Raw genomic sequence first — 71859 nt, forward strand, 5'->3', positions numbered from 1 at the left:
GCTGTGCTCCAGCACCAGAAGTTTTATGATTCAGGGGCATGGTACATATGGTTCAGCATACACACCCCGATTTTCCATGCAACCTCCCCTGCTAGGATTACTAATACTTGTGGCATGAGCAGTTTGTACAGCAGCTGTGTGCGGGTTATGCAAGCATTTATGTACACATTGGAATAAAAGCACAAAATAATGGTGCTTTTGAGGTATTACTCTGCACCTGCCTGAAGAGAGAAAGTAAAGCTATCCAAATTTGTGTCATTTAATTTTCCAGGTCAGCATTGGTTACTATTGTTCATTTTGAAAACAATGATAACTTTTATGTGCATTTCATACATAACTGTAAGAAAAAAAAATATCTTCGGTGAATATAAAAAGTGGAGGACTAAAAAATTATTCCAGAAGACATAAATATAAGTTAATAAAAAGAATCCTGATAATGGATTGGCGATGATAGTGTGTGAAAGACTGCTGTTTATTTTAAGAAAACATTATGGTTAAGCAGACTTTCAGGGCCACAGCATGCCTTAAGGCTTCTCCTAACAACACGACCTAGGGCTGCGTTCTTGGCATACTTTTTCACAAACATATGCCCAAAATTTCAGATGTTCAGATTACAACACTACCTGTGAAGACAAATGCTGGGTTTACGCCAGTGCCTTAAAAAATCAAATGTATACAGAAAAAAATAATTCTGCAAAATTAAAACTGAGTTTTGTTTGGGCTACTTTGGTCTAGAAGTCGTTTTGTGTTAAATAGTATCTGTATCTGTATTTCTGTGGTACAGAAACATATTACTTATATAAGATTAAAATATGCATGTATTACTGAAGTGTACTGCTATATGCATGCACACTCATACCACCATACAATTATGTAAAAGAGTACATAGATAAAATATGCATCTATTCATAATGCATGTAGGGTATGTATAATGCTGAATTTTGCCCGGTATAATACCATATATGTTTAAATGATAAGAATTTGGTTCTAATGTTGTCTGGAGTAAATAATAATAATTTAAAAAACCCCATGGAGATCTAGCTTCGTACGTTAGGGCCTCAGCTTGGCTCACCTTGGGTACTTCTTGCACATTAGATTCAGCACTACAGTCCCAATTCATAAAGCCAAGGATTATGTATTATTTTTAGTTATTACTACCATCTCTAGAAGTTCCTATATCATTTCATACCTGGAAGCCAACTTCCTATCTGTCTCTCCTCTGATCAGTACAATGAGAATCAATATTTCAGTTTTGTAACATAGTCAGCACAGTCCAGCCTAGATCTGTTCAAATTCTTGGATTAGAGTTAATGTAATAGCTTATCCATAATGCGATTACTTTCATGTAGCTGAGTCTGTTCTCAGTAATAATGCTGAAGAGATGAATAGGAACTTCAGATAAGGATAATCCAATATGAGGTAATAAAATATGCGAGCTAATTATGCATTCTTATACAAATAATGCTGCCATTATTTTGTTATATAAGTGTTTTCCATTTGCAGAGCCCAGAAGAACAGTGAAAATCCCCCAAACGTGCTCTTTTAGTAAGGGTATTTGGAAGAAGAAAGAAGTTGGCTATGAACTTTGAAGGGGAATTTGTTTAAGACAAATGAAAGAGAAAGCAAAGAAGAATGAAAAAAAAAGTTAAAAGTGACAAGGAGGACATCAAAGCAGAAAGGCAAATAGTTTGGAATTGATTCAACAAAAAGGAGGAAAAAATGTTTCATGTCTGATTTTTAAAAACAGTCATGAGATTAAGCAAAAGCTGAACTTTTTACTGCCCATGTGGTAAATCTGAATGCAAATGGCCAAACTCTGCCCCTTGTTTAATACAAGTAAACGATGATGGTAACAGCACATACAAGTTAAGCAAGTGCACATACCTGCACATTTTGTGCATTTCATGTTTAAAAATTACTCCTTTATTTCCAAAATGCCTGCTTTCAAGCATGCCGATTTCAACACAGACAAAAACAATGGTGGTAGTTGGTACAAAAATCAGATAAGTGCATACACGCAAAGCTCAAAGAGAATAAAAAATTGCTCAATGGGTAACGTGGCTCACACAGAACCTCAAGAAAAGCATTTCCACTGGGAGTTTGTTTTTATAGAAATTATCTGAAGCAGCAAGTGCCAACAAACGGATTACTTCATCACAAGCATTTGGTTTTCCTGCTCAAGAAGAGAAGGAGAGATCAGAGGAGTAGAGAGGAGTAGGAGGAAAAACTGGTTTCTTAACTGATCCGGGAAGGAGCAGGAAAAAGAGGATGATGACAAGTGGGTGTTGACACTTCAGCAACCTGTGTGGGGCTGACGACCTTCCGGGAAGCAGGACCCTCGCTAGGCACATGCAGGAAAGGAGCTGTCTATATATATTTATTAAACAACCAAAAACAACAACCCAGTTAGTTTGGAGGGTATTTGAAATTCAAGCTCAAATCTGAGGAGTACGAGCAGCAGCATCCCTTACTGAATGCAGCAGAGTAAACGCTGCTCTTTGCTCTTTGCTGTGTCCCAAAGCAGGCTGAAGTCCGTAGCCACAAACGTGCCACCCAAAAAGACTCCCCTTTCTCATCTCACACGCACAGACATGTTTTTGGAACAGCGTGTTTGAAGAATCCATGCAGCACCCCTGTTGCCAGCCATGATGCATCTATTTAACCCTGTACCTGTTACAACCACAAAAATGTTAAGGATGGAAAAACAGCACCACAGAAAATGCTGCTAAAACAGATTAAACTCCCTCAACTATTCCAGTGAAAGGACAGCATACAGTTTCAGCATTCCCCCGTCTTGAAAGAAATCCTCTATTAAATCAGTAAGTATCTTAATCTTGGCCAAAACCAGACCACTTAACCAAACAAAAATGAAATAGATTCAAACAAGAACCTTTTTGAAAAAAAAAAAGAGAGAAAAAAAGAAGTCAAATTGGAGTTTGCTTTTCTTCTGCTGTTTCTGCAATGACACCTACAGCTGCAACATGCAGGTACAAGTAATTCGGGCAGCTGGTCCCTCTGCTGCACCAGCTCGGGGCTCCCCAGGTCCAGGGGCTTTTGGACCTCTCTGTCCATGATGAAGCCAGTTCTCCTTCCCCTCCTGCTTGCTGAAACAGCAGCCTCCAAGCTCGAGGGAGGGAGGGAACGGAGGCTGCGGGCGAACGAAATGGAGCCCGTGCAGACGCTGCAGCCCCCGCTGCCTGTGCCCAGCCCGGGCACCCTCTCCGATGGAGCGGATCCAGCAGAAAGCTAACGCTGCACACACAAACACGGAAACACGTATATACACACATGTTTAAAAGCAAATTCACCTTGCTGACATGTGTGTGGATACAGGTGCTAGTATCAGTGTTGGAGAGCGGAGGCAGCACTGGGGCCAGAGGAGAAAAAACACCTTTTTCAGGAGCAGCCTGGATTTAGACCAGCTTAAATTGATCATGCAGCCACACCCAAGGCGAGAGAAATTTAGGCAAATGCCTCCCTACCTGGGAGCAGGTTGGAGCTGCTCCTCAGGAAGCACAAGGGACATCGGGCAGCTTGGGAGTTGGGCATCCAAAACACAACTGCTCAGGCACTGCCGTGGGGAGAAGCAGGAGGGCCTCCACGGGGGGATTTTAGCATCCCCCATTGAATGCCCAGGGATGTGGCAACTCCTGGTGCTCCCGAACATGGATGTGGCTGCACATCCTCCCCCCGCTCCATCCTCATGGAGCTTGATCCGTTCCCCGGCGAGCCTTAGGATCAGGCTTGGAGTTCAATGCTGGTTCCACCACTTTTTCAGTAGTTACGTGAGTCATTTCAATGCTCTGCCTCAGTTTCCCTGTTATTAGGAGGTGCACGCAAACACACAACTAACATCACTCAGCACAGCCCCTGTAACCCACTTGCTGTTTATACCAGGATTTTAAGCACAAGTGCTAAACATTACTTTCCAGAACACAAGGAGGATGAGGTGCTGGTGTGAAAACATCAGAGGAAAAATCTAAAGACACAGGATGGACTCCCCTTCTTCCCCCGCTTATTCCTGTGCCTGTGAAAGTCTTAATGTCAGTGAACACCTAAGCATGGACACAGGTGCCCCAGTTACACGGGGCTGCACTCAGCGCTTCGGATAAGCCCTCCTGCCCCACGTCCCCCTCTGTGGTCTGGGGTGGCTTTGGGTATTGACTGGGCATCCACCTGGAGGCACGGGGACGGCGGCTCCGCTGCTCGGGATACGGGTGATACAGGCACTGAGTTAAAAAATCAAAATTCACTGCTGTAAAACAGTTGTGAGTGCAAGAGAACGTGCCACGAAGTAGCAGAAAAAGTGGAGAAAAGGGCAAGAAAGCGGAAGAAAAGGGGACGGTGCGAGACAGCGATGCTGGCATGCGATGGGGCTGCCGTGTGCGCAGCTCCAGGGTCCCGAATCACCTACGCGGAACCCGAACCGCCCCTGCCCCGCTGTGCGCGCGGCCCCGGCGCCTCCCGCGCTTCCCCGCACACGCGGCTCTCCGCGGCCGCCGCCTCCCGGCCGTTCGCTGCCGCCGTCGAGGCCGCCCGGGCGCGGAGCGGAGCGGAACGGAGCGGGGCGGGCGGGATGCGCGGGGGCGGGGGGGATGCGCGGGGGCGGGGGGGGATGCGCGGGGGCGGGGGGGGATGCGCGGAGCGGGCGGGATGCGCGGGGCGGGCGGGATGCGCGGGGGCGGGGGGGATGCGCGGAGCGGGGCGGGCGGGACGCGCGGGGCGGGCGGGATGCGCGGAGCGGGGCGGGGGGGATGCGCGGGGCGGGGGGGATGCGCGGGGGCGGGGGGGATGCGCGGGGCGGGCGGGATGCGCGGGGCGGGGCGGGGGGGATGCGCGGAGCGGGGCGGGGGGGATGCGCGGGGGCGGGGGGGATGCGCGGGGCGGGCGGGATGCGCGGAGCGGGGCGGGCGGGATGCGCGGGGCGGCGCGGGGCGGGGGGGATGCGCGGGGGCGGGGGGGATGCGCGGGGCGGGCGGGATGCGCGGCGCGGGGCGGGGGGGATGCGCGGGGGCGGCCGCGCGCCCGCGGGCTCCTCCGCGCGCCGCCCTCCGCGCCGCCCGCCCCGCCGGGGTGTCGTCCCCGCCGTGACGTGCGCGGGGCCCGCGCGCCGGCCGCGCACACACGCGTCCTGCCGGCGACCTGAGCGGAGGCGGCGGCCGCTGCCTCCCGCCTCGCTCCGTCCCTCCGTCCGTCCCTGCGTCCCTCCGTCCGGGCGCTCGGCGGGGCCCGCAGCCCCCCGCGCCCGCCGGGCCATGAGCGCGCAGCGGCGCCGCCGCCGCGGGGGCTGCCGCCCGCCGCAGTGAGCGCGGCGCCGCCGTCGGGGCCGCCGCCGGTGCCGGTGCCGGTGCCGCCGCGCATGGTGGGGCGCTGCCCGCGGCGGGGCAGCCCCGCGCCGCCCCCGCGCTGCCGCCGCGGGCCGGGCGCGATGCGGCCGGCGGGGCGCGGGCCGCCCGCCTCCTCCTGGCTGCTCGTGCTGGGCGCCGCCGCGCCCGCCCTCTGGCTGCGCTGCGTCCTGGCCGACTTCACCGTGGACAACGAGGTGCACTCGAGCTTCATCCACCGGCGGCTGCGCGGCGCCGAGCGCCGCGAGATGCAGCGGGAGATCCTCTCCATCCTCGGCCTGCCGCACCGCCCGCGCCCGCACCTCCACGGCAAGCACAACTCGGCGCCCATGTTCATGCTGGACCTCTACAACGCCATGTCGGTGGAGGAGGGGGCGGCGGGGGCGGCCGCCGAGGACGGCGAGGGCTTCTCCTACCCCTACAAGCCGCTCTTCAGCACGCAGGGGCCGCCGCTCGCCAGCCTGCAGGACAGCAACTTCCTCACCGACGCGGACATGGTCATGAGCTTCGTCAACCTGGGTGAGCCGCGAGGCGCGGTGGGACGGGACGGCTGCAGCGGGACCCTGTCACCGCGACAGGGTGGGAGGTGGTGGCACGAGGGGCCCCGGGGAGCCACCTGCGAGGAGGACGAACTGCCCCCGGGGAGAGGAAGGGCCAGCGCTGGCCCTGGAAAAGGCGCCGTCTTTGCCAGGGGTAGCCAAGAGGCAGCAAGGTGCAGAGTTGGACATGGCGAGCGCGTGCCGTGCTCCTCGCCGCCGCGCTCGTGTCTTGTCACCTTCCCCTTCGGTGGTTACGCGCTGCGCCTCCGGAGTTGCGTTTGTGGGGACGGGTTGATGTGGAAAACGAGAGGGATTGTGCCACCAAGGAGGACGCGCCAGGGTGCCAACGCCGCGGGGCGCGAGATGGGTCGTTCCCGCGGCATGGGGAGCCGGTGCTCGTGTGTGTGCGGCCAAGCGACGGCGCCCGTTGCCCCAACGGCTCGAGGGGCATTCCCACTACATCCCTGGCTGCTCCTGCTGCTCCGGCTGGCGATTCCCGCCTCGGCAGCGAGCGTGGCCCTTGGCACAGTGCGGCTGGCCGGGCGTAAGCGGATGATGCAAATGCTGGCGTGCTCCGTGCCAGGCCGCTCCGATGGGATGCGCGACCCAGCCCGGTGGCTCCGTGCTCGCTGCAGACTGCACGCTCGTTCGGGCTAACTGGGCTGGATTTGAGTAAAACCCTGTGAGGACGAGCAGGCTATTTTAAATGCGTAATTACAGACCCTGCTTCGCTCCGTCCATTTTTAGACGCCGTCATGTGCAGCTCCGAAACCACCAGCCGTACAGATTCAGTGCCTGCAAGTTCAAGGCAAAATCTGGGTAGCGCTTCCAAGCCGAGAGCCGCTGCCAGCGCCACCCAAGCCGAGCGGGGAGCAGTGCCACGGGGACCCCAGCCCCGACACCCCCTCATGCTCGGGCAACGCTGCAGCTCTGCACACCCAACGCTCTGCAGCCCCCCGGCGCTCACATCCAGCCCCCGCACGTAACAAACTGCAATATAGCGGGAGTTGCGTGGGCTCTGGGACACGCGTTAGTGATTACGACATCTGGGGTCCATGCCGGCACGGCCATCGCACGACGCTGGGACCCGGGACGCTGTGCTAGAGCCGCAGCCTGCAGGAGCTGCACCTTCTTATTAAACACCGTAAGCTCCCCAGCAGGCTCCCAGCAATTACATTTGGCCTTGGGGCTGTGCTAATGCTTTCCATTTACACTCGCAGTGTTTGTCTAATCGCTGCTAGATGCTTAAGCCGATCAGCAATGATACATGTAAAATCAAATATTTGAGCAGCCAAAAGTGCCTCTGCTGGTCAAATATTTGCCCCTGGCGCTGCCGACACCATTCCTGGTGGCACTCGGGAGCCGGCAGAGCCGCTCACGCGACACGGGGGATGTTGGACACTTCTGCTCTCGCTGCAGCAAAGTGGAACCTTGAGGAAAAATAAGCGACCAGTGAAGTTTATTTTGGGGAAGCAAATGGTGCTCCCGTTGCTTGTGGCTCTCTACTGCAAACCTCTGCATCCACACGCTCCAGCCCTGCTCCCTGTGCGAGGAAAGGCCCGCTCTGCAGCCCGCAGGGAAGGAATAAAACATTGTCAAAGCTCAGGGCCCTAATGCTTTTGGATGTCGCTGTTTTGTGATTAGAGTGGAATTAGCCAGTAAATTGAAAAAAAATATGCACCTTGTGGATTTATCTACTTATAAGTGAAAACTTTTTAAATGAAGCAGCTTACATATTAACCATATATACTCACAGTATCATTTTACTTAATTGCTGTCAGCATGGTCAGCGAGGAGGAAGAGGGCAGGAAAAATCCAAAGGTTTTGAAAAAGCCGGGTGGAATTATTAGCAGCAGAGCACATTTCAGAGGTTTATCTGCACTGTTTTGTTCCCTTGTCAACAGGGCCTGCCAGGACGAGTTTAAAAAGGACGCAGATCTATAAGAGCTTTCTTCATCACTGTGCACACCTTTCATCCCATTATAGTCATCGGTCTTTCATCTTTATAGGACAAAGACAGGCTTGTTTATGGACGTTTTAATGAATTGGGCCAGCCACTCACTCACGTATATAGTCAAACACAACACCTGCTTTGATATGTACAGTTTTCTATGACGTTCAGGGAAAATTAGAAGATCTATTGTATAACTGATATTTTTGGGGAGACTTGCTACAATGATCCCTTTTAAGCCAGAGCTGAATTGCTAAAGGCAGCCTGTAGTAAACCGTGTCCTAGTTTTGTAAGAGATACCCTGTGAGCATTGCGTTTCACAGGTAGGCTTTTATTACTGCACCGGAGCCATCACAATGAGGAAGTGTCATAGTGTCAGAAAGCTTCATCTTGGCAATGGAGGAAGTAAAAGTGAGGAAAGAAGAAATACCTTTAAATTTCAATAAGCAAGTTGTCCTAATCTGAGTTTCCAAATACTCATCTGTGAATTTACCTTCTTTTCCTTTTTGTCTTCCATCTGTCTAGTCATGTAACTTCACAGAAAACTAGGAAAAGTGAAGATTTAGATTGGAGTAAGTAAGAGCCCACGTGGTGAAAATAAATAAAAAGTAAAACAAACCACATCACTGATTTCTATGGAGATGGCCTGCATGTTTAATCCTAAGAATTTATACTGAGTATTGCTAGGGAGGAACCAGAATACAGGTGCTCCATTTCGGGACTGTGTTGCAGGGAGCTTTGAACTTAGTGTGTAATGTTACTGTAAAATCTTGACAATTAATTAGGGTTAGATTTATAACCACTTAATTCACAGGCTACGTTTTGACTTACCCTACACCTGTGCTAGGATGGATGGGGAATGGATCTGTGTCAAGAATGAAGTTACATGTATATTAAAAGAGAATTTGGCCAGAGTGGCCTGACAAAGTTGGCCAGTTAGTTACTGACTAATCTTACAAAATTTATTGCTATAATTTAATTAGCTGGAATTTCATTTCAGACCATGTACAAATTAAATTTACAAACTGATCCATTTTGAGAATTTCTGAAAAAAATACAAAGCATTTTCTGCACCAGTTGAATTTCAAGATTGTAAACAGTGACTAACGAGTAAATATCCTCTAGATCACTTTGAGCCACTCTTCTAAAAATAATTGAGCTGTCCTTATGTGGATAGTCTTGCCTTGGTAAGCAGACTTGCTCGGAATACTTTTTAAAAGAGCCGGTGTAAGTGATACTCAATTTGCTAATTTGTCTCATGGTTGATTATAGAACGAACAACATTGTTTAATCCTGGCAAAAAATAAAGGGGGGGAGATTAGTCATCTTGGAAGGAGCACATGAAAGTGGCTTTTGTTAATGTAAATCAAGAAGCCGAAGAGCCCCCAAGTTTCCTTTTATTTCATACCATCTGCCTATCCGTTTTGTTGACAAGTGTTTGGCATGGCGAGCCATCTCTTTGCCCTTTAATAACAAGCTTTAACACTGTAGGGTATTAGAAAAAGATTCTATAACAGTTAAAAAATTTCCTTCGGGGAATACTTTATAAAGCGAGCACGGGCTGCAGGCATTTGCAGCTGTAACCTGGCTTGTGTTAAGATTTGGAAGGGGCTGCCTTGCATTCCAGCTCACTACAGGCCGTCATTGGTGTACAGCCAAAGGTTAATATAGATGTCACACAGTTTTTCTTTGGAGAGCCTCAGATATAAGAGCGCGCGTACAGCTGTGTTTTTAGTAACCCTTTCATAATCACTTCTTTTAAACTTCATTTTCCTGCTTATATAAATCAAAGATTTTCAAGGATATTTGACCTGGGTTTGAACTTATTTGATCTTCACATATTTCCCACTTGAAACAAAGCAGATAGATTAAATGTTCGCCCCGAGCGCCTGCTCGCGCTCACACGGGTCTGTCCGTGCATCAGGCCAGGCCCGCAGCCATTTCTTCCTCGTCCTCCTCTACCTCGCGCTGCTGGAAGCTCCCAGGCCCCAGCAGGTACATCCCGAAAGCATTCCGGACGGGATGGGATCCGCGTCCCGGGTATACACCCACATGGCATGAGCTAGCAGAGGAAGCTGGAGCAGAAGGAACGTGTGGAATACCGCGAATCCCACGCCGCCAGCACGAGCAGGCATCCTCTGAGCACACAGACCATTTCTGGGGGGAATTCCGCTCATTTTCAAACTGCCGGGTGGAGAACGGCCCACGAGCCCAGCCAGCACCCCCAGACGGGCAGCACAAGGCCACACTTTCCCTTTCCCTCCATAAATACACTGGAAACGCTTTTCCTGGCGGGGCAGCGGTGGGATGCGTGCGGGAAGGTTGCAAAAGTGGTTGCAAACATTAATTAAAAAAAAGATTATAACTCTTAAAGCCCAGTCAGGGCTGTTGACAGGCTCCTTTTAAATAGGACACTGCTATGTTTTAGTTTAATACATTCTGGCAGTGTCACCGGGGTTAAGGCTAATACTGGGATGTGTGGATCCTGTCATGTTATTGTCAGGAGGAATGCAGGGATTAGGTTTAAAAGTGGCGGTGGGTGAGCGGCGCAGCTGTGTACACTTATTATAAAAGATTTAAGTCCCACTGGTAAAATCAATATATTAAATTGCAAGAGCCTCTGTTTTTAATTAGTTTGAATCAAATATACTGTTAGTGCCGTAATGGCTTCTATCCTTGGACCAAGTGAGGAAATGCTAATATTTATATAGAAACTGTTAATTTGTGGTTAAAATGATAACACATTTAGTTTTACACACCTAAATTGTTCTAACTTGATGAATACCAGTGAGAAGTTGCAATGATGGATGAAGTCATCTGAGCAAAAGCATAGGTAAGGAGATTTTGATAGTAGGCCAGATAAAGAGACTACCTGCTCATGTACACACAGCATTAAGACACCTTGCCATCTTAAGGCCTTCCCAGTGGTAGAGCTGTCTTCTCCTGACAGCTCTTGAATTAATTACGTATATTAATACATATGTGCATACATCTATATAGCTGTTCTTTTATACATGTACATATATATTTCTTTTCTAAAGGGAAGGAGCTTCTAAAGAGATGAGTGAGCTGTTTGAGTTGGTGTCAGGATTTAGATCCTTCTACAAATGTTTGCAGTAAAAACGACTACTCACTAAGACTAATCACATGGATAAAGTTATGCACACACGTTATGTTTGGAAAATGGAAACCCAAGAGAAAATTCTTGGCTAGGTCTTCATTTAGTGTAAATTGTCACAGTTCTACTGGAGCTGGCCCTATGGTCTCATTTATACGACTGTACGTCCAAAGTAATTCCAATAAACTCCCTCTGGATTTACATTAGCACAACTGCGAGCAGAACTGGGCCAAAGAAATGCCCCTGTGCTGAAATAATGAGCATGCAGTAGTTCCTGCTACAGCTTCAAACAGTTTTCTCCCCTATCTTGAAATTGTTTTGAGGGAGGTTTCCTTTACTGCAAGTAATCAAAACATGAACTAGCTCCTATTAGTCACTGCTTATCATTATTAGCTGAACCCATGTTGTTGAACTACAGCTGAATTCCCATCTTTGCAACAAACAGCATTTAACAAATAGTGTTTGACAAAAACGCGAAACTGATATTTCTTAATACAAGACATATTTCATATGGAGAAACTGCAGCGATGAAAGATTCCTGGTATCAAAATATCTGAATCTCAGCACAAATAAACAGTGTGTTGTGAGGGCGGAGGGGCTGCCCTGGCGCGCGGCTGCGGCCATGGAGCCGTGCCAGAGATAACCTGCCATGTGCATCACCCCATGCACACGAGGGAACCAGATAACCTGCCATGTGCATCGCCCCATGTGCATGAGGGAACCAGATAACCTGCCATGTGCATCACCCCATGCACACGAGGGAACCAGATAACCTGGATCCACATGGCCCCGTGCTCACGAGAGAACCAGATAACCTGCCATCCCATCACCCTGTGCACACGAGGGAACCAGATAACCTGCCATGTGCATCGCCCCATGTGCATGAGGGAACCAAATAACCTGCCATCCCATCGCCCCGTGCACACGAGGGAACCAGATAACCTGCCATCCCATTGCCCCGTGCACATGTGGGACCCACCAGTGCCGACGGTCCACGAGCAGCACCAAGGGCCAGAGGGCAGGGGAGCAGCTTGGAGCCATCCTAAGACACATCGCTCTTCCCAAAGTCCGGACTTCCCTGAAGGAAACCGGGACCCCATTTATGTGGGTACAGACCACATAATTCCGCTATTTTTGCATAGTCCCAGGCACACGGCACTGGACCGCTCGCATTCCCGTACGCGTTTGTGCCGACTGCACGTTGAAGGCAGTGAAAATCCTCTAGTGATCCAGATTGAGTGGATTGAATTAATGGCAACTTTGAGAGTACAAGTTTTAGTGTAATTGCTTTATTGTTTTGGAACCGAGATGCTTACAATCCAGTTCCTGTGCAAACATGTTTAACGTGTGTTAATGTGTTTCCAAACCAGACCCTCTCCGCAAAATCCTGCTTTTCATTAATTGACATCAGTAGCATGGTACAGTATTTCAAAGCGCTGGCCAAATATAAACTGTGTTTCTAATTTCCTTACTTTCCTGTGTTTGGAATGCCAGTGTTAATTTGTTCCCATGGAAGAGTGAGAGCTGCCAACCACAGTTTTATATAAATGGCTTTACAGCGCAGGGCTGCCAGCATTAAATGATACTTAGGAATTTTCATGACATTTTGTATTTAAGTCTTGTGTGCATATGTGTGAAAGAAATAGGGAAATATTGGGGGTGTTGAACAACAACACAACCGCTGATGATCAAAGCAAATGCTTAAAGTAATTTAGCCTTTGTTTAGCTATTACTTAATGCTTCTTGTCATTTAAGTTTTTTTTTAAGTAATCTATCAGACATTCTGGGGCATGTTACTTGTGCCCCAAATAACGACTCTGCAGTGAATTTTGTCGCTAACTATCCAAATAATTCTGCAGTTCTCCCCACACCAACAAATTTAGTTATTTACTACAGTTTAGCAGAAGGATATGTATTTTTAAGGTTGTTGTTCTCATCATTGTGGACTAGATTCTAAGAATAAGATGGTATTTGACATGAGAAAAGGTAAAATTGAAAAAGTCCCCACAACTACATATACACACATTAAATCAGATTAACCTGTTTTGATTAAATCTGCCAACGAGTAATTTTTGTGTAGAACACTGGCAGCAGCTAGAAAAAATCATTTGCTTTCGCGAAGAGGTTCGAGCGCGATCATACTGCCTTTAGTTGTGTGTGTTGTCTGCGCGTGGAACATACCCAAAGTTGTGCTTAATCAAATGTGTTTTAGACCGGTGATGATGAAAACGGGCTCTGTTCGTGTGTTTCCCTTTGCTCCTGGAAGCCGCTCCCGGCCCGGCCGTGGGCGCTCTGCTTTATCTCTCCGTTTCCCCCGTTATTGGAGCAGGTGCAGTGGCCCCATCGGTGCCGGTGCCGGCCCGTACCAGCACACCGAGCGTGTTTGGGTTCTCAGGATTTAGAGGTCTCCTGAGAGTAAAGAAATGAAAGAGAAAGAATTTAGAAAGTGCCTCGTGAAGGAAAGGCACTTCAAGCGATGGGCTTTGTCACTCAAGCCTTCCCCTAAATTACCTTAAACTATTTCTAAACCGCTGGAAAAATGTTACCCGCAGAGTATTAAGTTTCTGTTGCATCGCGGGGTCACGTGCTGTGCGTTACTGACTTTATCTTTCTGCAATAGCTTCCAAGTTAGGCTCTCCTGTTGTCAGGCTGAATTAAATTTTACAGGGGTAAAATTTACTGGGGTAACTCTAAAGTTGGAGAATCGTACGCTTTCAACATCCGCATTTTGAAGGTTTCCAACTCTGCCGGGTTTAAAAGCTCCTGCAAATATTCCTCGAGGTTGAAGGACGATTGTTTCGTAATTAGGCGTCCAAACTCCTAATGAGCTAAGGCCTGAAACAACAGGCACCGCTACCCTTGCAGGTCCCTTCTGACAGGGTCTGGAAAGGCTTACGGCTCGAGTGCCTCCGGGGGGACGAGGGTTTTCGGCATGCAGCCGGTGCTATCAGGTCCACCTGGCCTGGGAAACTATGCAGCTTTGTACAGGGAAAATCCCTCCGCTTAGATCTTCGTGGCAAGCGCTTAAAAGCTGCCTTGCTTGGAAGGCCGGGGGGAAGAGGGAAGGCACCACTTCCCTCCAAATGAGAATTAAAACGACCTTTCTAGATGCTTTGGACGAGAACGGGTGGTGCAAAGGAGCAAGGGGCTTCCCTGCCTTGGCCCGTGGTCTCCCCAGGGCCAAATCCTGGCTGGCTCCTCGGGATTTACCCGTTGTTATTTCCACAGTATGGTGGCAGTAAAACTTTTTAAAAGAGGCCAAAAGAACCCTGGGAGAACTACTAAAAAATGCTCATAAAATCATACACGTTGGTAGCTGGGCGCTGTGATGCCGAGAGAGGGACACGGTTCTGGGGAGGAAGGGCTGGGAATGGGGCTGGCAGGAGCCCACGGCTCCAAAATCCCCCCTGGATTTGCCTCCCCAAAGGAAAGCAAGTCCAGTATTAGCATTTCAATGGAACATGAAAAATTACTAGAAATCAGAAATCCTGAATTATGGTGCTTACAATTTAGTAGTGTATGCATAATTTTCATCATTTTTTTAACAATAATTAATTGACATCTGCCAAGATCGTGTTGCACCATGAATGTTAATCATTTACCACTATTGGGAACCACTCTCTGGCCTTCCTGCTTGCTGGAAGTCTGTGACCTGCCCCTCTCCTGGTTTTAAAGTTTAAAAGTAATTGCTTCTATCACTCAAAATATTCTGAACATTTTAATCTTGCTTCTTTTATTTTTTTATTACCGTGCAGTAATTATAATCCCACAGGGACTTTTTAGATGTTAATAAAGAGCACTGCACATCACTATTCCTGAAGCCTGTGTGGCACTATAAACATCATGCTGAGTTTAAGTTCCCCCTTCTGACCGTAGCCTTAAAAAATCCAGTATTTATTAAGAGAAAGGAGGTTTTTTTTTTTTCTTCTTAAGCAAAAGAATAGGAAAAAAAAGTAACTTTAGCCTCACAATCTGCTAGCTACATAAAGCAGCAAATGTTTAGTTGAGACAAGGAAAAAACAGAACTGCTGGAGATTGGTTGTTTCCTTTTGGAGGAAACAATAAATGTGCCCACTTGTATTTTAACAACATTACTACTGGGCCCCTTAATTACACAAATATACTTGTAATAAAGTGCAGAAGAGAAGAGCTGAAAAAGAATCAATCTGCACAGATCTTATTCTTCAATGCAAAAAAAGAAAGCAGCTTTTGAGTGACCAAGGACTGAATGAGAAGATGAGGGAGTTTCAGTGCTGACCTCTCTGTGACGGATCATTTGGGGACAGGTGAAAAGGGGAAGCTAATCAGACATGCGTTTAAAATCTCTCTCATTGGTGTGAATACAGCTTTGGCCTCCAAATAACCAGAGTTTCATGCTGCTCTGTGTCATGCATTTTAATCAAATTACAAGAATATTGGGTTTTGTATCCACAGAAGTCACTGAGTGTTATGCTATATTGCAGCCTAACTCAGTGAATGCTGAAATACAGGAAAGAGTCCGTCATGATGCAGAAACAGGTTTAAATTGGTCCCATATACTATTTTTACAAAAGCGCTAGCTTTCGTTTTGCTCCTTAACCCAGAAGCATCACATGAGAGTGGCTTCCCTGCACGTATTACAGAATAAGGAGAAAGGAATAAATCGGGGTGTTCGATAGTATAACATTTTGGGTGGAATTAAGCTGCCACTAAAAGCTCTTCCGACCTTTCACATGATTTTATGTCTGCAGAATTGGCCACCAACCTTTAAAGAGGAAAGAGGACACACGTCTGTACACTCTACACACACACACATATAAAATATGTGTAAGTACATATAAATGTGACCTCCTGAGGATGCTTCTGTAATAGTAACTTAGGCTTGCAATCACTCGAGACCTCTAGGACTTTACGTCTACCAACAGAAGTATTGCATATGGATGTAATCAGCTTACAGTTCTTTAATATTCACAGTCTTCAGGCCCTTACACAAAATTATTAAAATAGTAAACAGGCCCTTGCCTATTTCTTCAGGAAAACAAATGTTTTCCAGAGCAAACATTCCTAGAAAGCAGTAGGGCTGTATGCACATGCTGCAGGGTCCATCCTGGGCAAAAGCCAGGAGTAGCCGTGTCGGTAGGGTTGGGGATCACACTTGGGCAACAACGTGGTTGCAGTTCCCAGCTTTCCAGACTGGGAGCTGTACCTTTTTGTGCCCTATCTCACCAGAACCATCTTGGCAGTGCTCAAGAAACCCTGATAATCCCAGGAAATGGGCGATGAGGCCCTGCTTCCATAGTGAAGAAAGGTGCTGTGCTCAGGAGTATCTCCTTACGCAGTCATTGATGTCCCTAATCATTATTTTCCAAAACGCTTCCTCCCACACCACATTTCCATGTAATAAACCTGCTCAGAAAACAGCTGTAACACCTTTGGACCTACCACAGATAGGACACCTGGAAAATGCACAGTTGATGTAAGAGCACGGAGGCAAACGAGAGCTGTGCCCATACAGCATTCCCACCTCTGCACACCCGGCCCTTTCCCTGGGATCCTTGTTGGCCTCAAGGCAGCAGCAGCACCAGTTGTCCCAGCTGGTCTGACCTAGAAAGGTGCAGAAGTTTGTCACTGCGTGGACAAGCTCGAAAGCGCCAGTTTATTGGAGCCTTGCTTGGTATCTCCTGGTTGTTCTGTAATATGCACAAAAGGCTTTCTCAATAAAAACACATTCTGGGATTTAAGGGACTAAATCCAGCAAGTTGTACGTTTTTGAACGTGGAAAGCGAGTTCTGGGCTGATTTTCTTTCTTCAGCGTAGCTCACACGAAAGGCTTGGTGCCCAAGCCGTGTTCCTCCCGGGGACCCTGCGCAGGTGGAGGCCCAAGTGCTGGAACACACTGAGGGATGCCGGAATTGCTGTGGTGATACAATACTAAAGAAGGATTAATTAGATTTGTATCATCTCTTTGAGCAACTGATGTGTAGATGAAAGGGAGACTAATGCAAATTAAATGCAGAAGCATAAAGAGGCCAACTGCTCCTGCACTGGAGTGCCGAGTCCCCGCCAGCGCAGGAACGGGCCCATTCCCATGGCAAAAATAAGGCCTTGGAGACGCCATCAGCTGGGCTGTCATTGCCCTGCTGCACATATATATATATGTGTGCTTTTGGAGGACTTTTATTTTGAACTCAAGACGTGAATCTATGGCATTAAGGAAAGCAGAACACAATCCTTTATTTTAGCTGCACCTGCACCTTAATGCCTAATGAGTTTAGTCTGATGGAATCCAGACCTCAGGAAGGATTATAAATTCTCATTTGATTTCATTTACTTCTAAAATACCTTAAACCAGCTGTACCAGTCTAGAATCCAGTCCTTTCTGTATCAGTTTTGCAAATGTCGTTGAATATTTAGCTGCACTAAGTAACTCTATGCTGTATCCACCAATAGTAATAAAGAACAGAAGGCAACTTGAAAAAAAAAATGTAGTGGGAAGATAATTAGCAGCATGTAAGTCTGAAAAGTATCTGTTTAGGAGCAAGCCTTTTATAAAGTTTTTCATGATCTGGAAGCAGAATGTGGAAGAAACAGAAACTGAGTTTGTTGGCAATGTCCTCTCCAGCAGGCCTGGAGTAAGGCTGGAGAGTCCAGCCCTGGAGGTGGTGGCTGTGTCTGCTTTGTATAAACACATCAGAGGCGCTTGGGCAATGCCCTTCCCAGGATCAGTGGCTCAAGCTGATTATTATGGACAATATCTGATTTATCAAACACACTCGAAGCCGCTCGAGGTTGCCCTGCAGTAGTTACTGGAAGGCATGAGCATAATTTGATGCTGTTGCGTCTCTGCATGATCAAGTCATTGCATCAAAGAGTAGTAGCATCACGTGCTTTTTCAGTCTTTGCATGTTCCCTGCGCGTGCGGATGGAGGTGCCGGTGCTGCCGGCTGCAGCATCCCGCAGGGATGCAGGGATGCTCGTGCTTCCCGCGGGAGCGTGCGGAGGGGCCGCACAGGGGCAGGGAGGCTTCCAGCACTGGTGCCCTCGTCCTGCGCCGATGAATGCACGGGCAGCCACCCGGCCCTACTGAAAGGCCTTCCTCCACCTGAGATGAGATTGGAGCTGGCTGAAAACATTTTAGGGAAACATTTTTCCCTTTTCCCTGAACTGAAATTTGGCCAAAGTTGAAGACCGTCTTTCCATTTCAAAGTTCCCATTTTATCCCAAATCACCCATTCTCGGTTTCCCGCATGCTGCCTCTTCTCTCCGCTGGCTGAACACACGTTATTTCTGACGGGATCTGTTCAGGCCGGGGGTTTGTTTCCCTTTGCTGTGTGCAAGCAGCCGGCTGGCTTTTGCATCGCTGGTTTTTGAGAGGCTCCAGTCTCAGAGCAAATTACAGGAAGCAGCTGGAGCCCCATTTGTCTGGTGGATTATGGTTCCCAGTGAACCATAGTGCCCGCCTTGCTCCCTGCTGGCGCGCGCAGCCTCCTGCCCCGTCGGGCACCCACCGCTGCTTTCCTCTGCCCCGGCAGCTCCATCTCCTCGGCCGCCCTTTCCGTGCTGCCTCCTCAGGCTCCAGCACCTCGACCCGTTCCTGGGCTCCCTGCTCCTCCTCCCGGCTCTTGGCTGCCTCTGTCTCTGTGACCTTGGATGCACGGGCAAAACGTGCAGGTTTGAGCCCACCCCTCACGCTGGCACCGCAGCCTCCCGAGGGGAGCAGCAGTGTAACCCACTGGCTCCACAGCCCCGTGAAACGAGCCCAGCCGTACACTGAGTTACGGAAAGGGAGACGGAGCAAGGTGCCATGCAGCGAGATGTCATCTCTGTTTCAAAGAGGGAAATGGAAAACACAGTCCTGCATCCTGCCACAGCTGCATTCAGGAGTCACGATGTAGGGGCTGCCTCTGCTCTTTGGCTGCATTCATGCATGGCCACATTGCGGTGAAAACAGAGCAGAGAGCCAGGGTAGGGCTGTCCAGCCTCTCCTTTTGCCCACTGCTTAGCTTGGCTCCGAAGGCGTTTCTGAAGGGAAGCGCAGAGGTTGTTTCGGGATGCGGGCGGCTCTGCAGCGGCGCGGCCGGACTCGTGCCGTGCAGCGGCCGCGCGGGGCGGCCGCGCGGGGCCCCGCGGCTCTGCGGCAGGGGCAGCGTCTCCGGGCGCAGAGCGGGAGCTGGAGGCCGTCGGGATGGCCCCGGCGCAGAGAGGAGCCCTGCGGCTGCTTGCGCTGCCCATTGCCCCAGCAGCAGCTTCGCCAGAGACCACAGCTTGTCTGTGTGTCTGTCCGCAAAACTGGGCTGCCGGGAGAGGAGAACGGCAGCGACCCCGTGCAGCGCTGCCCTGGATCCGTGCTTCCCAGGAAAAGGAGGGGAGAAAAAGCAAGGAGTTTTGAGAGTGACGAGGAAAGCTCTGCTAAGGAAATATTCTGATACTGGATTCCTAGAGGATGAGGGCAGGACTCAAGAACACCTTTGCTCCCATTTATTTAACTTACTTTCCCCTGGCCTCCTGCCTTTCCTCCATCCCCTCACACCCCAAATCCTGCAGAAATACTCAGTGCTTTGCAGCAGCTCCTGATTGATGGCAGCCCTGGGTGCTGCTAAGGTTGCAAATAAGCCACCCTGAAGAAACACAGTTCTTCCCTAGCTTTGCTTTCCCCCACATTCATGCACGCTCACTGCAAACTCAGCGTTGGGATTGGTGCCATGCTTGGTCGGTCTACAATTAAGCGAGTTTCGTGCTCACAGAGCAATCCCACGTGTAAATTTTTCACAGCACCTTTCATCTAGTCTGGCCCTGATTGCGGCAGAGAAACCTCAGCAAAAAGGAGAACTGCAGAGTCTGCAAGGGAAACGCGTTACCTGTGCGCAACCTGCCCTCATATTTCATGCATGCCCTTTAAGGAGAAATTGCTTAACTGTCCAGCACTTAAAAGTAGCTACAATGACATTCCAATGGAAGGAATCCCTAAACCTCTCTGTCCATGCCCTCCGGATTATTACAGCTTCCCTTTGCCATGCACCATCCCCAGGAATTTAACATCTGGGGCCTCCTGGGTCGCACATGGGCCGCCAGGATGTGGCGGTTGCAGCCGCCGCGCGCAGGTGGCTCCGCGTCCTGCTCCGGAGCGCGGCCTGAAGGGACCGTGGCGCCAGCGCTGGCTCTGGAGCACGTCAGGAAGGGCCCGCGCGAGCTGAGCCCCGTGTCTGCAGGAGGAACTCGCTGCCGCGGCGGAGATAATTAAACCCATCTTCCCTCGGCCCGCTGCGCGCACACGCACAATGACACCATTGTTCCGAGCCATGCAACACATAGGCTGACATTAAAGTGTTTAATCTTGTAGTACAGTATGCCATTATTTTTTGGACATCTGTACATGATAGAAAGGGTATGTATTAGGGGATTTGTTGACAAAGAAATGGCTAATGCTGATGCATGTGTGGACTGAAAGGATCTTTCCAAGTTGCGTTCAGCAAGAGGGAGCCTGCGCCTTGGCTGGCCCGCGCCCTGGCACAGATGGGATATGCACCGCTGCTATTACCACTTCTCAATTTATAACAAGGAGGCTGTGTTTAGAAGAATTTTGGAAGCTCCCTGCTGGGTTTGTGGCTAGGTGGTCTTGCTGGCAACGCCACCTTCATGCTGAAAGCTGAAAAAATGAAGTGATGGTAAAGGAAGAATATTAACTCCAGAGGGCTTTTTTTTTCCCTCTCTCTCCCTTCCAGAACAAAAACGCTTACGCGGGATTGCTTTGCAGCCGTGAGCGCTGCAGTATTTTAACCTCCCCTTTCTAAACTCTTGGGGTTGGCGATCAGCATTTTTGGAGCCTGGTTTTGATCTCATTTGAAATTAAAGCGTTCGCCCCGATTCACAGCAGGAGCCGGGGCTCAGCCCGACCCCTCCGCTCCCTCATCCAGCTGCCGAGCGGGTCCCGGGCTCTGCGCGGCCTCCAAGGGGATGGAGACCCTCAGATAGGCAGTGAGAAGCCCCCGGCCGCTGCCCTGCTGAAACCAGAGCTCTCACTGCAGCTATGCACTGCCCAGGACATTTGCTCTACGCCACTTTCAGGGCTCCCAATTTATATTCTTTAACTATTTCTTCAAGCATTTCTTTAGCTGCTGCTTTAGCTCCCCGATGGCAGCATGTAAATCTTTTAGCCAAGAGGATGAAGCAAATGAAAACCAATCACAGCACCTCGCGTTCCCAAATTCCTGCCATTATAAATTTACTGCAACTGCTCCTGTAACTTTTGCTGTCAAGCACAACGAGGAGGGAAACATGCGTCTTAGCAGACTGTGGCTTGGCATGACATTACTGCAATCTTTACTGTACTCCTTCTTTTCCTTAGAAAAATACAAGGACTGAACTTGCATTTCTTGTGCAGTCAGGATTCCCACCAGGGCCAATAGGCTTTTTCAGGTACAAACCCCTCTAGATCCCAGCCCACATTGGCTTCCTCCTTCTTGAGGCCCACTAAAGTAGGAGAAAAGGCCTGTATTTCATAAGCGACATGATTTTATCCATCAATTTAGAGACAAAGAATTGCAATTTATAGAGGGAACATTTAATCGCTGTTAATTAGAACCCCATCAAGACGTCTCATATTTGGCATCCCAAAAATTTACAGCGCAGTTTCACAACCATCGCAAACCCGAAGCTCAGGGGTGGCCCCGTCATCCCTCCTGCTGCGACCGCAGGGTCCCCCCCTCCTTCTGCCGGGACCTGCGGCCGTGCCCTGAGCCAGGACACGGATGGGATCCTGCTGGACCCCTCCGAGCACAGGGAAGGGGTTTGTCAGCAGCATCCCCTTCCCGAGGGAGGCAGCAGTGGAAAGCAGCCTGCATTTGTGAGGACTGGAGACGACCATGGCTCATGGGCTGAGCTGGGGAGAGTTAAAACTAGTTCTATGAAAATTCAAGCGAGGTTTTTGCACTGCTGAGCGACAGCCGTGCGACTCAGAAGCTGGTTTGCCCGGCAGGGCTCAAACCCGCGGAGCAGCCGGGCAGCCCTCCAGGATCCCCCCAGGATCCCGGCTGGTTTTCTCCGTATCCGCAGTGATCGGAGGAGGCGCAGGGCGCGATTCCCCGCTCGCTGAGCTCGGCGCTGGGCGGATGATGCAGGTGGGCGAGCGCGGCCGCTCCGCGGGGCCGGCGCTTCCCTCGGCTCCCGCCTCTCCGGTGGCCTTTGCCGGAGCGGGGCCGATGCCTCTGGGGCTGCTCCTGCCCCTCGCAGGGCTCGGAGGCCGAGCGAGGGGGTGTTGCCTTTTGGAATCTATTTTCCTTTGACTTATCTTTCAGTCTCAGGAATTCAGGACCTTTAATCTATTTGAGATTAAAGTCCTTTACAAATCCCTTCTGGCCTTTTTTGGGAGTAAAGAAGTTACAGACACCCAAGCACACATTCCTTTTGGTGCTTCTTTTTTCTATAATTGTAAATTAGAAGCAAGTAGCTTTCTAATTTTTCAACGTGATAATAATGTAATTATTCCACTTGTGATTGCTACAATAAATGAGATAATTATTCTTAAAGTATGTTATAAAAATTAACATATTATCAGGCAAAAACATTAACAGGAGAATGTAAATGTTTACACTTTAAATATTCAAAATACATTCCAAGTGCATCATCTAAATGTTCCAGGGAAAAGAAGGTTGGGATCACTGAAGTTTTTAGGGCAGCAGCCTGAACTTAGAGTCTGTTCATATCGTGTTTGCTCCATGAATAAGAGCTTTTTTCTCTCTCTTCAGAAAATAAGAATATAAAAATACGTAGGTGAGTAGATTCTTGCATAGCAGAAGTGGACACCCTTGAAATTGGTGGAAATATTTAGCTTGACTTCTCTGGGGCTTCGATTAGCTCTTTATCAGTTCTGTAAAAATTATTTTAACACAATCATACTAAGGAAATTACTCCTGTGATATTCTTGGTCCTTTGTGTAATACGTTGCATTAATGAATGACAGACTGCTACTGTGCTTTGTACAAAAGCTGCCGTTTTATGGTTCGCTTGGCCTGTGTAGACAGGAATAATATAAGTATTGCGAGCTATGCTGAAATCTGAATCTTGCCTGTCACAGCATGGGCCTTGATTGCCATCAGTCCGCTTTGCAAAATCGGTGGTCTGACCAATATCTACAGAATTAGCTCAGATCAGCTTTTAATTTACCAGGAGCTTAATTTACAATTACAATTGTCATTTACAATTATAATTTAATTTACAAAAGGGCTTAAAATAGTGGGGGCCCAAATTTCTGATAATAACATACTTTAATGCAAAACTGATGAAACATGGCTCTTCTGTCTGGTCCTCCTTTCTGGTCCTGCTATCAGCTGTATTGCCATCAGTTCTAAATTTCAACTGCTTTAAGTTTTCCCTCTTATAAAAGAAGAGTACACTTTAGAGCATGTTAAAACAAGTACCATAGATTCTCAGGCATTTTATCTTCACTTTTCCCCTATTTTTGGATCTGATACTTGGCTCCCTCACACCTCAGCACATGTATCCATCATGTTTTCTTTTAAGTGTCACTGTTGTTGCATAGCTATGCCATATTGCCTCAGCTTGCATCACTGCAAAGCCACAACAGAGCAGGTTTGCAAGAACAAAAGACTTCAGAGGGATCAGAAGCCCTGTCTGTATCAGATGGATAAGTGCAGCTGGCGCAGTGCTCACATTGTGCAGCCAAGGCCAGGCTTCCAAAGGCGATAAGTGTACCTGTGTATTTGCAATAAAGGTAGGGCAAATTTACTGATAACCTAAGAAAATGTGCTTGCTTTTTTTGATCTTTTTGTTTTGATCTTTGTAGTTGTCCTGCGCACTATTTATTGGTTTTACTTATTTTCCTGTGAATCTGTTGTCCATCTCTCTGGTACAACTCTAGGGTCTCACCTTTTTAGCCTTTCCTTGACAAAAAGCCAATAGCAAAAGAAGTGTCTGATGATCACAACCTAGCATAGCCACAAACAACTACCGTGTTTGGCATGCCTGTAGCAGCCCTGCAGATTTGGACCCCTACGTTAAGTTAGATCATAATTTGTATGCAGAGGTTATGCCCCCAAAACGCAAGACCATTTTGAGAAATGGAGAGGTGCCTTTACTTCAGGGAGTTTCTTTCAGTGGAAGAAATCCAAAGTTTTTCCACAGCGAAGGCACACTATTTCGTAGCAGCATTATTTTTCAAGGATGTTCTTCCTTCTCTTATTTTTCATCACTTGATGCCACATCCAAAGCTTTGGCTTCCTCTCCAAGCAGCTGCCTTGCCAAGGCTTTGGAATAGTGACACTTGCTGAGCTACAATTTCCAATGTTTGAAAACAGGAGCCTCCCTGGTAGGAACTGGACTAAAACCACTAGCCAGAAACCACTGGGTGGTAATGCATTGCAGGAACTATGAACCTAGGACAAAGATATTTGGGCAAACAGACCATTAACTACATCCAGCAAATTTTCTATTCTGCGCTAACTTCTAATGGTGCTTTTCAAACAGCTGATGAACAATTGAAATTAATTCTTTAAAAATGACCAAAAGTTTCTTATTACGGTATATTGGATCAATAGGGATCACGTATAGACCTAATGGAGAAACTAACCGTGTTCAAAGAGCTGTAGAAATTCTCTTGGCTCGAGTGAATGCTTAAAATACCATTGCCCTCCTTTTTTTTTTTAAAAAAAAAAAACACTCTTTTCGAACTCCTCAGGTAATTAATTGGAAACAACCCTGTTGCAGTATTGTCAAAGGTCTGACTAACACCCGTCAAACCCAGGAAACTCCAACTTCTTGAGCACTCCCCTGCCTGCCTCATGCTGTTGTGCTTAAGGTATTACTGGGGTCTACAAAAAGTGCATGATCATATATACTGTACCATATGTTCACAAATACCAAAGCACAGCAGCATGAATTAAGGATAGGATTTCAGCCTTCATAATGAAGAGTCTTACTTTTATGAGTTCAAGTCAGACCCTTAACGATATTTTAACATAGATTTTGGTGTTTAATTATGTAATAAGATTTACTGCAGTCATCTAACAGATGTTGATTCAGGGTCAGTGTTTCTCATAAATTAGTTCTGAAAGGATTTGTTACTTCTGGGTCAGCAGATAGGTCCAGAGTGCAAAGAAAAAAGGGGAAAAACAATAAACACTGAGTTGAAGGGTTTCTTGGGATTCTTTCTTCAGTTACATATCCACATATTTTCATGATCTTAATGACTATAGCCACAGGAATGTTTGCTTTAACACTAAAGATGGCTCAACCCAAAACCCTATATCCAAACATCTGCAAAGCATGGGAAAGTTCAGACTTTGGGGATCTTTATTTTATGACCATGACCCATTAATATTTCCTACTAATATGACACATTTTTCTAGGGCGCTAGAATGGAAGTCACTGTGGGCTCTAGCAGCACCTGAGAAAGTTTTATCCTCATGTGTCTGTTGTCAGGCTGTGCGTATCAAGTACAGCTGGGGCCTGGTGTGGGCCAAGAGAGCTATCATCACATGGATGCACTGCAGAAGTGCACCCACCTTCCTTTGAAAACTCATCCATCCCAGGTCTCTGGAAGCAAATCACGTTTGCACATCCTACCGTTAGAGCTCTCTGAAACACACCGTGCAGTGATGTTATCCATAATATAATTAAAAACACCCAACATGTTTGTTCTTCTATAGTTGTGGTTAAAGGAGCTGCTCCACACTAAAATATTTCTTACTCCCCTCTATAATTTAGGCATGAACGAATTCCTCCGGGACTGAAATCATACGCTTTGTATCTTAGTCTGCTGGGAATGTCTGGGAAGAAAGAGGTTGAGGCACATTTAATAGCACTGCTAACACTCACGGGGCACTTTGAGCCTGCCAAGTCTTTTCCCAACACTGACGAGTGTTCACAGTATGCCCCACTTGAGGGTCCGCGAGACTAAGCCATCTTCCTAAGGCTGGACTGCATGCTGGAACCTATAAAAGCATTTGCTGAACACAATTGCCTCTGTCTTGGAAAGCTGAGGGGTTTAATGCCTGAAACACTCCTCCAAGAGGAATCCCAGCTACCAGCAAGGGCTTTGAAGTATTTCTTTCCCCGCGCGGCTATCACACCGCAGCCGGCGGGGAGCCCTGACCCCCAGCAGGACGAGGGTGCGGGATGCAGGAGAGTCCTGGCCGGTGACACGGTGTCCAGCCTGCCCTCGGGGCGCTCGCTCCACGCTCCACGCTCCGTCCCCCCGCGCGGGAGGGTTTGTGTGCGCCCCATCACGGATGCTCCTCCACACCAGTGCGCTGCGGCACTGCATCCAAATCGCACCTCACAGTCGGGCTTGAAACTCCACTCTTTTTTCAGGAGTAATTCCATTTAAGTCAATGGATTTACACAATGGATTTACTGCTGCCAGAAGAGAATCAGGCCTGCAGAAAGACGTGCATTCTTTGCCAAGAGCCTCAGAGCTAACTCCTCGAATTGTGCACTGGAGCTGCAGGGAGGTCAAGTGGACAGCGGACGGGACGGGGGCGCTGGGGAAGCCCCTGCTTCAAACCTCGGCTCTCCCAAGGCCCCGCTGCGTGACCTCGGCCGAGGGGCTTCATCCCCTTGTGCCTCCGTTTCCCCCGTTCCCTTTGTCTGACCTGTCTGTTTAATTTGGGATTTCTTCCGAGAAGTGCGCTCCGCTTTCATGTGCGCTGGACGGGCGCTGACACTTCTCCTCCCCTTTGCCGGCAGGGCTGAGGGAGCTGGTGGGAAGGACAGGCTTCAGAACGTTGTTTCTTCTCCACGCGAGCCCTCTGCCTCGCAGCCTCGCACAGCGCGACCGGCTGTGCGTCAGCGCGACGGGCACAGTTATCCTCACTGCATGAGGGGCTGTCCCAACACACACACGGAGGAATCTGGCAGCTCTCGTATTGCAAAGTCACTGTTGGGGGCTCTTGGTGAACTGAAGAACTTTCTTGCTTACTGCTTCGTAGTAATTTTCTTTGAACATTTACTACTGATTGTGCGAGATGTTTTCTGAGGAATACTTCAGCCCCGTGGAGCAGCCGGGTGTGGGTCGTGAGCATGGAAAGAGGCTCGAGGACTGGGATTTGTACGTGTGTTTGTGTGTGTTTAATTTCCATAAGCAGAATTAGGCCGAGAAGCAGCACTTGTGGAAGTACCAGCAGTTTGGGGCCCTTCACGCAGCAGCTTGGCCATTATCAGTGAAGGGTCTAGAGTCGTTGTCAAGTACGAAGCTGCCAAGATCATTAAAAGACAACGGTCACCCATACCCTATCCCAGCTAGTTGCAAAACCGCTTCAAAGAGAGCCTAGTAAATATGCATATACTTACAGTAACTCCTGCAGAGTCCTGTATGTCATAGGTGCCGAAGAGCAGAGCGAGCGGGTGCAGTCGGATATTCTCGGGGCTCCTCGCAGCGTGTTGATGGGTGCAGGGGCTAACGGGCCGCTTTTCTGTTGCAGTGGAGCATGACCGCGAGTTCCACCATCAGCGCTGCCACTACCGCGAGTTCAGGTTCGACCTCTCCAGAATCCCGGAGGGGGAAGCGGTGACTGCTGCCGAGTTCAGGATATACAAGGATTACATCCGCGAGCGCTTCGATAACGAGACCTTCCAGATTAGCGTCTACCAGGTACTCCAGGAGCACCCAGGAAGGTGAGTGATCGCTAGGGGTGTATGGACAAAACCAAAAGCAGAGCACATTCCTTCAAAGAGTTATGTCCAATATACTTAGAAATGCTGGTGTCAGAGCATCAGGAAATGCTTTAGGTGTCCAGTTTATAAAGGAGTCTCAATAAAGGTTAATGTGGCCACCCCTTATGGCATGGGCAGTCGACCCCCAGCCAGCCTGAGCACTGTCCTCCCACGACACAGCAGCTGGGAGCAAACCCTGTGCATCTGAACACGACTAGCGCCGAAAACATCACAGACCCCGAGTATCTCATGATTTCGGGAAGACCGACCCTCTTCCTCCCGCTGCTTACGGACCCTGAGGTGGCAAAACCACATCTAAGTGCTTCCTTTCTAATTGTGTCTTAATTACTAGCCTTTACTATGAAAGGCATTTGAGATCCCTAATTAACAAAGACAGATGACACCATGCTCTTTATATTGACTGATCGTTTTGTGTGTGCAAAACTACAAGACGAGCTATTAAATCCATTCCAAGCAATGATTAACGTATGCCAAGCTCCCTGACAAATCCTCTGGGGAGCCTGAATAAGAACATATGTTTAATATTCTCATCTGTTTTTAGTTCCGATTAATCAGCAATCCCAAACTGTTTATCAAAGGCACTTAGTTGAGGTTGCGCATTTCTTTTAAATATAAGTCCTACCAAAAACGAGAATGCATTTATTTACGTGGAAGTATTTTATAATCATGGGCTAGTCAGAAGTTACTCACTAGAACTGCTAAATATGAGGTAAAAATGTTATAGCCCAAATCTCAGTTCAGGTAAAGAGAATTACTAGAGAGCTCAAAGGAAAAATTCCAAAAGGGCAAGGAAAAAAAGTGCAATTAGAATTCTTTGTATTTTTATAAAAACTAACAAATATGCAACCCCCCCCCCATTTTTAAAAATTTTGTAATCCATTAGATACATGATAGGAAATCTTATCACCACTTTTAAGTAGTGAGAATTTCAATCAGCTTTGCTATGGTAAGACTTTCACACACACATGTGCTTTCTTCCCCAGCTGAAATTTCAGTTTTGTGTCTCAAAACACATAGTTCTCATGACATTTTTAATGAGACGATGATTTTCAGGGTTTGGGGTCTATGCTAATATTAATCTATCTTACCAAACAATGGTAATTCAAACTGTATATATTTTACTAGATTTTCTTAATGGAGAAGACAACGAGCCATATATGTGTGTATGACCACAGGGACATCCTCCCCATCACAGGCCATTCAAGTTTATTCCCTCTTAGGCCCTCATGGAGATCGAAGTCTCCCTGTAAGGTGTCTCCTGAGGAGGTTATCTAGCTACAAGCCCTCAGGGATGACTTTTCACTTCTGGTAGAGAAGAAGCAAAAGATGAGTTGGCAGCAGAAGAGGCTTTGCCAGCGCACTGGGGAGCTACCAGAGACAATTTGGGAAACCCATTTCCAGAGTAAATGTCCTTCCTCCAACTGGTGTGGGAGGATTTCCTTCAGATTGTTGTTAGTGAGGTACCTACTATGAAACGTGCTGAGAGAATTAAGATATTGTTTATTGCCTAAATTCTAACAGTCTTCATTGCTTTTCAAGCTGTCTTTAGACACGGCTGCAGGGTGGCCGTGGGGATGGTTATGGGTGCACAAGCACTGGGACCAGCAAGTGTTTCTGCAAGCTACCCCCTTCACAGCTCCCCCTTAAAAGAAAACCGTGCTAAGGGCAAGCATATACACGAGCCACTGAGTGGGAGAGCAATCATGCTAATTACTCAGATGTTCCAGCTACCTGGCTAGGTGCAGTTTTGCAGTACGTTCATCCCAGGCACACCTTTTCACAATCCGTGGTCATGCGTATTCGCCCCTTGTGTACACTTTGGCAATGGGGAGTGTTGAACAGTTTGTACTGAAAAAAAAAAAAAAATCCCGTTGATGTGGATTGACCCAAGGTAAAAATATTGTCACTACCATTTGTAAAAATATTTGCTCTTTTCCTGCATTATTCCACTAACATTTTCCAACCAGCTCTGTCACAGACCAGTCATCCAAGTTAGTGTGTCATTGGGCAACTGGAGAAAGAAAACAAACTCTCTCCGACGTTGATCAAAAAACACCCATTCACTTTGATGCTTCCTTGGCTGTTTGTCTCATCCTGAGCAGGCTGGAAAGTTAGACCCATCTGACGTTGTTAGCAACAAGAACAACACAAAGTCAAACCTTCCCCCCGGCACGCAGTTGAGAAAACCTTTGCTCACATTTTGCTTTGTAGATTCCTCTCCCTCAAGCATAGCAAGTACAGTGGTCAACAATAAAATGTAGATTTTCCTGCTCCCTGCTGTCTTTGGATGACCCAACAGTAATGTGATCTCCTGAGAGCTTGCTGCCATTGCCTGGAAGACCCTTTTGGTATCTGAAACTGTAGATGTTCTCCCACCTGCAAGAGCAGCCGATGGTTGAGCACTGACCTGTGCTCCGAGGCTCTCCAGGTGCATCTGCTCTCTTCTGTAACACGGCTAAACACAGCAGAGATCAAATCACCCGCCAGGACCACAACAGCAGCATTGGATTCACCCACGCTGAGCTTGGGTGGAGATGTTTCCCTTGAGGATGAAAAGGCCGCTGGGTTTGCCCAAGGCTTGGTGTTTGGCTGAGCCTCAGCCGAGCCTTCGTTTCTGCGGGTGTGATGGTGTGCCCCCAGCTCAAATAAACGGCGAGGCCTGGTACTTCAGCAATTAATTACGTGCTTTACAAGTTCAGACAGGTTGGCAGATACTAACCAGCAACATCTGTGTCTGCAATTTACTGTGGGTGAAAAACACCGAGGTCTTTCCAGACAAGCAGCTGCACCCACAGCAGACAGCCCTTTCCGAAATGCTGCCCCTCAGTAATGCTGACCCCTGCACACCCTGGGAAGCTCTCCTTGATCTGCCTACACACTAGCAGACACGAGGCCATCAATCGCGCTAGTGAAAACGAGGAATAACCCGCCCGTGGCATTGGACTGGAAACCTTCCTGGACTTTGACTAATAGAAATTAGATTTCTGTGGAACTGAAGATACTGATCTTAAGACAGTACAGGTCACAGGTGTAGCAATAGTTTGCGGTATACAAGAAAGCAGAGTAAATGATCAAATATTCTTTCTGACCCTTCCAAATCTGTGAGTTCATTGCAAGGCGGGCTTTCTAACCTGGCAGTGTTTCCTTTATAGAGAGGCATGTTCAACATTCTTTAGTCACAAAGTATCGGCTATTCCCTTTAAGCAAACAAGTACATTCACGAACAAAAATGTTCCCAATATCATAAACGCTATGAAAACAGTTGATGTTTTGACTAATATAGCATGTCTCAAAGCTTTTGTGTGCGTAACTTCAAGTCCAGTGACTCATGTCCAGCTCCCATTTGGTCTTCATGGGTCACTTACCCAAGAACTTGGGAAAGCTTTGTGAAGGCAGCAACTGGGTTGAGAAACACCCTGAGCAGCCAGACTGTGAGTCCCTGTTTGTGGTCAGAACTCTGCTAGTGGGAACTGAAGGTTGCCACCTAACTCTTACTGAAATTCACACCAGGGTATTTCAGAACGCATCCGTGCAGTTCTGGGACAGATTACCAGTTGGAACATCAACTCGAGTTTATCAACATGAAGCTTCAGAGCAAATCCAGGCTGTGGAGCTCCCTCAACGTCAGAGCTCAACCCTGCCTCTCTGTCCACACACTTCAGAAGCTAAAACACCTCCTCCCAGGGTTTCATCACCCATTCAGCGGACACTGCATTTGTAGTGTGGGGTAAATCCTGGTGCCTTTGAAGTTGATGGGAGTTTTGTTACTGGAGAGAATAAAGGCAGGTACTTGACCAGCCGTTGGTAATTGAAATGTAGTCGCTACATGTTCACTTTGTGGCCGTTATGGATTTCACAGGCTTCAAAGGCAGTGAGTGATGCGGATGCTCATGTTAGCAGCCCTGCAGAGAAGCCAGACGTTGCCCCACGCGTGCCTGGCTTGGACGGGCACCTGGAACGCTTCACTCTGGGTTTCAGGCTGAGGCAGCTCTGCACCCGCATCAAACCTGACCCTCCCGGACCCCCTTCCACCATTCGTTGGAATCCCCATGTTGTGGGTTGAAACATAATCCCAGTAATTTAGAAAGGCTTAGCCTCACCCAACAGGCTGAGCAAACAGGACATCTCTTTGGAGCTTTCTAAAGTGCCGCTGTGATTATTCTAGGAATGGGATAGCTAAGAAAGGTGCAATTTATTTTAATACTGTGCCCCAGAACACTACCCTCATCTGCAGGTACTTCAGTGTTACTCAGACAGGTACTGACATCAGATTTGATTTTTTAATGATGTGGCTTGTCTGCACAAAGCTTGCTATCTGTCCTCATTCTGATGTGCTCTTGGGCATAGCAGCAAGGGAGCTTTTGGCGTGAAAACCACTGGCCCCTCCAACACCAACACTGCCTTTAGTTATCTCTATCTTAAAAGCCACCAGAACCTGAAAAGCCTGTAATAAACCTGGAACTGACTTGGGAAGGGCCAGCTCTCCCCAGGCACATGAGTGGCTGCAGGAGGCAGTTGGCCCCTGCAATGCCCCAGCAGGCTCTTCCCAGCTCAGGATGAACAGGGATTCACTGCTGAGCACCAACACTACACATAAAGTGCTAGAAATGTGTACAAAATCCAATTCTCTCAGCACTGCTTTAATAAGAAGCTTCATATTTAGGAAACGTTACACCTCTCTACAGCAAACGCTCCCTCGGCAGATGCAACAGTCTTTCATTCCTAGATCTTACCTGTCTCAAACACCGCATAGAATAGGGACTGTGACTACTAGGGATGGACAGGATAGAATAAGAACCTGCTGAAATTCTGGAGTCACCGTAGCCTCTTCCACGATGCAGCAGAATTGACCCAGGTCTGTTTCACTATCATCACAAGCAGTTTTCAGAACAGTCCTAGCACACCTCATCCAGCAAACCCCATCGCCTGCGCGCGGCCGCGTGCACAGGGTGTTGCAAACGTGCCAGGGAGAGGCCCAGGGAGATCCTGGGGCCCTCTCAAAGTAGGAAAGTCTGAAAAATATTTTCCTAAGCTTGTCTTTGGACAGCTGCAGCCGACTTTAAGCAATGACACCAAGCAAACTGGAATCTGCTTTTTTTTCCCCTCTTTTTTTTCCTCTTTTTTTTTAATCCAAACAGATGTCTTCCAACACCACATGTCTTCTGTCCCTCCAAGGATGTCCTTTCTGCCTTCTCCCCCATGCAGTCTCACCTGGAGGTGAATTATTAGTCCTCACCCTCATCGTCCCCCCAAGCACAAGTCCTTGAGCCGCCTGCTAGTAGATTTGCACCCTGCCCCATGTCCCTGCAGCTCCTCGACAGGTAGATATCAGGCAAGGGGACAGGATAGCGCTCCTGCTCTCACGGCTGTGGTTTACATGCTCAGTGAATATGACATTAAATATATCTATGCCCTAAGTGTTTCCCACTTTACTATGGAAGTGGAAGATTTGTCCCATATTTGCAAAGCAATTCAAGTTCTGTTGCAAGGTGTCACAGAGTAGTTAATGCTTTGGACACCACTATATCCATAATTCCTCAATCACGGAGAGGACAGAGATGAGACGGGTGCTGCGTGCAGGCAGGACACGCTCTCTGGGTGAGGAGATGTCCCGCGTGTGCCCCCCTTGGCTACGGCATTGGGGCAGCATGGAAAGGGAGCAGGCTGCAGACAGCCGCTCGTCCGGCAAAGCAGGGGAAGCTGCCCAGGGATTCACCTTCCAACCGCTGCCCATCGCCCGTCCTGCTCATTCTCATTCTGCTTGGAAGTGCTCATTAGCGTTGACTGCCACTCATCAACCAGCAACTGGAAGGGAACAGAGCAAGGGGGTGGGGAAGGGGAGTGAGGAAAATAAGTAAAAGCAGGCACTTTCTGCTAAAGGGCTCCCTCACATCAGTATAAACATTACAGCATTAGAGTTGTAGAGCTTCATCTACTGCTCTGTCTTGCTGCCGCGAGACTGTGAGCTCTCATTTTTGTATCGAGTGCCTCTTGCTAGTCTATGCTCCTCTTCATGCACCAATTCATTAAGTCAAGAGGATAGATAAGATACTGCATTTTTAACTTTTAGATATGCTTTTAACCTTTACAGCTGATGAGATAAACTAGAAAGATATGAGCAAAGTCCATCCTAAAAGGCAAAACAATCTCCCAAAGCACAGAAAAACAAAACAAAAACAAGTTGCAGTAAAAGGTAGAGCCCATACCTACCATTCTCATGACTGCTAATCTTGCCTCATATCTTTGAGTTACTGGGGTTGCGACATGGCCCGTGATGGGTGTCCAGGAAAGAGCCCTGGTTCACGAGCGCCCAGGAGAGCGACCGCCGACCCGCTGCCTTTGAGGCAGCTCCCTGAACTGCCCGTGTTGACCGGGCAGAGCTCAGGAACGGGGCTCTGCGGGAACGCTCCATGGAGAGGTGCCCAGATGTAACCAAAACACCATGTCTAACCTCTGCACGTGTCTCCTTACATCCCTTGCTCTTGTCATACTTTTATCATTGCATTTCACTTTCTCTTCTTTACCTCTAATCATAGCTCCATTGCTGACTCCCTTTTTCCTTTCAGGGCATTTTCACTTGCTTTTCCTATATTTTGTCTCCCATTATATCTGAACAGACCTCTCTCCTTCCAGCTCTTTCAAACATGGATTCCAGAAAACACTGAGTTTGTTATGGAAATCTTGTAGAGCACATAGCAATTACATGACCTCCAGACATTTTGGGGAGTGTTTTCTAGCAGGAGGTGCCTCTCCTTCCCCGTGTCCGGCATCGGGGCGGCTGCAGCGAGCAGCGTTGAGGAGCACCAGCCCTCGGATGGAGCCGCATCGGCAGGCGCTTGGGAAGGCTGAGCTGGAGGCGCTGAGCTCCAGCATTGCTGGGAGCTCTGACCCTCCCGCCGCTGCCCTTTGAACACGGAGCCATTTTGATGTGGTCTCAACAAAACATACTTGTGGTCTGGAGCTAGATTTCATCATTTACGTAACTCTAATCTAGACATCAACATTTCCGTGTCCCGACTTAATTTTCTGTAAAACGAGGATAATGTTCTATCTCTGCCTGGTAGGAGATTCTGTAGAGTCTGTCGGATGCTCCAAAGTTCTCCAGTGAAGGGACTGAACACAGTGCCAAGAAACCAAATCACTTTTTTGCCTCCTGATTGTAGATCTGTTTTTTCACATTGCTCCAAAAATGCTCTAAACATGGACACAGCTCATAGATAAGGCACCAGCAGGTGAGATTGTAGGAACAGACTGTGTGAGAGCCAGGACAGGCAGGGCGGATTGATGTGTCTTCCTTTTGTGCTTAGATCTTTATTCAAACCTAACCCTCAAAACAGTCATATTAGTTATACATAACTAATGCTAACTCATATAATAAGTCATTGGACAGGAATTTTTTTTAAGGCTAAGCAGAATAGCGTTTCTTTGCCCTGTTTACTACAACTTGTCTGATAAGGATGCCTGAGGAGCTTGCTGTCTACCAGCTAGCCACCTAATGCTGCTTCGCCATCCATCTTTTGGAAGAAGGGCCTTTCTATTGAAAAGGGAGGTTGTTCTTTATAAAAGAACAGGCAGTTTCTCATTGCTGGAAGGGGTACCGTGACCGTGGGACCTCACCAAGCCTCCCCTCCTGCCCTGGTCACTGCTGCAGGGTCACGGTGGAAGGAGCTGGTCCATCAGTGCTGGGAACCCCCCTCGGAACACCAGACACAAGGTCCTTCGGCTCCAAGCGTGTGTAAGGACGGTTCTCTTTGGTGGGTCCCTCTGATCTCTGGCCTTTTGGGCTTCCCCTCCGGGCCTGTTGTTTGCACATTGCTGTAACTACAGGCAAACAAACGCGTTATACAATATCCCTGGCTGACTCACCCCAGTTCTTGGTGCATCATGTTGTCTGGTTACCCCGATTGCATCATGTCAGCATGGGAAGCTTAAAGGCTGGTTTTTCTGAGTAATAATATTGCAGTAGGACAGTAGCTAAATAAAAAGCACCATTGCTATTATCTTTAACCTGCAAACGGCAAGGAAAAAAACCAAGCAAGCCAAGTAGTCATGAACTAAACCTTGTGTGAATCATGAGTTCCAGTCAGGGGGCATGCTTAAATGATGCAGCATGTTAATATAAAAGTCTATGACTTCTGGAAACTTGGACTCAGGCGCTGGAACAGGCCGAATGCGTCCTACTCCCTCACCTCTGCCCCCCGTGGGCTGCGCTGTGGTCAGTGTGTTGTAAACAGGCAGGGAGGTGTCCGCGGGGCCGCACCGCTCCTGGCGGGACACGGCCCCTGCCCCTGGGTGGGGATGAAGCCCTGGTGAACCCGTCTCCCATTGAAGCACCTGATGTTCCTGTAGGTGCTCTGCTCATGGGCTGGTTCCCCTCGGCAGAGCAGGGCTGCTGCAGGTCGGTGGGAGCCCCAATCCCTGTGATCTCCCACAGACCAAAACGTCTTCTTGGGCCTTTGTGGAGGAGCTGCAGGACCCCCCTTCCACACATTAACTCTTCAGGAACTAAGGCCACAAGCTCAATTTCATGTAAACCAGTGCAGAACCAGGGGTGGTGACAGCCGTTAGCTCCTGGCCCACAAAGGTCAGGAGGAAAGCAGCATGCTGAAAACTGCAATAAAACTCCGTTTGTGTTTCAAGTCGGTCATGTGGGGCAAGTCTGCAATTCCTTGGTATCTCACAGCGTCAAGAATCACTCATCTGAGAGGCAACAGCCTCCTATGTTCAGTAGCACTCTATCACTCAGTGTTTTCTGCAAGCAAGAGACCCAAGTCATGTATTAGCACTCACAAATCAATAGTGACAAAATTAATAAGACCTTCATTAAGCTTTGAGGACACAGTTAAAGGGTTTTCCAAGGATATTTCTTCATTCAAAAGGATAAAATGACTCTTAAACAAGTTATCATGTTTGCACACTCAAAACACAAAAGTTGCAGAATTGTCTAGACATTTCCACAGGGTTTCTTTGTTCTTCTTGTGTTTCTTATAAAGACAAATGTGCCATTATCCAATTTTGTTATTGTTTCCCATCCAAGTTTTGTCTCTCTCTTCATTTCTGATAAAATAAGATTGTTTTCTTTATAGAGCCTGTGTTCTTACAAATTTTTGGTTTACAGAAGTTTCCTGGTAAACTTTTTGCAAGTCCAAAATTATTTCACCTTTTTCTTAAATGCAAGAAATCCTCTGTGTTTCTGATCACACTGTTTCTGGTTTCCGTTCTTGAACCAGAATAATCCAACAGTGGTCCATTAGAAACTTAAGCAACAAATTGAAAGGAAATTGCCATCCAAAGTAATGCTGACCTGTGACTGTGCAGAGGGTTATTGCCTCAATCAATTATCTGTAATCTCAGCCGAAGAAATTTAAAAACCCATTATGTATGTTAATATATGCAGAGCAGTGTTCCAGGTGGTTCGCAGCAGCGCTGCAATATGCATGGCAGGCAGGAAGTTATGTGTGGAAAGGATAATGAGCAGCATTGTCTGCCCAATTACCGAGTTTCATATGCATGCAAATAATTTTGCCCATCTATGCCTGGCAAGCATTTTTTTCCCTGAAGTTGCATCAGCAGCTGTAAGGCTAACTGCAACACCACAGTAACCCAAAGGAACCAACTCTGCTTTAATCCATTCCCCCTTTTACAAAGAGAAAAAAGGTAGTTCATATGCAGGCGATAAAACAGCCACGTATGCCAGCAGAGCCTCAGCATCACCTGGGTGTTACTCCAAAGATCTACCAAGCCTGCTGCTTTTAACGGATGTGCTGAACGTCCAGAGAGACTCCAATGGAAAATGCACATAACTGAGGCTGTTTCCTTTCTTGTTTCTTCAGGGATTCAGATTTGTTCCTGCTTGACTCTCGAACTATCTGGGCTGCAGAAGAAGGATGGCTCGTGTTTGATATTACTGCAACCAGTAATCACTGGGTGGTGAATCCACAGCACAACCTCGGGCTTCAGCTCTCTGTGGAAAGCATAGATGGTGAGTTGCAGAAAATAGCATCCATCAAGGAGCTTCCAGGTCAGGGATTAGCCATAAGGCACTCTGGGCATTCCCTTTGAATAGGATTTCTTCAGAATATTTTTTCTGGCTTTGCTTAAGATGCAAATAATGATTTAAAAAGTGAATCTGTAGCTATATTTCAGGTTAATTACACACTTAAATACTTCAACAGGTTGGTATTCAATCATTAAGTATTAGCTAGGCGCATGTTGTTGTCAGAGTATGAGCATCCTTTTGGCTAATTTGCACATAGCATTAACGAACGGAAATCCCTTCAACTGCAGAAGACTGCCTAGATCCATTTCTGTTTTCTCTGTGGCAGCAGAAATGAGCAATAAAGTCACCCCTGACCCAGACTCCAGGTTCTGCAGCACGCCTGTGATATCCACCTTTGATGAAGGAAATGGGTGGGAAGATGTGGTTCTGCAACAGCTTCAGATGAGCGCATTGGAAGTAGGGTGGATATTTCCCCAACTAAGCCTTGGCGAAGGAGTTATATTTATCTTTAAAGCTAAGATTCCTCCTGCTCACTTGGAGTCTTGTGCAAGCAGCCCCATGCGCCCCGCGTGCTCTGGCAGGCGAGAGGCATCCCAAGGCCTCTCTCTGCAGCTACCTGCATGCCACCCTGGAGGGCTGAGCAAAACTCAACTGGAACTTACTGCAAATAATCTGAATATACTCATCTGACGACATACTTGCATTCTCCAGATAAACATCTATGATATAACTTGCCATTTATTTTTATGGAAAACTCGGAACGATTCCAGTTAAGCAGTATTTTGCATAAAGACTGTGCAAGACTGTTTTGAAATAGGCAAATTAAGGAGAGCCATTGACATGAAAGGGTGATTTTGCACATATGAGATCTGTGCCCTGAAAGCTGAAGCTCATGGGGTTGTTTTAACCTGCCCTATATGAACAATAATGCAAGGGCAAAGCTGCAGAGCAGACGCGTCAGCCTGGAAGTTCAAGTCCCCTCTTCAATGACAGATGCCACCTTTGCATACAGATTCAAATTTGGCCTGATTTACAAGTTAATCTCAACTCTTAAGGCTAAAACAGTATGGCAAATTAACAGCCAAGACAAGCTTAACCTGTTTGCAAACACTTTTCCTTGTGTTTAGTTCTCCTGCTTGCCTCCTAAAGGAAATACTGGGGAGGCTCTAAGTCCTGTCCACAGTAATGTCACTCATTCAGTTCTGAGTTCGCACATAGGAAAACCATGCAGGCCCAGCCCAGAGGCCACAGAAGAGCAATAGCTGCAAGGTGGTTTGAGATTAATACAGATTCCTCACTGTCCTTCCTTCGTTGTTCCACTGATAAAGCCTCATCATTGCTCTGCCTTGCTCTGTCTTTTCTGTCTTTGTCAGTCCTTACCCAGTAGTTTTACAGAAAACAAAAATTACTTTTCTCATCATTAAGGAGGAAACCAGTGGACAAACCCCTCAAATCTTCCCAGAGAGCTTTTAAAAATGCAGTTTCCAAAGTTGAGACTACTTTCATGAATGCTTTAAAGCTAATATAAGCCAGCGTTGCCAGGAAAACAAGAAAATCCCACCTGTCTCCTCATTATAAGCCCAGCTACTCCACCTCTGCTTCTAGCACCATGCAGGACACTAAAATCAAAGCTTTGACATTTCAGACTGTCTTAGAAGCTGCTGGAACGCCTCGCTGCAGCGCCGAGGCCCTGCTGGGAGCTTTGCTCAGCTGCAGCCCGAGCACGCTGGACTTTCTTTCCCAGATACCGTCACAAGCCACTCCAGACATCCATCGGAGATGCCCAAAAGGTCTCGGTTTAAAACCTTCTTCCCTCAAAATCCAGCATCTTCCATGTTAAACACATTTTTGCCTTGCTGCATTTCTTGATTTCCCAAAGCTAGTAGCTGGAATCCAGGTTATCAAACCTCACACTTAAATGCTCACCTACTTATTGAATATACCTCACACTTATTGACCACACAGGTCAATACCCATGAACTAAACTAAATACGCAGGAGCTGCTGATGTTAATTTGGCTGGAATGTTATTTTCACTCACTTCCAGTGTTTGCCTGAGTCTTCAAAAATGAAGGAAATACAAGTAATATCTACTCAAACAGCCTAGCAATATTGGTGACAGTACAAAATATACATCATTGCTTGAGACAAAATTACACTTTTTGTCTTCCAATAAACCTGCAAAGTCTTTGAGCTTGACAGTCTCAGTCTAGAAACACTTTGCCTTTTCTGCATATACACCATATTTTGTAAATCTGCTACAGAATGCAATAAAACTCTCCAAGAAGAGCGCTGATGAGGGAGAGAGAGGTATTCAACTGAACATTTTATTGTGTAAAGCATAGGAACTTCATGACATTATGGCGTTCATATAAATAACTGAATACCAGAGGTTCACAGAGGATTTTTCAAAAAAGGGTGCTGTGTTCCTGGACGCAAGGGAACAACACGAGAAAGGATGAGAGTACCAGCAGTAAGGAAATCCTGAAACAGCCTAATGCGACGTTTCTAGCTGTGACCAACAGCAATTCTTTCGGAAGAAAACAGAGGTGCCATTGGAATGGGGAGCAAGTTACTGCCTCGAAGGCCAAGCTTCCAAAGCTCCATAAGGGGTTGGAGGTTCAGATTTTCAAGCTAACTTTCTCCCACCTGACTTATGATCGTAAACTCTCTTGCCTTCACTGCACCCGTGCCTTCACGGACACAGCCTGGTCTGTGTGTGTCCAGGAACTACTGTTATTTTTCCGGATATTTAGTCTGAAATATTGATTTATGAATACGGTACGGATTTCAGGTCAGACTTTTCAGGGTCCCATGTACAAGGAAAAGCTGCAGCCACACTCACATAGTGACTGGGTCTGCTCTGCTTGAGCAGTCAGACGTGGGCCCTGAAAAACATATGAGCAGACCGATTACCAACACGGTTTGCAAAAGCAGAAATTCTCAGCTCCAATAATAAACAAATTCATAGCTGTTATTTGACTTGATGGAAATTAGGAATCTAGTTCCTGTTTACACTCGTGAACGGTCTAGCTGAGTTCATAAACATTTTTGAAACCATGCAGAGAGTAACGTGCTGCTTTCTCAAAATAAATGAGCGAAGTATTTAAATCAGCCTGTCATGCAAAAAGAAAAGTCAATCGCAACCTTTAAAAATGAAGCCAGTGGCCTGTCTGCTGTCACAGAGCAGCCCTGGCAGCACACCTTTGCGCTCCCTTTCCTCTACCATATGGACAGATTTTTCTTTTCATCCTGAACAGCAAGGGCATGTCCTTCCTTGCTCCCTACGTTTTGTTTTGGATTTAGACCAACTTCAGGCTAACGAGGACACTGCTATTACACCTGGACTTCATATGAAAATCATATGTCTGCAAACACAGTAGGACTTTGATGCAACACTGTATGCCTGGGCAATACCCAAAACTTTCAGTGATATAAAACTAGCTTTAAAATGAATAATGAGTCAGAAAAATACTTCGAGCTTTCTTGGTTTTATATTTTGCATCGCTCGTTACTCAAAGAAATCTAACCATGAAGCCAATTCAAGCTGTATAAAAAAATATATGAAGTCATGAGCACTGTTCAGATGAAATGACACAAAAGAAGTTAGTTAATTCTACTGGTGTTTGTGCTGCTTTATAACCGTGCCAGAGCAGCCCATCAGCATGCAAACCAGGGTGGAATCAAAGGGTGTTTGTTTACTCGCAGACTGCAGGAGAAGCTCAAGCACCAGGCAAAGAAACGACGGGTGAGTCACTCGCCCCCAGCAGCGCACATGAACAACAACCGGCTGTCTAGGTTTACTTGGTTTATATTTTGAGGTTCTATTTTTGATGGTATTAAGAAAGCAGCTTCTTAAAAGCAGCTAAGGCCGTGTGCTCTGATGCCAGAGCACAGCTTTAGTTCTTTGGGGAGAAGTTTATCACCCATGCATGTCTTCATGTTTAACCTTGGCTTCTGGATGCACAGGAGAGTTAACTAAATTGGGAGGAACTCAGTAATAGGCTACTTCTCAGAGTGCTATTTACCTTTTTCCACTATACTGGTATTGAATGTGTTGTTAGATTTAGAACTTGTCGGTCAAATTCTACTTATTGCTACGCTAATGCAAATTAATTAAACACCAGTGTCAAGCTGAGTCCCCTCTCCGCACGCTGCTCTCCAGAAATGCAGTGAGGATAAGGTAATGCACAACAGTTGTTCCCGATACCATCCTCCATTTCACAACGGCACCCAGCCACCCAACGGAGCAGGGAAAATGCTAAGTTAACCTCATCTTTCATAACAAATGGATTTCATTCTACAGAGAAACCACTTGAGTCATCTTTTACCCTCAACAAAAAAACTCGCCATGAAAGCAGCATGAAGGGCAGTCAACATATCTGCAGCAAGGTTTTCAGATACAGTAATACTGAATATGAGAGACAGAGCAATAAACAAAATGTTCCCAAAGAGCTGAGCTATTTGTTTCTTCCAGCTACAGTATATCTGGAACCCTGTCAGTGTTTCATACAAGGCATTTTTATTTTAAGTTAATAACCTTCCAGTGGGAATTTAGTGTTCCTATGGGCTGAGTTTTATGGTTCCTTTTATAGGATCACTTCAAATTATAGGCTGGTGAACTTAAAGAAACCCCTCTAAAGAATGCAGGAAAAGCTAATACTAAGCGGATTTCGGGTAAAATAATTATATGTATGAGTATTTTATATAACTTTTACGCACAGATATAAAATGAAGTTAGCTGTGCGGAGCTGCTGTCAGGAGTGGCCTGGCCCATGGAGGTTGATGAGGCCTCGGACCCTGGCACATGGGCTGGGGTCCCCGCTGCCACGACGGCACTTGGGGAAGGGCAGGGTGACCGTGATCCCTCTTATCCGTACCCAGGACAAAGCATCAACCCCAAGCTGGCCGGGCTTATCGGGAGGCACGGCCCGCAGAACAAGCAGCCCTTCACGGTGGCCTTCTTCAAGGCCACGGAGGTCCATCTCCGCAGCATCCGCTCCGCGGGCGGCAAGCAGCGCAGCCAGAACCGCTCCAAAACGCCCAAGAACCAGGACGCCTTCCGCGTCTCCAACATGGCAGGTCAGTGGGGTTGTCCAGCCACCGCTTCCAAGAGACGGACAAGGCTCTGATGTCCTTGCAACTGGATGGGAAGTCTCTCTCCTACGGGCAACTTCTTGTCCTTTTGGTCTAGCGCTATTTCTTGGTTGCCGGTTTGAAACTATTTGGAATTAGGGATTATTCTGAAAGAGTCAGGGAAATTGTGGTTCTTTGGAAAGAGTTAAATTGAGGGATTCCTTAATTCAATTAAAATTGTAACTTTTGGTTCCCTGTTTGAAATAGCTTCTAATAAGAATTATTTTTGATCATTTCATGCTTGATTTACTGTCATGAGCTGTTTCAGCTGAGCCGAATCAGAACGCTGTAGATTTTGAGTTTGTGATTTGAATGTTCCCTTCCCCAACCCACTCTTGAAACTTCAGAAATCCCCGGAGTTCTCCCGGAAGAGGGAAGTCTGGCCTTGCCCGGGCCGACCGCAGCTATTCCGGGGAGCTGCGCTTCCTAATATGGAAGAAAACTCTAAAATTGTGCATCTAAAATAGAAGCGTGGCCTAAGCCCCGAATGCCTCCAAATAATGACCTCGCTGCAGGCAGGAGCAGCCCCGCGGGCAGCGGCATCCCCGGCTGCAAAACCCGCCAGAATTGGGCCCAGCCAATGCCTTGTACAGTGACAAATAGTGAAAAACACCCACCTGGGCTCCCAGATTTCCTACATGTTATTTGGGTGTCACAACGTTGCTTTTGGGGGCCTGAAGGAGCAAGTGTCCCCTGTAACACACACGATGCCAGCAGCACAATGGTGAGAGGAGCCCTTCCCTCTCGCCCCGCTCACGGGTTCTCATATTGTACAGCAGATAATAACCAGAGCCGTGAATTTTATACAGCAGATAATAACTAAAGCCGTGAATTTTGCCAACACGAGTTAGAGGAAGCCCGGGAAAAGCGAATTTGAGCTTCCCAGGCCTTCCTTGGCTTTGCACAAGAAGCCAGAGGTGTTTTTATTTGTTTTTTAAATATATATTGAACCCAGTCATTATTTTCCAACTAAAACATTAAAAAGAAAACAAAAAACCCCAAGGATGAGTGCTGTGCCCTGCCTCACGGTGCCTCCCTCCCGCCCGTGCAGAGAACAGCAGCAGTGACCAGCGGCAGGCCTGCAAGAAGCACGAGCTCTACGTCAGCTTCAGGGACCTGGGCTGGCAGGTAAGGACCCTCGGCCAGGCCGCTTGTGGTACTAAAGACTGGAGTTTTATCCCCAGGAGAAAAGGGAACGTTGCCTTTGCCTTGGCATGCTCAGCGAGCACGTCTGCAGAGCTGGGGGGCTGCAGCGTTAGCACCCACCGGCTGGAAACTCAACACACGCGTCGGTGGGTGAAGAGCTGCAGACACCGGGATGGTTTTGACCTGGTTATGGGGATTTTCACTTCTGAAAGCAGGTTCCCTGTCTGGTAGCACATGAGGGGTTCCATGCAGGCAGCCAGCACTGCTGAATGGCTGCTAAAACAGATCCCTAAGATGCAGCTACTCTTTGGGCACCCTTGCAGAGCGGGATAGCATTCTCCAGGGAAAGCAGCTGCTTTAAAGGTATAAAAGGGTAATATTAGAAAGGCCAACTTACCAGCTCTTTATTTTTCAGATTACTGTAACTATATGCAGACACGTGAAATAATAATTGACATGCCATTCTAGCTCTCCTTTCCCTGTGCAGTATTTTTGTCTTTCTCCACAACTAACCTATGCTCCATTTCCTCAAGGACTGGATCATCGCTCCAGAGGGCTACGCTGCCTATTACTGTGAAGGAGAATGTGCTTTCCCCTTGAACTCGTACATGAACGCTACGAATCACGCCATTGTGCAGACACTGGTGGGTGCAACTTGGCTTGGATTGTGGGGGTGTTTTGGATGGGTGCAGCTCACAAGTAAGCCTGTGCAAAACAAGTCCTCGAAGCTAACGAGAAAAGGAAGGTCTGCATTAGCTCATTAGGATGCCTGCAGCATCTGGCTAAACATGTCTGGCCAAGTGGCCTGAATTAATATTTGGCTAGGAATTACCCTGCCTTTGCTGCAAGCGTTGACATGCTCTCTCTAGTTTCAAGGGGCCCTGCGATACGCGCTTTAACGGTATAGTCCCACTGCATAGGGAGGAAGGAGCAGGATGTGAGATGGGGTATCAGCATCGCTTGGAAAAGCTCCGCAAGGATCCACCGCGTGCCAAAACTAGACTGGGGGCAGCCTGAACAGGGGCCAACGAGGCTCTACATTTCATAGCCCAGCTGCTCCGTGGAGATATTTATCATGTGAAGGGGAGCAGGGGCAAAGGCAGTTTCCTCTGCGCCGTTTGGGCTCCTCCACCTTTTCATCTCCTCCTGATCTTGCGTCAAGCTCTTTCTTTGCATGAGCGGTGATACTGCAGAAAGGGTTAGGGAACCCAGGAACGCCTGCATTTCAAAGGGAAGCCCTTTCTGCAAGCTTTTCTCTTTTTATCCAGCTTTCCCCCACCCTTTCTGCCACGTTCCTGCAGCCCCTGGAGCTCCTGCGGGCGCTGCCGGCCGCAGCCCCGCGCTTGGCAGGGCTTTGCACAGAGCCTGGTACCTGCTGCAAACACCAGCGGCTTTGACAAACGGGCATTTCCTACTGAAAAGCTGCTTCCCTGAAAGCTTCCCAGCTAGATGGGAGCCGGGTGTGCGCGAGCACCGGCCGCGGTACGTGCAGGGGCAGCGTGGGACGCCGTGCACAGAGCCCGGTGCTGGAAACGCGCTGGCCTGAGCATCGGCGAGAGGGGACAGGAGAACACGGGGAGGAGACGGGAAAGGTAAATCCTAACGCGCCTCTGCTTTCCCTCCCTAGGTCCACTTTATAAACCCAGAGACTGTGCCGAAGCCCTGCTGTGCTCCTACACAACTCAACGCCATCTCAGTGCTCTATTTTGATGACAGCTCTAACGTTATCTTAAAAAAGTACAGGAACATGGTGGTACGGGCATGTGGCTGTCATTAGATTTGTAGGAAAGGAAAAAATGTTATTTGTAAAGAATGGTTTTCTTTTTGTACGGATACATGGGTTAGGAGGTTAGGACTCCAGCAGTGGACTTTAAAATCCCGAACAATTTTTAGGACTTGGCTTCTAAAGGTTCAGACAATGGAACAGTTTCTGGATCTAAGTGGCATTTGAACACATTTTGTTTTAGTTTATTATAGACAATGAGCTTGTAAACTGAAGCAAGCCAGAGAAACCATTAAAAAACCAAATCTGCCTTAAAAATTGGCTCCTACAATACATACTTCTGCAAATGAGTCTTTCAGAAGATTGCAAACTCACCAATGCCCATTGTGAATTAAACATAATAATCTATCCAAGGTGAGAATGTGGTGTGACTAATAAGCATGTGTAGTTCCTGTAACACACTGTTTGCAATAAAATAAGTGAACAAAATATACCTGGAGTGAACAGGTATTTTGTTAGAGAGTTCTTACTTCCATCCCTCTGGTTACTTCAGCCTCATGAGCAGAACCAAAGACGATTACAGCAACTTCCAGTACTGGCAGTGGGAAAAGCTGTATCTGGACTGATTCAAGTTCAAAGGACAAATAAGTCTAAAATGACCTCTAATTCACAAGCAAAGGAATGGACGAAAACAATTGCAAAGAACAAGATTTTTCCAGTATAATTTTTGTCAACAGGAAGAATAATGTTACTCTAGGCCCCAGTAAGAGTTTGCTCTGAACTTGAAGCAGCAAAATACTAGAAAACAGTGATTAAACTGAACATTTAGCTGGGGCATCCTGAACACTTCTGGAGTTGTGAAAGACGGCAGAAAATTCTGCTGCTGTTTGGAGACCATCCATCCACTTCAGCAATGAACAGAACGAGCTCCAAGACATTCTGGAAAATGTGGAGCCTTGGACACAGGAGGCCCCGTTTGCTGCACCCAGCACTGCACAGAGAGCGGGACACAACGTGGAGAACGTCTGTAACGGGGCCAGTATCTTCTATAAAAATCCTGCTGCATTATCAGCTTTCCTTAAAAAACAACAACAAAATCGTTTTGAGGAGCCACGTCAGCTAGCTGAAACCAGGAGCAAGACAACATCCCCTCAAGGCTTTTTCTCCTTTAAGTCACAGGTTACACAAATATCTCATTTATGTAATTAAAACTCAAGCTTTGTAATGAGAACACGGAGTAGCAGTAGCCAATCACAAACTGATCGGAAACTTTAGCATGTGTGGCGATTACAGAAGTAGGATCGGTATAAACTGCCCCCGGGAGAGAAAAAGAAAATTCCGTCCAATAAATCACGGCGTTGGCACATCCCGAACTGTAAATCTCCGAGCTTCGGAAACGGAAACCTCCCCGAGGCCGGTCGGAGCGCGCCGGCTCCCCGGCACCCCGCGGAACCTGGCCCCGCGGCGCAGGAAGATGGATGGAGGGAACCACACGATTCTGGAAATCACTCACTATTCTTCCTTTAAGTCAGTGTTCAAATCCAGACCAGATGCCTCTCTTTAAAAATAATAAGAAAGGAAAAAAAAAATGCTGTCTATGAAATAAATTGGAAACTTGTTTGCGAAGGTCCGGCCCTCCCGCCCTTTCCAACGGGAGTTTTCCTGCTCGCAGGAGCGGGTGGGACTGGGGCGGCCCCGAGGGTCCAAGCGCAATCCAAGGGCTGCCCAGGACCAGGACAGCAGCGCAGCCACCGAGACAACGTGTCCCCCATGGAGCACACGGGGGGACAACCCCACGGAAACGGCCCTGGACACCCGGACACGGAGGGCGCGGATGGCGCGTCCGGAACGCCCGGACACGGAGCGCAGGGGCTGCCTGCAAGCGGAACTCCTCAGCCCTCAACTGCCACCATTTAGTCGTCAAAAACTAGTTTTTTCCCTCGCAGGTGTTGGTGGTCACTGCATTGGTGTAACGCGGTCGCAACTGGGACCACAGTATCTTGCTGTATAAGATTCATATATTAAATAGTAGGTGGGGACTGTTTTTTTTTTCCCTTATATGCATAAGGACAGGATTTCTGTTGCTAGGTTCAACATCAGCTTCACTGTCTGTACATTTTTATGTAAATAGTTGTCACAAAAGCAGAAGAAGAGTTATTTATTTCCATCTCTGAATTCCTTTTCAATCACATCCAGCAAAAATGATTCTCAGTTCCCTAAACACATTTGTTTCCTTATTTAAAAGATATTTATTAGCAGTTGGGAAAAATGCATACACATTTCTGTTTCTTTTCTTAGAGCAGTTGTCAGAAGCCTTTTGTACAAACCAGTAAAATAAATCCTTGCAACTTTACAAAAGATGTACCAACAACTTTGTGCATCTGTGTGGTTATTCTGTCTATATTTAAAAATGGCACCTTTTCTTTCCTTGTCCCCCTGTTTTTACACACATCTCTCTGCATGGGAAAAGCAACACACATCAGCATCCGAGGCAGCCTCTTCGCTCAAAACACAGCAAAAAAGAAAATGAAAAAATATGAAAATGCTTTGCAGAGTGCACTGCAAAGATCCATGATTGAATTATAGTGCAGCTGTCAGCAGCTGTTTCAAAGAAGCAGGGGGTAAATTAGTTCTGTTTACTGCTAACATAGTTCAGAGATTTAGTCATCCCAATAAAATTATAGAGGCACAAGAAAGGAAAAAAGAAACTCCAAAGGAACATCAGCCAAGAAGCTGACATTTTCTAATTTAGATTCTTTTAGCATATTTCAGAGATGCTGCTGGCATGAGGTTTCCTACTGTGGATACCACACCGCATTGCTATGGGGGCAGCTGAAGAAAATCGTGGCCCCAAATCTCCGGATTAAGTAAACATTATATCTTCAGGACATAATAGCAGCTTTTGTGTTCTTGTTTACTTTGAACTGTGAGCAAGGTTGTGCCAGTTTATGTAAATGTATTTGCTGATCCAGAGGATTAAATCATCGGCATTTTGGAATTAAAACTACCATCTTTCACAAACGATTACAAACTCAAAAGCAGATTTGCTTCATGTGCCGATCTGAAGTTCAGCAAAATGTCAGTAAAAAGACCTCTATGAACCTAAGCGCAGGAAAGGTCCTGTAAGCCTAGGCTGTTTTAGAAGGAAGATCCTCAGGTGGTTCTCAGCATGGCTCCAACTTGCCTCATTTAAGATTAGTGCAAGTTAGATGTCCCTCCAGCAAGAGGAAAGGTAGGGAGAAACAGGAAAAAAAAAAAAAACGATCAGCTTGATGGACCCAGCCTTACTATGGAGTAGCCAACAGAAGGTTTATCACTAGCTTCAGCAAGTCCAGCCCTGTATGGCCAAACACCAGCTGCTTTGAGCCCTGCCACGAGGACACGGCGCCCGCTGGACACGCTCCGCGGCGGCCTCCCCGTCTACTGTTCTGGACGAGAAAGCCTTGACATGAGGCTCTATGCTGCCATAAACTGGCAGGGCCATAAAACGCTAGTGAACCAGCTTCGGAACTGCTAGATTTATCTGAGTAATGACATTTTAAAGCACATTTAGAACCTTTTATAGATCAGTTATTCTAACTTCCTTTCAGGCCAAACTCGGAGGATATTATGTTTGCTTAACTGAGAGGCTTGAGCTCCGTTCCAGGACTGACAATAGGATCTCTTGGTCCTTAAGCAGGAAGCAGCCTCTGCGGCTGCCAAAGTTCATATAATAAAAGATAATTTATTTAAGGGAGGCAAAGTGCAATTTTAAGATTTCTGATTTTTATGGAAGTGTCAGTAGTAAAGCCTAAAAATGGAGCGGGAGAGCAGAGCAGGCCCGAACGCAGCTCAGGGCAGCGCTGCCAAGGACAGCGGGGTTTCCTCCACGGCTCTACCCAGCCCTGTCGGCGCTGCCTGCACTTGGAACAGGCACTTTCTGCATGAAGGAAAACCAAAGAGACTCATCTTTCGAGTTCAGGATTGGCATCCTCAGTATATTTCTATCCAAATACCCCGCTTGTTGACTCCTGATGCTGCCATGGATGCATGTTCTCTGTATTTAGCCATTGCTTTGCAGAGAAAATCTGCCCAATTAAGGAAAAAAAGGAGGCTGATTGAAGTTTTTATTTATCAGGTAAAGATTGACAAGAGCTTGAGGCAAAAAGAGAGAAGCACTTTATACTGCAGTCATTCATTACCCAAGCACAAAAGCAACACAAGTGGGTTATTACGGCTGCTTTGAGTTACTCTGGACAGAGAAGCACACTAAACACCCACACCTCTACTCCCTTTAACTTCATGCAGTAAATAGGTGTTATATTCCCAAACCAGCACCTGAGAAAGATACCTGTTTAAAATTTCTGATCTATGTGATGTGTGGATTTATTTCATTGTGTGCAGACCTTCATTTTCCTAGGGTCTATTTGCTGATCGAGGAGAGGCCTTTCAGTTTGAACATTTTGAATGCTCATTGGATACTGAAGTTTGCTACCTCAATAGCAATCTGTCATTTTCCCCAATTAACAGGACCCTGCTGTTGGAAGGAATTCCATAGGGGAAGAGCGCACAGCCTTTAGACAGCACTGGTCAGGTTTTGCATTTAAAAAGAAAGTCAGACAAGCCAGAGTCAAATTTGTCACCTTCACATTTTTCCAGCAGAGAAGAGTTTTTGGGAAAACAAGAGAGAAAAGCTGCAGCCTTAGTCCCACAAGCCCTCAGAAAGGCAACTTTCTCACTGGGTTAGCCATTTTGACCGTTTTTGCAGGCATAGTTGAGCATTTAACCATTTGCAGCACAAGACTCTACACAGGGCTGCCCAAGTTGACCTCTATCATCTCAACAAGCTGCCCTGCTTGGCTCCACTAAAGCCCAGTCCCCAGCCAGTGACAAATAATTTGGGAAAGGGAGCATTTGTGACCGCAGAGCGAGTAGCTGCATCCACTGCCCCATCCGTGGTGTTGCATATAATGAGAAACACACACGAGTCCTTCCTGAACCGAGGGTTGAGGCCGAATCAGAAGTGGCCTGAGTTGGCACCTCGGTGCTGAGGACGGCCTTGGGCTAATGCTCTTAGTGGAGGCACTTCTTAAAGCGGAGGGGAGAGGGGAATAGCAGGAGCTCAGCTGATCCATCAGCTCCAGGGCATCGGCACCTGAGGGTCAAGCCCAGGCCAGTGCTGGAGCTCCAGAGCTGCACATGCAGGTTCGGGAAGTCACTGGCATGTGAAAAAGCCTCTCAGGAGGCCCCAGGAACCCTTCCTGCCCTGCTCTCCTCCCTGATATCACCGTGTGACCTCTCCAGCGAGGCCCGGAGCGGGCCGCAGCCAGACACTCACAGTGACACGACGCGAGGTGACCTTTGACTGGGCTAATGAAGGCAAACTGTTCCAAGCTGCTGCATTTATCCCTCCATTATTTGTTGCTGCTGTGTCAGGTGCTTCATATAAAATATGTGGAAGTGGAGAGATTCAGTGTCTGGATTCGGTTATGAAGGGTCAGAGCTCAAAGATATCATTTCTCAAGTCTCAACAATTTAAGCCATTTTGTTTGGCGTTTATAACAAGCTGTAGACAAGAGTGGAGAGGTCACTGGCTCTACAGCTGTCTGTGGCTTGTGCAAAAATACAAGTCACAGGCAGGATTAGTTGTCTTCTTTAGAAAAAGAGGGCAGTTTGGCAACTACTTAATGAGAACAAATTCTTAAAATTAACTTGCATCTTAGACTACACACCAAGTACAAGGAGCGAGCACACACACAGAATCACAGAATGCTCAAGGCTGGAAGGGACCTCGAGAGATCATCTAGTCCAACCCCCCTGCTCCAGCAGGGACACAGGGTCCATCCAGGGAGGTTTGAAGATCTCCAGAGCAGGAGCCTCCACAGCCTCTCTGGGCAGCCTGTGCCAGGGCTCTGGCACCTCACACCAAAGAAGTTCTTCCTCACATGGAGCTGGAACTGCCTGGGTTTCAGCTGACACCCATTACCCCTCACCTTGTCACCAGCCACCATGGAGAACAGCCTGGCCCCATCCTCCCTACAATCACCCCTCAGATAACTTGAACATGTTGATCAAATCTCCTCTCAGCCTTCTTTTCTCCAGACTAAACAGGCCCAGCTCACTCAGTCTTTCCTCGTATGACAAATGCTCCAGTCCCTTACTGATCTTCGTGGCTCTCTGCTGGACCCTCTCCACACTAACATACCCACCAACTTAAGATGGGTTAATGAAGAATTCTGTTTGTTTCTTACAGCAATTTCCTACCAATACTCGCCAGTGTTTGGATCCTTAGCTCCTAAACTCACCGAGTTTTGTTGTTCTTCCTTAACAGGGACACATGATCTGGCTGGGCTGCAGTTCTAAGACTTAGTTAATTATCCAAGACCATGTTTCATGAAACCTCAGGGCTGAACTTCAGAGCAGGCAGCAAGGAGATGCAAGGCAATTGAGATGTGCAGCTACTCCCTCCACAACTGTGTGAAACAGCCAGGTGCATCTTGCTGAGTTTCCCCCAAAACCCTGCCAGAGATTTTGTAGAGGAGGTACGTGACCCTCCAGGAGGTTCTGCCACTACTGACCTGAAGCAACTTTAATCAAGAGTTCTTTTTCCTAATAGCAGACTTTTTTTGTTTGTTTTGTTTTAATTAATACATAAATGATTCCAAGCTCAGCCCATCAGTTACTTTGGTTTCACATGACTACTGAGAAATCAACTGTAGAAGTTGGTGCAGTAATCTACACGCATACCACGCACCGAGTGTGGAACTATAAATACTGGCAGGGAGTCTGGTTTAAGAAGCTGCTGTGAACATTGTGTCAGAACAGCCCTTGGAACCCCCCGTTTCCCAAGATTTATATTGCAGGGGGTGGGGAGAGAATAAATCCGATTTTGCTGGAACGTTGCCTACAACTTCTCAGCCATAAAGACTTTATTTATGGCTGTTACACAGCATGAAGGATTCAATTTGTCCTTTGTTATGAATTTCAGTGGATCATGTAACTGTTTATTTGCAGATATTTTTAAAAATAAGTTGACATTTTTGGTTTGCAGGAGAAAACAAAGCTCTTCATAGCCCATTCCAGCAGGGATGTGCTCAAGCCACACTCCACAGACTCAATATGGTGGGGTCCAAAAGTCCTGCAACTTCCACTGGGCCTACAGGAGAAGGTGAGAAAGAGCAACCAGGGCACTTGGTACCTCTGTCCACCAGGACAGGAAGAAGATGATATTCTGCATTTCTCTATTTCGTACATGCTGTCTGGCTTAGAACCAACCTTGGGAAACCTGTTGCTTCGAAAAGAGGTAACAGCCATAATATTTAAATGAGATGGAGAGTCCTTCTTGGGAAATGCAGGAGACTAACATCAAATTAATTCTGTAGATCACTTACGTTCCCCAGATGGGAGTGACAGCCTTTGAGGAAGCAGATCTGGTTTTCTGCTGCACCTCTCAGACAGTAAACAAAGAAACCTCTCCATCAACACTGCAGGATATTGAAGCTGTTTTTGCTCCACTTCCCAGACTATGCCAGACATATGCTGATGTCTTCTCAGACTTGTCCTCCTTCCCTTTCTTGTTATGGAAGGCAGCAGAGCAAGGAACTACAAAGCCTGGGTAGATGGAGCCAGACATATGCTGATGTCTTCTCAGACTTGTCCTCCTTCCCTTTCTTGTTATGGAAGGCAGCAGAGCAAGGAACTACAAAGCCTGGGTAGATGGAGCCCTAGACCAAGTCATGAGGACTGTCAGCATCTAGGTCAGTCCCTGGCTGCAGTGAGCCATGTAGGATGGAGATTCAGGTTAGAAAACCCATGGACTATCTGCAATCCTGTCTTATCACATCACAAACATACGGGTATCTGGTTGCAGAAGAGCCCTCCTTCACCGAGGGCAACTGATTTTCCAGTAGGGCTCAGAGAATGAATACTTTTATTTTTTGTTACCAACGCAAATGTTAATAAGCTTTACTGCTCTCGATGCTTCTTTCCGAGTATAAAGAACAAGCCGAGTATTTCTGCTTATACCACTAACACAGTTATATACTTAAGAGAAATATATAGGCAGCAGTTTTGTAACAGTGCTTCCTCCCATACATCCACAGGCATCACACGAACCGGAGCACACAGACCCTGTCCTGCCAGCGGGGCTTCCACGAGCTTTGGATTTTGTCAAGGCTTCCCACTTGTGGAACCAGGTGACTGCAATGGTTCATTTGCTTTAGCTTTCAGATCTCCCAAAAGTGGCAGAAACAACCCCCAACAAAAGCCATGGGTACCTGCACCTGGTTGCATGCTCATTGGGAATTCAGATGTATTTCTGCAAAATCTTATTGCTTTACTGGAAGCACCCAGCTTTGCATACACACTGCTGATACAAACACACCACTGACAACATTCTCTGTATGGAACAGCTCAGTTCTTTCCTCTCATGTCAAATGCAGACATTGCATTCAGTCTTCAATGCACTGCATGAACAAAGAGCAGAGAATCAGAAGGATCAGCCTTGCGGCATGCGTGACTTGCTCAAACACCTGCTGGTCCTGTTACTAAAGGTTTCAGGAAAGTGATTTTGGACAAATCATTCTTGGTTTGACAGTAGTGCCCTCAAGAGCTCTTTGCTCTGCACTCAGCTTCCCCAGCTTTGGTCAACCCCTACTCCACAACCTACAGGTTCATTGGGCAAAGAAATGGCCCATCTGCCCATCCCTGCTCCTGATCTCTGAAGGGAGGGTAGAATTAAGTGTTTTGCAAGGAATAACACAGACCTGCAGAACAGTTTCCTGATTCAGGGACTCAGCAGGTTTCCACACTACAAAACATGCTGTATGTCAGACATGAAAATTCAACACCTTCCCCTTCCAGTCTTTTCTACCTACACGACTCTGAGGAAAGAAGAGTTACCAGATAAGTACACAAAACATTAAACTACAGGCTCTTCCCTTTACAAATTAAGGAGAGACTTTCTTTAGAGTGTTTACTGATAAACAGAGTACCCTGTACTTTAAATCTTCATCTCTGGTACCTATCTTAATTGCTGCTTCCAGTTTGTTTTGGCCTCTTTCAAAAGCAGCAGCATAAATAACTGCACACTGAGGATAAAGTCTGCCTCCGACCCATCTGTCCAGTTTCTCCCAGCAATAATTTAGGAGAGGAGAAACTCCACTCATTGCAAGCGAGAGCAGCTTTAGGATTCAGCCATCTTTCAGAAACCAGAGATTTACCCCCTTTAATAAGATGCTGTTTGTTTTGGCCTACAACTCACAACACAGTAGATCACAGCCACCACCTGACGCTGTTGCCTTGTGGTCATTGCATCAGTCCCACCCTTAAACTGCCACATCCTTTCAAGCCTGAAAGGTGCCTTGGCCTCCTCCTAGTTTCATTTGACTTTGCTGGACCCAAAGCTGCCTGGTTTTGTGATCTGCTCCACGCTTGCAACAGCCTGCGGGGCCTCCCTCTTCCCACCATCTATTTTCTACCCCCAGCTACTTGATTACAATAACATGAGGAGTTCTGTGGTGATGGGAGGGAACTTTCCTCAGTCTAATTTATTTTTAAGCAACACATCTAGAATACGAGATATCCACCGAGCTATATATAAATATGGCTAAATTACAGAGCGGGGGGGGGGGAAAAGCCCTGTATTTCCAAAAGCCGCAACACCACGAGGCTAGATTATCTGAATTACTGTCATTACCAAAATTGCTAGCTAAAGAAGAAACTTCCAAGCACCATACATTGCTCTAGCAGTTTGACTATAGGAACTGTAATTACAGAAAGTATTTTAAATCACGCCAGTACAAACAAGATCTGGAAATGGAAAATACCGTGCTAGTCATTACATCTGGAAATTAATGGCTGGCATGGAAATGCATGGAACTGGTTACTCATGCTGAGCAGCGGGCACGATGAAGTCATGCCCACCACCTCGGCCGTCTACCTCCGACTGCAGGCACAGATCATTTCCATGGCATCACCCGCGATTCCCAACGCTGCTGGCAGCCGCAGTCACCCCGCTGTGCTCCCTCGAGGACGGCCGGCCGCAACGTTAGGGCACCCTCACCTCGCAATCTTGGTGAGCTCCAAGGAAGGGGCAAGATGCGAAGGCCAAGGGGCCACATGGACCACACTGCTCCGGGCACCACGAGGTGTCTTTACTTTGTGGGTCAGTCCGCACAGAAAGACCCAGGTTGCCTTAATTAGCAGTTTCCTGATAAACACCGATTTTTGAACTCAGTGATCATGCTCAGCTTATAAGAGTTCCCTACAAGCATTCTTGATCTTCCCTTACCCCCGCCCCCAAAAAACTTTAGGAAAACATGGAGCTATTTTTGTGCTTCAAATACAGATAGTTGACAGGTTTTTGTGATCCTGCAGGAAGCCTGAAGTCAACATTGCCAGAAATACTCATCCTAAGCGAGGGGTGTCCTCCTTTCCCTTGAGACCAGAGCAAGGTTTAAAGCCACACACAAAGAGGTATTTTAGTGATTCTATCTGGAAGAACAAGTTGTAGGAAATTCTTACTAAAATCTCTTTTAAAAGAACAATTTGCAACCAAACCTTTCCAAAAAAAAAAAAAAAAGCTATAAAAATAATAATAAAAAAATACAGATCTTTACATCACAGGGGCTTTCATCATTAGCATTTAGTTTCCCCTACCTGTGTTTGGCAGTAAATACTGCAAGTTTACCAGCAAAAAAGGTACCATTTCTCCCTAATGTCCACACAAGGGAGTGTTTGTCACCCCGGGGCCCATCCGCAGGGTCTGTCCCTTGCAGGAGGCAGCGGCTCCCTCCGTCCCCGTCCCGCGCTCCCCGATCCCTGCGGCCCTGCTCCTTCCTTCCGCAACGCGGAGCCCGTCTCCAAACACCTCCAGCCCAGACAGGGGCTGTTCTTATCTACAGCCAACCCAGCAGAGCAGCTGGCGTGAACTCCTGCCTACAAGATCAAAGGGAAGCTTGCCCCAGTAAAGCCGAATTACTCAGAGGGCTGGAATCAAACAGCGCTGGGATAAAGCCTCGGCACATCCCACTCAGGATTAGAGCGCGGAGCAGCAGCGTCTCTGCAGCCAAAGCCGTAGGCTGAGCTCTGCTGTCCCAAGGACGAGAGCAAACTTGCTTTTGCAGGTAGAAGATGAGCTTGCCGCGCCTGCCCTGCGCTTCCACATCCCCTGCTCCAAGCAGGGACACCGCTCTCCCGTGTGGATCGAGTGGGGTCTGCTTCTCCTCAGGGATGTGACCAAATCACAGCTGCAAAATTCAGGACCATCTCCCTCCTCTAAGCCAAGCATGCAGATAACAACCAAAATAACACTCCTCAAAATAAATAAATGAGCCAAATCCTCCCACAGGTTTCCCAGGGTTCTTTCAGCTCGGGTCTGTCCGGGTTGGGAGCAGCTCTGCCCAGCATCCCAACCCCTCTGCTTTCAGCCTCCTGAGCAGCCTGGCTGAGGACGCTGCCCAGCACCGGTGGAACAGGCAGGGCACGACACAAACCCGTCTGTGAACCACACTCCTGGCCCAGCTACGTCCTCCAGCACCAGCCACACTGCAGTATTTTACACAGCCATATTCCTCAGTAAGCCAAGGCAGTACTTGGGAATGAAAGACCAAGCTTACCTCTTTAGCACCACGTCTTGCCTTTTCCCACTTTCCTCCAGCAGAGTCTTCCCAACAGAAACAAGTTGCAATAAAAAGCAAAATCAGCGCCGTATCTTTCTATGGAAAGGAGAGCTCGCTTCTTCCTGAGGTCACCAAAACTCTAGAGGCTGAAAAAACCCATCTGCTTCCTCATGAGGGCTGGTGCCCCCTCAAGCCAGACCTCCACTGCTGAGCCCTCAGCTTAAGTTAGGTTCTTAGTACGTGGCATAAAATCCTACAACTCAGTCCTCTCTAAAAGCTTCTGCTTTTCACCCATTTGACCATAATTTACACAGCAGGTTTTCTCAATAACAAGGCAGGATTTCTCTTCCCCCAGGTGATACAGTTTAAGTACAAAGGAGGCCGTGTCTGTCCTTCTCCCAGGGAAGGCCCTGCATGGCTGAGGGGACCGGGGGTATCTGCCTTCTGTGCTGTGATCCAGAGGGAGAGGCAGAACGGGAAGGCCCATGTCACACCTGGAACCTGCTGCTTCCAAATCCACCTGGAGTCGTGGCCAGGTGGTCACAGCTAATCAGTAGGTTCTGCAATAGCAGAGGAAGCCTCTGACCGGATCTGCAAAAGTGTTTAAGTTAGTTTTCAATCAACTCATGCTTGGAAACGACATCAAAACACAGATTCTGTCTGTGTTCATGTAGGGGATCACTTTTTGCATCACAGGTGGCTGCATGGATCCTTCTTGTTCATTTTTGACACACATTTCAGAGATGGTTTAGAGCCATCATTCCTTTATCTTTTGTAAAGCAGCTGGGTATTTCTAGTGAAATCATTAACCGGAAAAATCTGTTTCGAAAAGGGCAGATCTTACAAATTCCATGGCTGAGCTGTAATAACGTTTGTCCCCAGGATAACCCTCTCCTAAGCCCATCTAGGAAGTCTGAGTGCCCCAGTTCTGCAGAGAACTTGGTGGCACTGCTGTGTGCGTGGGCTCGTCATGGGCTCACCAGACCAAGGCCTCCCACAGGGAGGTCTGCTAGAGCAACAGAAACCTCCTTTCTTCCCCTCTCTTATTATTTGCACTATCTTTCATCCAGCTCTGTATCAGCCTCCCAAACACTTCTGCATCTTCCTCTAAAGCCATGGTTTGTAGGATTAGCGTTACTTTAATGTGGTCTTTGTTATTTTTGCATCTGGGCTCCACATTTAGGAATTCAGCACTTTGCCATGCAGCAGGGATAGAGTGACAGTGGCCTGAACCACTTAACTGGTTGTTTACCAAGTCCCCTGCTTTCTGCATCTAGCTTTTCCTCCAGATTAATCTCATATGCAGCCTCCAACACTCCAGCAACATTCCCTCTGCCTTAGGAGTGAATTTCTGTGTTTAAGGATGGAGATAAAGTGCATGATGCCGTAATAGAGCTGAAAAATGATTAATATAACAGTATTTCTGAGCTTACTCCAAAAAAAAGGATTTATATTGAATTTGGATAATTACTACACTAGCACCTGTACATTAAATAGGATACGTTACTGTGATATGGAAGGGTCCTGCTTAGTCCCGCTGTCTCGGAGCAGCACCCTGGCTGCCTGGGTGCAAGTTTGGACAGCAAGACATACAGCAGGGCACGAGCTGGAGGTGGCCCCTGCACCTGCTCAAGGAGATTCTTTTCTCTCTCCTACTTTGTTGAATGGAAAAATTCCCTTTCCGGATGCTTGTGATGTTACCTTCAGCCCTGGAACAGGAGTGCAGACAAGGGATCTTCCTAATGCAGCACACAAACATACATTTTGTGTGACATTTTCTTTCACTTTTCTATTCATTCACTATTCATTTACTTTTAGTTTGTAGAATGCCTTGGTTGAAACACTATAGAAAATAGAAAACTAGAATTGGTTGAATGTTTTGACTGAAACATTCAATTTTATCAATATTTCTCTTTTTGCCCACTGAAAAACAGCTCAGGAATTAAAAAAATCTATAAAAAGAGAATTGCATGAATACAATACAGATGTCAAAAGTGGGAAAATTATTTTAGGTTTAAATTTGTATTGAAGTTTGATGGAAAGTTTTGTAAAGAACTTTTTAAAACATAAGGATTTTATGTTAAAAGGTACTTGTTTTTTCCCAACCTGTCCACCATAAAAGGCAAACCTGAAATTCCCTGCACTTGCTGTTTCAAGACACTGGGTTTAATCACAAGAATAAGACAACAGAAAAAAAATGTAATTCACAATTACAAAAGCAGGTGAGAGCTGAGAGAGGTGGCAGGAGCGGGACCTGCGGATGGGAAAGGGTGACACGGCGGCCACTTTACCCCCGTGTCAGCCTAGAAACAAAGCTCCTGTCTGGCCCACTTTGGCAGTGGGAGATTTTGGTTCGTTCCTTAACTGGTTAACAGATCCCTTCATTCATGGAAAACAGCAGGTCTGCACGGGTCAGTGAGTTAGGAAATAGGGGTATCCCTTCCAGCACGGGCTGCTGACCACCGGTCACTGCTGGCAAACGCAGCCCTAACTCATTGCGTTGGGAAGGCTGAAGCGCCACGCAGAAAGGGCTGAGCATCTGGTAAAATTAGGAACAAAGAGTCCAAGGAGACGGCCAGGCCGCGCTGGAAGGAGCCCAGTGTCCAGCAGGACTTCTGCATTGCCCCTTCTCGGGCTTGCACAGAGCAATCCGGGCGAGACCAAGGCCATCCGCACGGCTTCCCACCGTCTCCTGCGTGTTCCTCGGCTCACATTGGACCAGGAAAGTCTGACGATGCTTTGAAAGCCCGTCTTGTTTTCTCTAATTCAATCCAGAAAACATTCGTATTAATACCAACAGATACCGCCCACACGCAAATCAGAAAAATTAAAGGGCATTGCAAAAGCAACTGTTTCCAGTGGTCAGATTAGCTGCAGACGGAAGCAATTCAAGATGCATTTAAACCAACAGACTTCATTGTCCGGAGGCACTGTCTTGCAGCGTAACACTGCTCTTTGCTTCTTAAGAGATATTTCTTGGAATCCTTTTAATCACTCTTCTGCTTGAAATATATGCTAGGTTTCACATCTTTCCATTCCCTGTCACAAGAGAATGAGCTAAAAGTTCATCAGCAGCCTATGGCAATAGCTCAGTGGAGAAAGTTGAAGTCATTTCTTAATGCCATTTCTTATTAGCTATCATTATTGTGCAAATGTTGAGAGTAAAGAGAGCAGGAGGTCTGCTGTTAATCATTACAAACCTTGGTTTCTCCCTGTCTAGCAGTTAAACCTTCAGAATTGTTTCATTTCTTTAAAATATACAGAACCAGGGCTTCTACCAGACCTTTGGGTGTTCTGGTGAGTAATACCATGAACTTAGTTCTCAGTCAGCTTTCTTTAGTTAGGTTAGTTAGTTAGTTAGTTACATCTCAGTTAGTTAGATCTTCTATTTAAAGATAAGTTCCATCCCACCCTTTTGCAATCTGGTTATGATTACTGGTTACTGCCACCCGCAGACTGATAAACTTATAACAGCTGCATTGCAGGAAATCACCTCCAATTCAACCCTGATGTTGTATGGATGTCTTTAGTTAGCTTAAATAGGCTTTTAACATTCATTTTTTTGTGTGTGCAAAACACCTATCATTAATTTTGACTCGAGAGATCAAACAGTTAACAATGTGTTGATCCTAGCTTACTTTCAAGTGATGTATTGTATCATTTCTGAGAGTTATGAGGGGTTGATATTTTCTTTTACTAATGCATCAAAGTCGATAAGTGAATGGGGCAAACCCGCGTCCTGGGAAAGGAAGCTATTAACAGCTCTGCTCGGAAGGTTCTGAGGGCCACATTGCGTCATAGGCCTCGAGTTTATTGAATGTTAACTCTTTTTTTTTTCTTTAACCAAAGGAAATGAGTTTCTATAATCCTCCGCTTTGAGCTGCATCCTCAGTGGGGTAATGAAAAATGACCTATGCCATTTGATAGCACACTACTTTGCACACAATAGATCTTCACAAGAGCAAGCACAATGCAACTTGGCCTTTTTCTTTTGCTCCTTGTTGAAACGCACAATGAATTTATTTATTGCTGATCTAAAAGGCCCTAGAACAGAACAGGCACAGCAGGGAAATCGCCCGAGTTTAACTTGGCATAGTAAGAAAGCAGCCCTGGAGAAAACGAGCAGTGCACAAACCTGGGAGAGCGCAACGTTTTCCTAAGGAGGATCTTGGAATGGGGGGTTCGTGCGCATGCAGAGAGCAAGGCAAAGTGGTTCCAAGAACAAGGCATCTGCTGCCTTGAAAACTTTCTTTTTGGCAGAATTTGCATGCGAGCTGGGCATGTTGAGTGATTTATGGGCCCATTAAACATACACTAAATCAATCTCTATTAGAAAAAAAAAGCAACATGTACTTAAAACAGGCCCTCGAGCTAGGTTTCTGAACCCGAGGTCTGATGTTGCAAGGCAAATGGTCATTGGTAATTTGGGAGATGTAACATGAACTCAGTCAGTCAATTCGGATATGATAGTTTTTAAATGTTCCCTGAATCTAGCAAAATGTGTATCCAATTAACTACTACTAAAGGACCTTATTTATAAAATAATACTTTTGTGGTCAGGTTGCACTTTTTCCATTCATTTCTGTACACAGTTCAGGTTGCAGATTGTGAGTGTATGATTAATAATGACAAACATCAGTTTTGTGCCAATCTTTATTGGCATCGTGGCGAGGGGGGGCTGGGCCACAAAAGCCTGTGAAAATCAATTTTTTCCCCATTTTTCCAGTAGTAGCCTGGGAACAGAGGTAGGAGAAGAGTTGCTCACTGGAACTATGGAGTGAGAATTGAAGTGAGAAGTTGTCCTTTAGGGAGGGTTCTCTCCAAGGGGAAGAGACAAGTGCTGGAAACACTGAGTCTGCAAATGCCTCAGTTGTTTACTTAGTGCTGTTTTGGAGCTGAAGAAATTCGTTGATGGTATAAATGTGTCTTTCAGTACATAGGAAAAACATCCTCCCTTGAAAACACATCTGAGTTATTTAAAGGATATGTGCAAAATGTATACATCCCAAAGAGTGCCTTTCCCAGTGTAATTTCATTTTAAGGCCACGCAGTGGGCAGTCATTCACAAATACAGGCAAAAGGAAGTTTTATGAACTCCTCTATGAATTGCCCATGCAAATAAGCATAATGTTCAAACAGAAACAGGCCAAAAGTATTTTGTGAATAGAGCATTAAGGTATTTTCTTCCTGATATGGTTAGGGATGGAAAATCTGTAGCAAAGCCATACAGCTTGTATAAGAATACTCTCCTAAGTGTATAAACACCCCTTCCCTACATGCACATATACCCACACATACAGATGTGTGGGTATATGTGTGGGTGTATGTACCCACACATACATGACAGAGGGGCATGGAAAGTTTATAACATACTGCAAGAGGAGATGGTGAAAACTGAGGAATGTTTTCTGCATCCAAGAGCATTTCTCACCCAAGTTGAGTTTTTCATTTCCAGCACTTCTTCAGTACTGTTTTCAATTAGATTATTTTTCTGATTTCAAAGCAAAAATATTCTAGGGCTGAAATGTCTGAGTTTCAAAAATTGAAAAACAACTTATTTTTAAAAAAGCAGCAAGACATGCTCAGAAAAACCAGAGAAAGGAAAGGAAAAGGAGTGAAATTACGGTAGAAGATGCCACTGATATAAGAGGATGTAAGTGTGAGGATGTTCTCCAACCTCTACATGAAATCTTGGTCTCTCCACAAGAAACTTTTGGGCTTTATTACAACCCATGACTTCTTGGAGCACATAGACAACCTGGGGAAAGTGTTTGGAGCACAGAAACTCCCCTACAAGTGAGGAGAATGTGAGGGAAGATAATGTAGGCTGTTGTTCTCTCTTGTCCTTCTGGGAATTCAGAATTGCACACTGATGGGAATCATACCTCTGAAAGCTGTTTTCCAGGAGAGGTAGAAGATCTTCCCCGGCGGATGTTCTCTATATTCAGACTTTCTATATTCAACAGACTCAAGATTTGGTAAAGAAGCTACCAGAGAGATACACTAGTGGACTGTGGGGATGTGTGTGAGGGGATGTTCCTAAGACTAGAGCATAACAGATCTTCAGTAGCACAGGAAAAGGGGAAATGGGAGCAGAACTGAGATAAACCACTGGAGAAGACTCTGGGTCGTGAGATGCCTTGAGAAAGTCTAGAGAAACCAGCCAGTCTGTATGCACTTCCCAGAGCTCAAGTAGACTCAGTTGGGTCTTCTCAAAGATACAAATTATTTTGCTCATGATGCCAGTCCTCCCCTCCCAAAGTTTCAGCCTGATCCTCATCCCGTGCCCTTCCCTAGACTCCCTGGAGTAGCTGTTGTTCCTCTCTTGCCAGTCTTGCTGGGACCAAAGGGACCAGTCGCAGGGCAAGGAAGCTGTCACACGAGGAGGGGTGGCAGGACCTGCCCTCCCTTCCCAGCCGTCCCACACGGGGAAAGGACACGGGGGAGAAGAACACTAGGGCTAGGCCACTCACCCTCAGCTCGTATCCAGAGGGAGCAACCGCGCGAGTCCATAGCCATTAGAGGGAGCAGAGCCTGCACACGTTTCCTCAGGAGCCTTTGCTATGGAAAGGGAATTAAAAATAATTGAAAGAAGACACTTGTCTGGAGGCTGTTCCTTTCCAGCTTCGTTTCCTACATGAACAGGGCTCCAGGGAATAGGCTGCGGCCACGTGTCCTCCTGAGGCCTCTCGGGTTTTAATCACCTGGTTAATTTTACCTAAATTCACTAATGGAGATTCTGAGGGGCTCAATGAGAGCGGCGCTGCGGGTGAGACGCTCGGGAGGTGCCCTCGGCATGGGGACACCAGGATCCCCACGGGGCAGGGGGCCTTGGCGCACGGCGCCTGCTTCCTCACGGCGCGTGGAGGAGCCCCCCGCGCTCCGCACCGCGCGCGCCGTCACCTCCGCGATCCCCACCGCGTCACCTCCGCGATCCCCCGGCCTCCTCGGGCACCCAGGCTTTGCCAGCACCCTCCTCCAGAAGGGAACTGCCCTGATTGTCTCCCTTCAAAGTCCTCTTTCTTCTCCTGCCTGTCCCTGCACAGCTGTTAAAATATCCAGAACTTATCCCACTCATTCTCCTTGGCTTTTCTTCCTCTTATTCCTTCGCATATAAAAAAAAATACACAAAACTTTTTTTTTTCTTTCAGAGCAGATGGAAAACCAAAATAAACAGAGAAGCAACTGTCTTCCCTCCTCAAACCCTCCAGGCGGCTGGGAGGTAGAATGCCCTTTCTAATTTCATTGACAGTGCTGTTGATATATAGGGTAATTTTATCTTAACAACCTGTAACAAAGGATAAGACAGTAGTCGTCTTACATTCCAGACAGTAGGAGATGTTTACTCCTTCTCCCAGCAGACTCTCTCATCATTCATCCAGACTTTATTAGGATGCCAGGAAATGGGAAACCTGTAATTTAAGAAATGTATCACACAGGGAAACTTCTGTTTGGTAAATAAAAGGTAGCAGCAGTCTGAGGTTAATTTGCTTTTTAAAAAGTGTTCTCACCAACCTGTGTTCCTGTTTCTTCCCTAAGCTTTGCCCTGAATTAAACCTTTTCCAGGATGTCATGCTGAGAAAAGCAAACACTGCTGGGCACCTCGGTAAGGACTGAAACGGGGTCTCCTGGCACCAGGACCAGGCCAAGGCCTCCGCCTCCTCCTCCTCCTCCGGGCTCTTCACCTAGTTCATCTGCGTGTTTCTACTAGAAGGGCTGTTTTTGTTCTTATCTTTAGAGGTATCACATGGCCCAGGACAGCAACATACCCCAAGCAATGTCACTTCATGGGGCTAAGAAGAGGAGGGAAAAGAAAGCCCATTTTCTGTGTCAAAAATTCTTATGGCCTTTTGCTTCTTTAGCGACTTTCACATGAGCATTTATTCCTGTTTATGTTGCTTGACATGAATGCCTGGCTTTGATTTGAGGACAAACTGCCCCATAAACCCATGAATGTCTGAATTTAACCTTCACCTTTCCCCCCTAACCTTTGCTCTTGCCTTTCCCTTCACAATTAGTGACATTCTCACAGCAATGCTTAATAAAATACGTGCTACTGAGAGTGAACTTGATAGTGAGCACGGGCTGAGGCAAGGAGGGACGACATGTGATGGTGGTCAATACAGGGGAGAAAAGTCCTTCTAAAATCAAGTGCCAGGAGTGAATTTTTTGTTGCTTAAAAGTATATCAACTTCCTGGCTAAGAACACCATGAGCAAATGGATAGATCTGGTCTCAGCATTGTCATTAACTATAGCTGTCATGATTCTGAAGGTAAAAACCGTACTCACAAGACAGTTTTGTAAGGTCAGGGAGGAGCTGGCATCTAAGGAGACTCCCAGGAAATGCCACTTCTCTGTACTGAGCGCCAGGCTCTGGGCCGCCTTGCCTGGCTTCAGCGAGGCTGGGGTGCCTTGTATGGGCTGAAAAACCGCCTGTTTTGTACTCTGCGTTTCTTTTTGTGGGAGCCCTTCCCAGCTTTGGCATCCCCCAACTCTTTTTTTTTTCTTCTCTCTACAGGATAGATCAAATTCCATCACACTGAATGCAGGTCCAAAGGGAGATGAACATTTAGTGGCTTTAAGTGACAGCTTATGGATCACGGTTCCTTTCCAATCTCCACACTGATTACAGCGTTGTTTCAAGAGATGATCCACGGCTCCCTAGGCACAACATGCTCATCCTCAAAGGAAGCAGTCACCCCTTTTGGATACTCATCAAAGGAACGTTTTTTGCTGTAGCTGTGCAGCAGACTCTGTACCCTGCAGTTGTTAGCCAGGAGCATGGCTTTCTCTGGCATCCTTCTGACAGCTGCCACTGCAGTTGTGTGGGCTGTGTTGACTTCACTCATACTTAGATTTGGCCATGTGGTTTTGAGGCTTCTCACCCTAAGGCAATCTCCCAAAGAGTGTGGTCTTTGTCATCTTCCAAGTAGCCATTAAAACTAGAGTTTAAGTCAAGGTCATGTTGTACCACAAACCTTTGAAGAGCTTCTTTGCGTGCTATGTAAAGCAAACTCAGGAGACCACTGATATACTTACTAGGTCAAATCCATCTCTGTTGTGAACTCCACCTAATCCTACAGAGTCACGGGAGGGGTGAATGTGGTCAGCCCTGTGATTATTAAAGGGCAGATGGAGACCTCTCACTTACATTTGGACTTATCTGATCAGAGATGTTGAATTCTTTAGCACAGAAGAGACACTATTTTTTGTCTCTTTGCGCTTTAAAATTAAATTCCAAACTGATATGGACCCCACCACTTCCCAGAGCAGGAATGGATGGAGGTAATTTGCCCACAGAAGGAAATTCAATTTTTCAAATGCAATCATCGTGGGGTAGGAAGAGGCGGTAACCGAGTGAATAAGAGATGTAATTTTAATGACAGGAAAAAGAAAGATCTCTTGGATCTTGGAGCTCTTGGAAACATAAACTGATGTCACCATGGTGACAAAACCTCAGCCTTTGTAACGTTTGTCCTCTTCCCATTTGTGGTAAACTCTGGTACCCTGTTAAATATGTGCAAATTGTTCAGAAGAATCATTTGTCCCATCTGACTGACTAGAAGATTTCCTTGTAATAATACTCATATCTCTCCATATAGATATGGAGAGAAACCACATCTCAAGCTGCCTTCCTACCTCTGAACATTAAAGATATTAATTTTGGAGCTAAAGTTCTTTGGCTGTATGAACCACACTTGCATAATAGGATGGATAATTCCTATCACAAGAATTCCAATAGGGAAGTCCACGGTAGGTGTGTTAGGTTTGTCTCAAAGTCTGTGAACCCAAACTCCATGGCTTAGATACGTCTCTGGAACTGGAGGCTGATTTATTACCCTTCAGCTGGTGGCCTCTTTGAAGTCAGCAGCATTTTCAGACAGAGTTAACTAAGGCATGTGCATATCCATGTACATCCACATGTCCTTATACTTCTGTTGAATCACTTTTTAGTAACCCATAGTCATTTCCAGCTCATGACTATTTGAAGACCAATATAAAACCTATCAGCGGTTCTTCCTCCTAGAGATTTTCTAACAGTCCCCTTGCCAGGAGTATATAGAGAAAGGCCACAAGATTGAGGCCCTAGAGGTCAAGTTTAAAAACTATGCAGGAAGAAGCACCTTCTGCTCTAGTTCTCTGGGCAACAGGCTTCCTCCTCAGAGTGCTCCTTGTACCGGCTTCAGGCATCGCAGGGAAGACCATGAGCTTTCACACAGCCATAGCTGTGCAGCTTCACACTTCTACCACGTCCTGAGATACTAAGAGTATAGTCACAACACTGGAGAGAAGGAAAAAAAAAATGGAAAAGAAAAGCTATTAATCTAAATTAAACATGCATTTGTCCGTTTTCTCTGACACATACCAGTCAGACATGCCCCAAGGGGCATTCAGCTCCCTCAGGCTGAACAGGAAGACCTCAAGCTACAGCCTGGAGAGTGGACAACAGGCGAGAACCCCGTGTGCCTGTTCCCCCGCGGCGCGGTGGTCGCGGTTGTTGGGGTGGTTGCGGTGGTCGCAGTTGTTGCGGTGTTCGCGGTGTTCGCGGTTGTTGCGGTGGTTGCGGTGGTCGCGGTGGTCGCGATGGTCGCGGTTGTTGCGGTGGTCGCGGTGGTCGCGGTGCAGGGGGTTTGAGAGCTCGCTGCAGAACCGCGTGCCGAGCCATGCCGGGCACGGAGCCCTCGTCGCGGGGATGCTCCTGCTGCGTTTCCTCCGCTGCCTGGCTGCGCTCCAGCCTGGGACGTTTAACAACGGGAGCATTTTTATTCCCTCACTGGCAAACAGCGGCAAGTGAAAATGGCCTTTCATTATCTGACCGGAAAGATCTCTTTAAAAGTATATGACGACTCCTAAACCTGAGACATGCAACAGGTTCTTCTGTGAAATCTAAGCGGGTTTGGGCCTTCGTGTCAACAAGATATGCCTCGCTCAGCATGCACCAGCTATGAAAGTGTCCTGGGCCTGAATATTTCAGGATTTACTGCTGCAGAAACTCTCCAGTGTCACCTTTCTTCCCTTTTTATATCTCAGCAATAATCTTAAATTCAGCTGAAAACAAAGAGCTGCCTGTTGACAGCTAATCCTAAAGACAGAGCTTTGTGTGAAACATGGAGGAGGAAAAAAGAAAGGAAAAAGAAATCACTGAGAGGGCTTGGCAGGAAACACAAATATTTGGGGCTAATTTGTTGCTAGCAATCTGGAGCCCCGATTAAGAGCTGAACTGAACGGCTCCTCCTTTCCCTGCTCCCTTCCCAAAGCAGCTATCCCAGCAAACAACAGATACCCTGAGCAGAAGTGTAAAGCAAAGATCTTTCTTCTACCCCTGCTTCAGCAGCAGGTATGGGGCACCGAAATTCAGGGCTCAGGGCCCCGCACAGCAGGAACAGGCAGGGACAGCAACAGGGAAGAGGGACCACGCGCAGGACCGGGGGTGGCTCCGAAGTTTTTCCTTTCATGCATGTAAGGATTATCCATCAAATCAGTGGTGAAACCCCGGTCTGATAATGCTCAAGTAATGCTAATAATTACCGAGCAGAAACGGCCTGTAACCCAAGCCCTAGTTGCATTTAAAGGTTGCTGGCTGTACCCGGCGAGGCGCTGGGCTGGACGTGCTCTGCAAGGCGAGCAGTGCGGAGGCTCCCGGCTGCTCCGGCTCGGCGCGGCAGCGTGTCCTGCCAGCAGCTGCTTCCACCTCCACGGATACAGGCTGCGATCCAGCCTTCTGCAGACTGATGGACCCTCAAGTGCGGGTGTTACCGTCAGTGTCAGCTGAGTGACGGATATCAGGGCACCCTGAAAAACACCTGCTGTTTTCCAGCTGTGCCTTTGCTGACCTGAGAAACGCTGCCCTCAGGTATCACTGCATTGCTTGCACATAGCGGGAGACAGGAAGCCAAGGGAGAATTTTAACCTTAAGAAATAATTCTTTAACCACCCCTGCTCCAAGTCAAGCTCAGATTTTTCACTGAGCTCTCAAATCAGTCACTAGCTGAATCCTACCTTCCCTCGCTGGGGACATTTCCAAACGAATCCATGTGTGGAGCCCAGCTGTTCAGACCTTGCTCCTACTGCACACGGCAGCAGCAGGAGCGCGCGGAGACGGCTGCGTCATCCATAAACAGGGACCTTCTGCACCCTGGCGCTCCCTGCGACCTGCATTTCAGCATGGAAAACCCTTCGGACAACCCTTCGGCTGTCACCACTCCTGCTCCGTAAGAGCTGCCTCCCATCACTGCTGCCCAACGACTCCAGGAAACTCAAATGGAACAGACCCGTAACACAAGTCAAAACAGAGGGAACTTGCATCAATATTGAAATAACATTATTATCTCACACGATAATACTACAGCATGGGGGTGTATATCTAAAATAATGCCTCTTGCAGGTTTTCCCCTGAGGATTTACTCAGCAGCTGGTTTAGTTTTTACCAGGAAGATAAAAATACTTGGGAATTAGGGCTGTGAGCCATAATAGGGATGCCACAGGCAAAATTGTGTTTTCTGTCCCACCTCATAGAGCAAGAAGTGAGGACTATACCTGGATACGCAGCACAGAGACTTCCACCAGATGGGAAGCCCTCACCTCTCCAGGCACTCCATGGATCAGCCTCCTGGACACCAGAGAAACCTCCAGACCTCATCGAGGATGACTCCAGCCTCCTTTTGATGCTTAAAACTCAATTTTGCAATCATTACCCCGGATGGCTCGTGAAACCAAAGAAGAGGGAAGATCAACCTTTTATTGGTAGCCTTTCTGCTTGCTGCAAGCTGCAGGACGTTGTTTTACAGTCGCTGCCTCTTTGATATACGACACGTGTTGCTTTGTGGGTGCTTACCTGCTAAAACTGTTTGGAGTTGTCCTGTTTCTTTCTTGACTGTGTATGGTTTGTGTCCAACTATACTGTGCTAATCTCTTGTGGCATTTTTTTTAAGTAGCCAAACTGCTTTTGGATTTGCTATTTTTGATATACTGTTCTTTATTAGTTTGCACTGAAAAGAATAAAAAGTGCAAAGGAAAATATGCTCGCTACCTTATGAGCATTCCTTTTGCATGGAAGAACTTCAAATATTAATGCACAACATGGAGAGCTGTAGAGTCACTCTAGCCAACAAAGCAGTTACAATTTCCCTCGTGATGAGAGCGCGAATAACGAATGGTTTTTAACAGTGTTTGCTTAAGCGCATCAAAGCAATTCGCAAGCCTGAGATTAAAAAAATCTCTGAGGCAGGTTCTGCAAATCGTATAATATTAAAATCAATAATCCCAGCAGCAACAGCACATCTTGCAACATCCCCGAAAGGACAAAGGTTAATAGCCCCGCGCGGGAGATGAGGAGCGAGGACAGGCGGTACCAGATTCCCAGGAAATGGATACACCCCGTGGAGCCCGCGGGACCCCGAGAGCCCGCGCTGCCTGCAGCGCTTGGCCACGTCGGGTGGAACAGGGAGCCAGGAAGAGCCATCGCCACCTGCTCGTGTGCGTTAGCTCCGAGGAATTAACGTTTCTTTCATCTTGCAGGTCAGACAACCCAGCGGTTTTAATCTGAAGGACCACATAATCCTATTTTTCTCTAGCAATGTTTGCAGCCTGGGGACAACATTTAATCCCACTTTAAAATTCTTGGAGGAGGATCAGGCAATGCTGCTGTTTATTATTACTGACTGTGTAACTCGTAAGTGGTGCCCCAAAGGGCTGAGGAAGAGGGCGAGGATGAAGCTGCCTCCCCCAGCTCTGAGGGGTGTTCTTCCTTATGTCTCTCTTTATTTCAGAAAGTCAAGTAGGAGTAAATGTTTAGATCTCATGTTATTGTGATCTAAATATCTTGCCCATGCTGCAAGTCTTTAGCTCCACATAACTTTTCAAAATCAAAATTGCTTTGTTTGATTGCCAGAGCCAGATCTAAATATTAGTGTCCATTTTCCTGCTTGGGGAAGAGGCTTCTTTGTGGATGAAAGGAAAAGGCTGTCATTTCTGCAGCTTGCAAGTGGTGTCTGACTGCCAGGAATATAAAACACCATTGTTTTGTAAAGGTAAAATCATTTCACTCATTATGCTTAGATATTTTTATCTACCAAATGTTTAACCAAAATGAATTGAACCAAGCCCTTCTTACCTCGTGGAAGCATTATTGAAAAGGAACAAGTTGACTCAATTCCTAAAGTTGGAAAAGTTTTAATTATTTGCACTTCCTCCGATCAAAGGTGTGGCTGAAATAGAAACTCTCCATAAGAACGATTTGAATTTGATGAGATGTTTTTGAGGGAGGAATGAACACTCCTCCCTCTTACCTTGGCTAATGCAGCACATTGGACTCCTCATTCGTGGCGCAGGGTGGCCCGTCCCTGCGCGGCCACACGTGGAGCTGTCACACCTGCGCTGTCCCCAGCCGCGTGTCACCCGCACTGCGGTCCCCAGGGCCCTGCAGGAGGAGACAGGGACGTTACCTGGAGCAAGGGGGGTCATCAGCCACTGGAGGAACGACCCAGCACCTGCATCCTCCCTTGAGAAAACCCGGAGAACAGAAAAGCTGCAGGGCTTTGCCCTAAAGCCTCATCCTCAGCAAGACACGACTTTGCCCATCTTTTTCTTCAGCATTCCTTCGAACGCCGTTCCCACAGAGCAGACCCCCGACA

General features: G+C 47.1%; 1 protein-coding gene across 1 annotated transcript; it reads left to right on the top strand.

Annotated features, from left to right (window-relative positions):
• Positions 1-5359: 5359 nt before the first annotated feature.
• Positions 5360-46500, top strand: BMP7 (bone morphogenetic protein 7). Its single transcript, XM_010212827.2, has 7 exons — positions 5360-5864; positions 27369-27561; positions 37455-37603; positions 42505-42702; positions 43808-43884; positions 44436-44546; positions 45530-46500. Exons 1-7 carry the CDS (start codon positions 5360-5362, stop codon positions 45677-45679), a joined length of 1383 nt encoding a protein of 460 aa, XP_010211129.2. The 3' UTR covers positions 45680-46500.
• Positions 46501-71859: the final 25359 nt, after the last annotated feature.

This window comes from Tinamus guttatus, unplaced genomic scaffold (genome assembly GCF_059628265.1).
Source record: "Tinamus guttatus ecotype Peru unplaced genomic scaffold, ASM5962826v1 Tinamus_guttatus_pri_ptg000027l, whole genome shotgun sequence".
In the NCBI taxonomy this organism is placed as follows: domain Eukaryota; kingdom Metazoa; phylum Chordata; class Aves; order Tinamiformes; family Tinamidae; genus Tinamus; species Tinamus guttatus.

Coding starts and splice junctions, on each gene's coding strand:
- BMP7 (XM_010212827.2), top strand. CDS start 5,360: ATGGTGGGGCGCTGCCCGCGGCGGGGCAGCCCCGCGCCGCCCCCGCGC. Junction 27,562..37,454: donor CTCCAGGAGCACCCAGGAAG/GTGAGTGATCGC, acceptor TTGTTTCTTCAG/GGATTCAGATTTGTTCCTGC. Junction 37,604..42,504: donor CTCTGTGGAAAGCATAGATG/GTGAGTTGCAGA, acceptor ATCCGTACCCAG/GACAAAGCATCAACCCCAAG.